The 72,089-nt window shown below is 50.2% G+C and overlaps 1 protein-coding gene across 2 annotated transcripts; it reads left to right on the top strand.

Annotated features, from left to right (window-relative positions):
- Positions 1 to 24,839: 24,839 nt before the first annotated feature.
- TREX2 (three prime repair exonuclease 2) lies at positions 24,840 to 54,801 on the top strand. 2 transcript variants are annotated; one of them, XM_063936310.1, is made up of 2 exons: positions 24,840 to 25,247; positions 53,910 to 54,801. In XM_063936310.1, the coding sequence occupies exons 1-2, from the start codon at positions 24,909 to 24,911 to the stop codon at positions 54,594 to 54,596; spliced, it is 1,026 nt and encodes a 341-aa protein (XP_063792380.1). In that variant the 5' UTR covers positions 24,840 to 24,908; the 3' UTR covers positions 54,597 to 54,801. The 2 variants fall into 2 exon arrangements, with proteins under 2 accessions (XP_063792380.1, XP_063792381.1); XM_063936311.1 differs by lacking the exon at positions 24,840 to 25,247 and adding an exon at positions 50,833 to 50,977.
- Positions 54,802 to 72,089: the final 17,288 nt, after the last annotated feature.

Below are 72,089 nucleotides of genomic sequence, written 5' to 3'. Positions count from 1 at the left end.
AGCTTATGCTGTTATTATACTGGCAATGTCTCCTGATAATGTAGAAACCTCACAGTGTATGTTAGTTTTTACTCTGCTGCCAGTGTACGCAGGGGGGCTATAGCGGGTCCCCCCGGGGAGGGTCCCGTATGCCGCCCCTGCCGTCGCTACGTACAAAGAACCGGGGGACCCCCCTAGCGGGGCCCCCGGTTTGTACTCACCACTCTACTCACCTTCAGGCTGCGTTAGGGGTGTGCGGCGTGCTGCGATTGAGACCGCCAATGCGCAGTGCCCTGCGGAACAACAACCTCTCAGGATGGTGGTTTGGCAGCGGGGACGCGGCTCTGACACCTTACAGAGGCCGGTAACCATCCCTCCCTAACTCCCATGCTGCAGGTATACTGTTGCCCAAACAGCATACCGAAAATAATAAAGTTTAAAATATAAACTGAAGAAAACGCTCTGGAACGGCAGAGATGCGCATCCTCTCCTGAGGGCACTTTTTACTAAACTGCCTGTGGGAGGAGGCATAGAGGGGAGGAGCCAGCACACCCAGTTGAAGAAATTTAAAGTGCACCGGCTTTTTTGGACCCCTTCTATACCCCATCGTACTAAGTGAGCCCCAGTATTCCTTATGGATGCTAGAGAAAATAAGATTTTACTTACCGATAAATCTATTTCTCGTAGTCCGTAGTGGATGCTGGGGACTCCGTCAGGACCATGGGGATTAGCGGGCTCCGCAGGAGACAGGGCACATCTAAAAAGCCTTTTAGGTCACATGGTGTGTACTGGCTCCTCCCCCTATGACCCTCCTCCAAGCTTCAGTTAGGTACTGTGCCCGGACGAGCGTACACAATAAGGAAGGATCTTGAATCCCGGGTAAGACTCATACCAGCCACACCAATCACACCGTACAACTTGTGATCTGAACCCAGTTAACAGTATGATAACAAAACGAAGTAGCCTCTAACAAGATGGCTCACAACAATAGTAATAACCCGATTTTTTGTAACAATAACTATGTACAAACATTGCAGACAATCCGCACTTGGGATGGGCGCCCAGCATCCACTACGGACTACGAGAAATAGATTTATCGGTAAGTAAAATCTTATTTTCTCTAACGTCCTAGTGGATGCTGGGGACTCCGTCAGGACCATGGGGATTATACCAAAGCTCCCAAACGGGCGGGAGAGTGCGGATGACTCTGCAGCACCGAATGAGAGAACTCCAGGTCCTCCTTAGCCAGAGTATCAAATTTGTAAAATTTTACAAACGTGTTCTCCCCTGACCACGTAGCTGCTCGGCAAAGTTGTAATGCCGAGACCCCTCGGGCAGCCGCCCAGGATGAGCCTACTTTCCTTGTGGAGTGGGCCTTTACAGATTTAGGCTGTGGCAGGCCTGCCACAGAATGTGCAAGTTGGATTGTGCTACATATCCAACGTGCAATCGTCTGTTTAGACGCAGGAGCACCCATCTTGTTGGGTGCATACAATATAAACAACGAGTCAGATTTTCTGACTCCAGCTGTCCTTGAAATATATATTTTTAATGCTCTGACAACGTCCAGTAACTTGGAATGCTCCAAGTCGTTAGTCGCCGCAGGCACCACAATAGGCTGGTTCAAGTGAAAAGCTGAAACCACCTTAGGGAGAAATTGAGGACGTGTCCGCAATTCTGCCCTGTCCGAATGGAAAATCAGATATGGGCTTTTGTACGACAAAGCCGCCAATTCTGACACTCTCCTGGCTGAAGCCAGGGCCAATAGCATGGTTACCTTCCATGTAAGGTATTTTAAATCTACTGATTTTAAAGGCTCAAACCAATGAGATTTGAGAAAATTTAGAACCACGTTCAAATCCCACGGTGCCACTGGAGGCACTATTGGGGGTTGTATATGTAGTACACCTTTTACAAAAGTCTGTACTTCAGGCACTGACGCCAGTTCTTTCTGGAAGAAAATTGATAAGGCCGAAATTTGAACTTTAATGGTCCCCAATTTGAGGCCCATAGACAATCCTGCTTGCAGGAAATGTAAGAATCGACCCAATTGAAATTCTTCCGTTGGAGCCTTCTTAGCTTCACACCACGCAACATATTTTCTCCAAATACGGTGATAATGTTGTGCGGTCACATCTTTCCTGGCTTTAATTAAAGTAGGAATAACTTCCTCAGGAATGCCCTTTTCTTTTAGAATCCGGCGTTCAACCGCCATGCCGTCAAACGCAGTCGCGGTAAGTCTTGGAACATACAAGGTCCCTGTTGAAGCAGGTCCCTTCTTAGAGGTAGAGGCCACGGATCCTCCGTGAGCATCTCTTGAAGTTCCGGATACCAAGTTCTTCTTGGCCAGTCCGGAGCTACCAGTATTGTTCTTACTCCTCTTTTCCGTATAATTCTCAGTACCTTTGGTATGAGAGGCAGAGGAGGGAACCCATATACTGACTGGTACACCCATGGTGTTACCAGAGCGTCCACAGCTATTGCCTGTGGGTCTCTTGACCTGGCGCAATACCTGTCCAACTTTTTGTTGAGGCGAGACGCCATCATGTCCACCTTTGGTTTTTCCCAACGGTTCACCATCATGTTGAAGACTTCTGGATGAAGTCCCCACTCTCCCGGGTGAAGGTCGTGTCTGCTGAGGAAGTCTGCTTCCCAGTTGTCCACTCCCGGGATGAACACTGCTGACAGTGCTACGACATGATTCTCCGCCCAGCGCAGAATCCGTGCAGTTTCTGTCATTGCACTTCTGCTTCTCGTGCCGCCTTGTCGGTTGACGTGAGCGACTGCCGTGATGTTGTCGGACTGGATCAGCACCGGCTGATCCTGAAGCAGAGGTCTTGCTTGGCTTAGGGCATTGTATATCGCTCTTAGCTCCAGTATATTTATGTGAAGAGACTTTTCCAGGGTTGACCACACGCCCTGGAAGTTTCTTCCCTTTGTGACTGCTCCCCAACCTCGTAGGCTGGCATCCGTAGTCACCAGGACCCAGTCCTGTATGCCGAATCTGCGGCCCACTAACAGATGGGCCGTCTGCAACCACCACAGGAGAGACAATCTTGTTCTCGGTGACAATGTTATCCTCTGATGCATATGCAGATGCGATCCGGACCATTTGTCCAGTAGATCCCACTGGAATGTCCGAGCATGGAATCTGCCGAAAGGAATCGCTTCGTACGAAGCCACCATCTTTCCCAGGACTCTCGTGCATTGATATACTGACACAGTTCCTGGTTTTAGGAGGTTCCTGACAAGTTCGGATAACTCCCTTGCTTTCTCTTCCGGGAGAAACACCTTTTTCTGAACCGTGTCCAGAATCATGCCCAAAAACAACAGATGTGTTGTCGGAGTCAATTGAGATTTTGGAAGATTTAGAATCCACCCGTGTTGTTGAAGCACTACTTGTGATAGTGCAACACTGGCTTCCAGCTGTTCTCTGGACTTTGCCCTTATCAGGAGATCGTCCAAGTAAGGGATAATTAATACGCCTTTTCTTCGTAGAAGAACCATCATTTCGGTCATTACCTTGGTAAAGACCCGAGGAGCCGTGGACAAACCGAACGGCAGCGTTTGAAACTGATAATGACAGTCTTGTACCACGAACCTGAGATACCCTTGGTGTGAAGGGTAAATTGGGACATGTAGATAAGCATCTTTTATGTCCAAGGAAACCATGAAGTCCCCTTCTTCCAGATTCGCTATCACTGCTCTGAGTGACTCCATCTTGAACTTGAATTTCTGTATGTACAGGTTCAAGGATTTCAGATTTAGAATAGGTCTTACCGAACCGTCCGGTTTCGGTACCACAAATAGTGTGGAATAATACCCCTTTCCCTGTTGTAGGAGGGGTACCTTGACTATCACCTGCTGAGAATACAGCTTGTGAATGGCTTCCAAAACCAACGTCCTTTCTGAGGGAGACGTTGGTAAAGCAGATTTTAGGAACCGGCGAGGAGGAGACCTTTCGAACTCCAGCATGTACCCCTGAGATATTATCTGCAGGACCCACGGGTCTACTTGTGAGTAATCCCATTGATTGCTGAAATTTTTGAGCCGACCCCCCACCGTTCCTAAGTCTACTTGTACAGCCCCAGCGTCATGCTGATGGCTTTGTAGAAGCCTGGGCGGGCTTCTGTTCCTGGGTAGGGGCTGCATGCTGCCCTTTCTTACCCTTTCCTCTGCCTCGCGGCAGATAAGACTGTCCTTTTGGTCGCTTTTTATATGAGCGAAAGGACTGCGGCTGAAAAGACGGTGTCTTTTTCTGTTGGGAAGGAGTCTGAGGTAAAAAGGTGGATTTGCCGGCAGTTGCCGTGGCCACCAAGTCCGAAAGACCGACCCCAAACAATTCCTCTCCCTTGTATGGCAATACTTCCATATGCCTCTTGGAATCCGCATCACCTGACCACTGTCGCGTCCATAAACTTCTTCTGGCAGATATGGACATCGCGCTTACTCTTGATGCTAGAGTACAAACATCCCTCTGAGCATCTCGCATATAAAGAAATGCATCCTTTAATTGCTCTAGAGTCAATAAAATACTGTCCCTATCCAGGGTATCAATATTTTCAGTCAGAGAATCCAACCACACTACCCCAGCGCTGCACATCCAGGCTGAGGCTATTGCCGGTCGCAGTATAACACCAGTATGCGTGTACATACTTTTCAGTGTAGTTTCCAGCCTCCTATCTGCTGGATCCTTGAGGGCGGCCGTATCAGGAGACGGTAACGCCACTTGCTTTGATAAACGTGTGAGCGCCTTATCCACCCTAGGGGGTGTTTCCCAGCGGGCCCTAACCTCTGGTGGGAAAGGGTATAATGCCAATAACTTCTTTGAAATTGGCAATTTTCTATCGGGGGTAACCCACGCTTCCTCACACACATCATTCAATTCCTCTGATTCTGGGAAAAATACAGGCAGTTTTTTAACCCCCCACATAATACCCCTTTTTGAGGTACCAGTAGTATCAGAGAGCTGCAAAGCCTCCTTCATTGCCGTAATCATATAACGTGTGGCCCTATTGGAAAATACGTTTACTTCCTCACCGTCGACACTAGATTCATCTGTGTCGGTACCCGTGTCGACTGACTGAGGTAAGGGACGTTTTACAGCCCCTGACGGTGTCTGAGATGCCTGAACCGGTACTAACTGGTTTGCCGGGCGTCTCATTTCGTCAACTGACTTTTGTAATGTGCTGACATTATCACGTAATTCCATAACCAAAGCCATCCATTCCGGTGTCGACTCCCTAGGGGGTGACATTACCATCATCGGCAATTGCTCTGCCTCCACACCAACATCGTCCTCAAACATGTCGACACACACGTACCGACACACACAGCAGCCACACAGTGAATGCTCTATTGAAGACAGGACCCTCCTAGCCCTTTGGGGAGACAGAGGGAGAGTTTGCCAGCACACACCAAAAGCGCTATTATTTATATAACAACCCTAAAAGGTGTTGTTCTTATATATATGCGCTTTCAATATATAATTATATCGCCAAATTTATGCCCCCCTCTCTCTTTGTTACCCTGTTTCTGTAGTGCAGTGCAGGGGAGAGTCGTGGGAGCCTTCCTCACCAGCGGAGCCGTGCAGGAAAATGGCGCCGAGTGCTGAGGAGAATAAGCTCCGCCCCTTTTCCGGCGGGCTTTTCTCCCGGTTTTTTTAATAAACTGGCCTGGGTAAAATACATACATATAGCCTTAATGGCTATATGTAATGTATTTATTTGCCTCTAAGGTATTTAATATTGCTGCCCAGGGCGCCCCCAGCAGCGCCCTGCACCCTCCGTGACCGAGATCCGTGAGCCGTGTATGCAACAATGGCGCACAGCTGCAGTGCTGTGCGCTACCTCTATGAAGACCCTGAAGTCTTCTGCCGCCTGTTTCCGGACCTCCGTCTCTGCCGTCTTCAGCGTCTGTAAGGGGGAATCAGCGGCGCGGCTCCGGGACGAACCCCAGGCTGACCTGTGTTCCGACTCCCTCTGGAGCTCAGTGTCCAGTAGCCTAAGACTTCAATCCTCCTGCACGCAGGTGAGTTGCCAGTCTCTCCCCTAAATCCCACGTTGCAGTGCTCCTGTCGCCAGCAGGAGACACTGATTAGAAACCTAAAAAAAAACTTTTTCTAACTAGCTCTTTAAGAGAGCCACCTAGATTGCACCCTCTCGGACGGGCACAAAAACCTAACTGAAGCTTGGAGGAGGGTCATAGGGGGAGGAGCCAGTACACACCATGTGACCTAAAAGGCTTTTTAGATGTGCCCTGTCTCCTGCGGAGCCCGCTAATCCCCATGGTCCTGACGGAGTCCCCAGCATCCACTAGGACGTTAGAGAAATATAGATATATAGTACAAAGAATTAGAGACCTCTTTTAGTGAGAAATCTCACAGACTCTTTGTTAATATGTGACATTCCCAGGAACTGACCTGGGGGCACTACACTTGATCTTAGCCAAGAGGTCGAGAAGCAATGTTGAAGGGGGATCAGTAAGTATTACCGAATGACGGGATCCCGGCGGTCTAAATATCGACGCCGGAATCTCAACAGCCGGAAGCCCGACCTCAAGCACAGCATGTTCCCTTCGTGGGCTCGCTATGCTCGCCACAAGGTTCTATGCCCCCTCGGGTGGTGGTGTGGGCCACCACCCAAGTGGGGTTTCTGGCCGACAGGTGGGATTCTGACAGTCGGCATTTCAATGGCTGCAGGTTTTCTGCGTCGGGATTTCGACCACCAGGATCCCGACAGTCGGGAATATAACTGCATATCGTTCAAGGTGATAAAGGTAACCCCAGGACAGGGCACCCCTCGCTGATCCAAGCTCAAGCACACACTCAATCGGTCAGCATCAGGTTCATTCATGGCTGCAGCCAGTTACCAGTTAAATAAAGAAAGTGAAGTAGGAAATAGCAGAAGCAAAAGCAGAAGCAGCCTTTATTTCCTGAAAACAGCATATTATAAAGGAATACATATTTTCATACAGTGTCGTAATTTCCTTACACAAAGCTTAATCCTATTGGTTAATAAAACTCCTATCTTATACGTAATATATTTGCCAACGTCTATATTTTTTTATACTGTATGTGCTTTTAAATGGGTTAGTTAGGGGAATTTTGCTAAAAGTGAGACATGCTACTATGTCTAGTTATGTTTTCACACCTTCCATACCGCAAACTACTGGACACCTGTGAAGCCTATATGTCTAGCTGCTGACATTTATATTTTACTCAGATAAGTAATAAAAATAGATCATAAGAAGGTTTCAATATAGTTCACTCAAAGTGCAACGCCTTGCAGTTCTTTCCAATATCAACTCTGATCTGATAAACAATTATAAACAGCTTAGCAATATGGAGTCTATGAACAAAGATGGTTTCCATCTTTATCAAAGGTATGGTAAGTATTAGGCAATACCGTACCCCAACCACGTTTAATAAAGGATTTGGTTTACAAACTCTGTGACAGAATGACTGTAAATGCATACCTCCCAAATGACCCTCTTCAGGAGGGACACAATGCTCTGCTTCTGAACTTTTCTCTTAATTTAGGATTGACGGCACCCGTTTTGAACAGGTTAATGGATAAGAAAGGTGTTTCAGTACAGGTGCTGGCAATCATACAGTAAGAGGTAAGTCCAGGAACAGAGCATTCTGTCCCTCCTGCAGAGGGTCATGTTGGGAGGTATATAAAGATGTCCAGTGCACAAAATAGAATGCCTTTCAACAGCCATAGATTCCCCCCCCCCCCCCCCCCCCCTCCCCCAACCCCTGCTGAAGGAGGGCAATGCATTTTAAGCTGCAGATACCCACTCTGGGACTAATTCAGACCTGATCCATAGGGCTGTAACACACACTCCGATTTTTCCCGGATGGCAAAAAGCCGGACAAACTTTGTCCGGCTTTTTGCCATCCGGGAGAAACCGGCAGTGTCTGTCACACAGGACGGCTTTGAGCCGTGTGTGATGCTGTGCGCATGCGCAGCATCAGACACGGCTTCAGAAAAAACCGTTGTGTGTGAAAGCTCCCCTTCGCACACATGGTTTACTGGCTCCAAAGACGGCCCGGCGGCCGCCCGGCCGCCGGGCCTTCCAGTGGTGAGACCCGGCTGCAACCCGGCAGCCGGGCCGGGGCCGTGCAGTGTGAAGGGACCCTAGCCCTCACACTGTTAACTACAATGCCGGCACGGGAAAAAGCCGTCCGGCTTTTTCCCGGCCGGCAAAAGCCGGGTAGTGTGTTTCAGCACATAGGGTGCTTTTTTTTGCATCCCTGCGATCAGGTAGTCGCCGCCTACAGCGGGAGGGGGAAATCGCTGTGCAGGTGTGCGATCACATGTGCAGGAGAGCTACACAAACAGCAGTTTGTGCAGTCTCTGCACAGCAAAGGACTTATGGGCCCTACACAATGGCAGATCCGCCGCCGAGCTGCCCGACGGCGGATACAGCCGACGGGCGACCTGGCGGTGGGGAAGCAGTAACGGGGGAGTGAAGTTTCTTCACTCTCCCCATCACCCGGCTCCATAGCAGTGCAGGCAAATATGGACAAGATTGTCCATATTGGCCTGCGTGCACAAGCGACGGGGCCCCAGCGATGAACGAGCGCAGGGCCGCGCATCGTTCATCGCTGGTGCCTCCACACTGAAAGATATGAACGGTATCTTGTTCATTAATGAACGAGATTGTTCATAGCTTTCAGTATTATCGCCCAGTGTGATGGGCCCATTACTCTTCCAGTGCGATGATCAGGGCCGGAGCTGACGTCAGAAACCCTCCCTCCAAACGCCTGGTGCCTCCTGCATTTTTCCAGACACTCCTCTAAAACGGTCAGTTGCCACCCACAAACGGCCTCTTCCTGTCAGTCACAGTGCGATCGCTTTCCTCGCACCCTACCGTCGCCGCCCGGCACCCCCCGTCGCGCCTGCGCATTGCGGTGCATATATATATGCGCAGTTCAGACCTGATCGCAGGCTGTACGAAAACGCAGCCTAGCGATCAGGTTTGAATTAGGCCCACTGTGTATTGAGTGGAGTGCAGCTAATGAGGGTGTTAAACCCACTCTGAGCTGTAGGTAGACTGAGAACTTGGGATGGCCATAAACCATCGATGATAAGGAATCATCGATGGTCGCTGGCCGATGTCAAATAGTTTTACCGCTGTCATGATATCCATAGGCCTGATGTATTCCCCCTCTCCCCCCCTTACAAAGTGCTGCTCTGTGTGTAGGTACTGGAGCCGTGTCAAGTCAGCTATACAGCGAGGCGGTCCATCGGCATCCCGGCATACTGTCTGTGTGTCAGGGATTTGGGATGCCGATGGCCAGCCTCGCTATATAGTTGACAATACGGGCACAAGGCATCCGATCGCCAGGATCCCGAATGAACTTGCGCTGACCACCAGTAGAGGTAATGGCCCGTACACACTGGCAGATATATCACAGGTCTGTCGGCCAGTGTGTACGGGCGATATGTCTGTGAACTCCGTCGTTCGGACAAATCGCGTCGGCCCTACTGCACAGCCGATGGCCAATATATCTAACGATATATTGGCGCATCGCTGCGTGTACGGGGGATCAGCCGACCGCCTGTACACATGCTGCTGCAGCCGGCCGTGTTTGTCAGCTGAACTGGGCGGGTGTCTGTATACGTCCGCCCAGTTCATGACGTCAGTCCCCGACGGACCGGGCAGTGTGTATGCACAGCACACTGCCCGATCCGTCCATAGATATATCTGCAGATCAATTGATCTGCAGATATATCTATCAGTGTGTACCCACCTTTACACACGGAGGGGGGGGGACTAGGTTTAGGCTGCGGAGGAGGGTTAGGCTGCGGCCCGAAGGGATTAGGTTTAGTCGGAGTGGGGGGGGGGGGGGGGTTAGGCACCCCGCCACCCCTACCTAGAGGGTTAGGCTGGGGGGGGGGGCGGGGGTTAGACTGTGGGAAGGGGGGGGGGGGGTTAGCTTCAGCCACCCTAAAGGTGGATACACACTGGCCGATATCTCGGCCGTTCTCTTGAACAGCCGATATGTCGCGGGTCCGTCGGCCAGTGTGTACGGGTGATATGTCTGTGTACTGTCGTTCACAGACATATCGCGTCGGCCCCGCAGCACAGCTGACGGCCAATATAACACCCGATATATTGGTGCATCGCTGTGTGTGTACGGTTGGCCGGCGGTGATTGAGTTTGTATGCACAGCACACTGCCCGATCCGTCCATAGATATATCTGCAGATCAATTGATCTGCAGATATATCTGTCAGTGTGTAGTGGACCCACCTTTAGGTCTGTAACACACAAGTGAGCTGGAGACAGTGGGGGTCACTCTGAACCAATCGCATGCTGCAGTTTATCACAGCGCAGCGATCGGGTCAGAACTGCGCATGCGCCGGTGCATGCCAGACGGCCGAAGGCCGTCGCTGAGCTACGATCGCCTCTGCCTGATTGACAGGCAGAGGCGGTTGCTGGGCAGGGGGGGGGGGGGCGGAACGGCGGCGTTTGTCCGCCGTTTCGTGGACGCGGTTCACCGTGCAGGGGGCGGGCCGCAGCAGCTGTGGGCCGGGGAGCGACGAATAGCTCCCGGCCAGGACAGCCGGGTGTTACTCCTAAAGTGCAAAAGCGGCGATGCTTTTGCACTTCTGCGGTGGGGGGGGGGGGGGGGGGGGGGGCGGCACTGACATGCGGGGCAGGATAGCAAATTTTGCAGCGCTACAATCAACTCGGAATAACCCCGTGAGTCAGTCACATAGCAGCTGTTCTCTATTCTCCTCACAGCACACATTACTCACAGCTGCTCTCCACAGTCACCGTCAGGCCCCGGCCCTCAGCAGGCAGTCAGTGTGCTCTGTACTGCGCACTGGTGACACGGCAGGCAGGCAGCGCCGGCATAGACTATGAGGAACTCCGCGTTCCGTTGTCTTCACTTCGGATCGCGGGTGACGTCAGACGCCAAGTGTGATGCCCCTGTCACAGCCCCGCCCAGCAAGCCCCGTTCTGGTGCCAGCCCCGCCCACTGCAGATTTCACTTATGGATTCCCAAATCTATAAAGCCGTCACGATGACTCCCCGCCCACACACAGGCGCGGGCTCAGGCTACGTCCGAATCCCCGCCCCCTTCTGCTGCTATTGGCCTGGCTGGCAGCGGCTATCTCCCGCCTTCTTAACATAAAAGCTGAAGCGCGCACTGAGAGCGAGGCTGAGCGGAGCGGCGATGCATGCGCGTTACTGACAGCCAACTGCGCGGTAGGGGGTGGTGGAAGTCAGCCAGGGGCGCTGCGGACTACTACTCCCATCATGGCCAGGGAGAGCGGGCCCAGAGAAGGGGCAAGCTGCTGTGGATAGAGGACACATGGAGGAGGATGCAGCAGCCTGGCAGCTCGGGTGTGTGTGCGCACTGGCTGTCTGCAGGCTGAGGTTACACGTCCTCCTCCAGTCACATAGCTGCCAGGGATCTGGGGCAGTCTGCAGCAACTGCCTTTCCCACTTATTTTCCAGGTGCAATAAAGCAGGACTGCAGTAAATACCCCATTTATAATATTTTATGAGGCAAAATGTAAACGCAGCAAATAAAATAATGTAGCTACATGTATCTCACAGCCAGGGCATAAGACGGTGTCTCGCTCGCCACAGGTTACTATTCCAAATAGATTGTTACATGGACCCAGGGGGTTATGGGAAAGGTCCTCTCCACAAAGGGAAACTAGACGCTACCCATAAGACGCTAACATCAGTGTCTCACGCCTGTGCTCCGATGAAAGTGAAAGCAAAAACCACGGTACTATTGTGCGCTTAACTGGGACGAGGCTGAAGTTGGGTGCATTATATTGTTCTATTTCCCTGTGTCTCGGGGCTATAGGACACTACATACGCCTCTCAAAACAGGCTCGGTATGTTATCCCTGTCGTCGGGAAGCCGGCGGTCACATTGCCGGCACCGGTATCATGACATTGAAGATACCGGCAGAGAGGGTAAGTATTTTTACCCACCCACTCCTCTACCCTTTAACTCTACGGGTGGTGGCTAGGGCTAACCCTTGGGGGGTGGCGGCGGCTAGGGCTAACCACCCCCCCCCCCCCCCCCCAAACCCTAAAAATGTCCCCGATAATTACTTTCGGGATGTCGGCAGTCGGTCACAAGACCATCGGCATCCTTTCCATTAGGATGCTGAACACATCCCTTCCATGCACATACTGAATACATAGCTATGTGGGCGGCCTTACCATTTTCTAAGCTTGTTTGTCTTGTATAGTGTATTAATCTCTATGTCAGAAGGGTGGAGCTGGGCCTACTCTGCTTGTGCATACCTCCCAACATTTGCTCCAAGCAGAGCGGGACATCTGCGCTGCGTAGCCGCGCCTGGTTTCGAAAAAGGGACGTGGCCTGTTATAAGGGGGCGTGTGTTCACGTGAGTGTCTCAATCGTGTGCCACGCCCCCCGATTCCGTCACTTAGCTGCTGGCATGCCCCCTCTGTTTCCAGTGAATGGAATTTCTATTCACGAGCCTCCCAACTGCCCCCCCCCCCCCCCACCGCGGGACACTGCGGCCCGCAGGTGGGACAGTCCCCAAAAACGTGACTGTCCCGCGAAAATCGGGACAGTTGGGAGGTATGCTTATGGTCCTGCTGGATCCATTTGGATTAGATTCTAACCGCTTTGGTGGCAGCCGATTTTCAATTTAAAAACACACCCTGGGAGGTGTGTAATAAAAATGGAAGCGGGAGGGAAGGTGCAGGGGGGCGAGCATGGGGCAGGGCAGAGCCGGCCTTAACCAATATGATGCTCTAGGCAAGATTTTGGCTGGTGCCCCCTAGTACCGCCACTAGTTCTGCAGGAGATGCCTGGCATGAGTCAGCTGGCAGCTCTGCTAACGTCGGGCGCCTTTTGTTTATGAAAATGCATCATATTATTTGCATTACTATGTGGCTAGGATGCACAAGCAGCTTCTGCCGATTAAAATGATATGCAGCATGCCTATATTCTGTGTGCGACTGCGGCTGTATCTGCATAAGAAATGCTACATTACAGGGATTTCCAGGAATACACTGCAACGTAGCATTTCATATGCAGATACAGCCGCAGTCACACACAGAATATAGGCATGCTGCATATTTTAATCAGCAGAAGCTGCTGGTGCCCCTAAGCATACCAAATGCCCTAGGCATTTGCCTATGCCTAAGGCCGGCTCTGGGGCAGGGTGAGGTAATAGCCTGGGGATCGCCAGCCCCAGCACTGATCAGCATAAGCCATTTTACAGCTTAGCCTGCCCCCAGCCAATAGGAGACCGGGGGGGGGCGGGCTAAACTCCATAATGGAGAATACTGATTCAAGGGCGCGTGCACGGCTGTCCCAGAGGAATCAGTCAGTAGTATGCCCAGAAATATTTCCGGGCATACCACTGAAGGGGTTAAATGTATTTCTCTAACGTCCTAAGTGGATGCTGGGGACTCCGTCAGGACCATGGGGTTTAGCGGCTCCGCAGGAGACAGGGCACAATAATAAAAGCTTTAGGATCAGGTGGTGTGCACTGGCTCCTCCCCCTATGACCCTCCTCCAAGCCTCAGTTAGATTTTTGTGCCCGGCCGAGAAGGGTGCAATCTAGGTGGCTCTCCTGAGCTGCTTAGAATAAAAGTTTAAGTTAGGTTTTTTATTTTCAGTGAGTCCTGCTGGCAACAGGCTCACTGCTACGAGGGACTTAGGGGAGAGAAGTAAACTCACCTGCGTGCAGGATGGATTTGCTTCTTAGGCTACTGGACACCATTAGCTCCAGAGGGAGTCGGAACACAGGTCTCACCCTGGGGTTCGTCCCGGAGCCGTGCCGCCGACCCCCCTTGCAGATGCCGAAGTTGAAGAGGTCCAGAAACAGGCGGCAGAAGACTTTCAGTCTTCATAAGGTAGCGCACAGCACTGCAGCTGTGCGCCATTGTTGTCAGCACACTTCATACCAGCGGTCACTGAGGGTGCAGGGCGCTGGGGGGGGCGCCCTGGGCAGCAATGTATTATACCTTTTTTATGGCTAAAATACATCACATATAGCCCTTGAGGCTATATGGATGTATTTAACCCCTGCCAGATCTCACAAACTCCGGGAGAAGAGCCCGCCGTTTTAGGGGGCGGGGCCTATTCTCCTCAGCATACGCCGCCATTTTCCTGCTCAGCTCTGCTGTGAGGAAGGCTCCCAGGCTCTCCCCTGCACTGCACTACAGAAACAGGGTTAAAACAGAGAGGGGGGGCACTTATTTGGCGATATGATTACATATGTGAAAATGCTATAAGGGAAAACACTTGTATAAGGGGTTGTCCCTATATAATTATAGCGTTTTTGGTGTGTGCTGGCAAACTCTCCCTCTGTCTCCCCAAAGGGCTAGTGGGGTCCTGTCCTCTATCAGAGCATTCCCTGTGTGTGTGCTGTGTGTCGGTACGTGTGTGTCGACATGTAGGAGGACGATGTTGGTGAGGAGGCGGAGCAAATTGCCTGTATTGGTGATGTCACTCTCTAGGGAGTCGACACCGGAATGGATGGCTTATTTAGGAATTACGTGATAATGTCAACACGATGCAAGGTCGGTTGACGACATGAGACGGCCGGCAAACAAATTAGTACCTGTCCAGGCGTCTCAGACACCGTCAGGGGCTTGTAAAAACGCCCATTTACCTCAGTTGGTCGACACAGACAAAGACACGGACACTGACTTCAGTGTCGACGGTGAAGAAACAAACGTATTTTCCTTTAGGGCCACACGTTACATGTTAAGGGCAATGAAGGAGGTGTTACATATTTCTGATACTACAAGTACCACAAATAAGGGTATTATGTAGGGTGGGAATAATCTACTTGTAGTTTTTCCTGAATCAGATAAATTAAAGTGTGTGATGATACGTGGGTTTCCTCCGATAGAAAATTATTGGAGGTATACCTTTTCCCGCCAGAAGTGAGGGCAAGTTGGGAAACACACCTTAGGGTGGATAAGGCGCTCACACGCTTATAAAAACAAGTGGCGTTACCGTCTCCAGATACGGCCGCCCTCAAAGAGCCAACTGATAGGAAGCTGAAAAATATCCTAAAAAGTATATACACACATACTGGTGTTATACTACGACCAGCAATCGCCTCAGCCTGGATGTGCAGCGCTGGGGGGGCTTGGTCGGATTTCCTGACTGAAAATATTGATACCCTTGACAGGAACAATATTTTATTGACTATAGAGCATTTTAAGGATGCATTTCTATATATGCGAGATGCGCAGAGGGATATTTGCATTCTGGCATCAAGAGTAGATGTGATGTCCATATCTGCCAGACGATGTTTATAGACACGACAGTGGTCAGGTGATGCAGATTCCAGACGGCACATGGAAGTATTGCCGTATAAAGGGGCGGTCCATCGGACCTGGTGGCCATGGCAACAGCTGGAAAATCCACTTTTGTTACCCCAAGTCACATCTCAGCAGAAAAGGACACAGTCTTTTCAGTCTCAGTCCTTTCGTACCCATAAAGGCAGGCGGGCAAAAGGCCAGTCATATCTGCCCAGGATTAGAGGAAAGGGAAGAAGACTGCAGCAGGCAGCCCATTCCCAGGAACAGAAGTCCTCCACAGCTTCTGCCAAGTCCGCAGCATGACGCTGGGGCCATACAAGCGGACTCAGGTGCGGTGGGGGGTCATCTCAAGAGTTTCAGCACGCAGTGGGCTCACTCGCAAGTGGACTCCTGGATCCTACACGTAGTATCCCAGGTGTACATTGGAAATTCGAGACGTCTTCCCCTCACAAGTTCCTGAAGTCTGCTTTACCAACGTCTCCCTCCGACAGGGAGGCAGTATTGGAAAAAAATTCACAGGCTGTATTCCCAGCAGGTGATAATCAAAGTACCCCTCCTACAACAAGGGAAGGGGTATTATTCCACACTATATTGTGGTACTGAAGCCAAACGGCTCGGTGAGATCTAAAAGATTTGAAAATTACATACAAGGGTTCAAATCAAGATGGAGTCACTCAGAGCAGTGATAGCGAACCAGGACGATATGGTGTCACTGGATATCAGGGACGCTTACCTACATGTCCAAATTTTGCCCTTCTCACCAAGGGTATCTCAGGTTCGTGGTACAGAACTGTCACTATCAGTTCAGACGCTGCCGTTTGGATTGTCCACGGCACCCCGGGTCTTTACCATGGTAATGGCCGAAATGATGATTCTTCCTAAAAGAAATATGGACGCTTTCCTGATAAGGGCAAGGTCCAGAGAACAGTTGGCGGTCGGAGTAGCACTATCTCAAGTAGTTCTACGACAGCACGAGTGGATTCTAAATATTCCAAAATCGCAGCTTTTTCCGACGACACGTCTAATGTTCCTAGGAATGATTCTGGACACAGTCCAGAAAAGGATGTTTTCTCCCGGAGAAGAAGACCAGGGAGTTATCCGAGCTAGTCAGGAACCTCCTAAAACCAGGAAAAGTATCAGTGCATCATTGCACAAGGGTCCTGTGAAAAATGGTGGTTTCTTACAAAGCGATCCCATTCGGTAGATTTCACGCAAGAACCTTTCAGTGGAATCTGCTGGGAAAATGGTCCGGATCGCATCTTCAGATGCATCAGCGGATAACCCTGTCTCCAAGGACAAGGGTGTTTTTCTTCTGCGGTGGCTGCAGAGTGCTCATCTATGAAAGGGCCGCAGATTCGACATTCAGGACTGGGTCCTGGTGACCACGGATGCCAGCCTGAGTGGCTGGGGAGCAGTCACACAAGGAAAAAATTTCCAGGGAGTGTGATCAAGTCTGGAGACTTCTCTCCACATAAATATACTGGAGCTAAGGGCAATTTACAAGGCTCTAAGCTTAGCAAGACCTCTGCTTCAAGGTCAGCCGGTATTGATCCAGTGGGACAACATCACGGCAGTCGCCCACGTAAACAGACAGGGCGGCACATGAAGCAGGAGGGAAATGGCAGAAACTGCAAGGATTCTTCGCTGGGCGAAAAATCATGTGATAACACTCTCAGCAGTGTTAATTCCGGGAGTGGAAAACTGGGAAGCAAACTTCCTCAGCAGGCATAACCTCCACCCGGGAGAGTGGGGACTTCAGCGGGAAGTCTTCCACATGATTGTAAACCGTTGGGAAAAACCAAAGGTGGACATGATGGCGTCCCGCCTGAACAAAAAACTAGACAAATATTGCGCCAGGTCAAGGGACCCTCAGGCAATAGCGGTGGACGCTCTGGTAACACTGTGGGTGTACCAGTCAGGGTATGTGTTCCCTCCTATGCATCTCATACCAAAAGTACTGAGAATCATAAGAAGGAGATGAGTAAGAACGATACTCGTGGTTCCGGATGGGTCAAGAAGGACTTGGTACCCGGAACTTCAAGAGATGCTCACGGAAGAACCGTGGCCTCTACCTTTAAGAAAGGACCTGCTCCAGCAGGGGCCTTGTCTGTTCCAAGACTTACCGCGACTGCGTTTGACGGCATGGCAGTTGAACGCCGGATCCTGAAAGGGCATTCCAGATGAAGTCATCCCTACCCTGGTCGAAGCCAGGAAGGATGTAACCGCAAAACATTTTCACCGCATTTGGCGAAAATATGTTGCGTGGTGTGAGGCCAAGAAGGTCCCTACAGAGGAATTCCAACTGGGTCGTTTCCTACATTTCCTGAAAACAGGACTGTCTATGCGCCTAAAATTAGGGTCCATTAAGGTTAAAATTTCGACCCTGTAAAATTTCTTCCAGAAAGAACTGGCTTCAGTGCCTGAAGTTCAGACGTTTGTAAAAGGGGTACTGCATATACAGCCTCCTTTTGTGCCCCCAGTGGCACCTTGGGATCTCAATGTTGTTTTGAGTTTCCTAAAAGTCACATTGGTTTGATCCACTTTCCACTGTGGAATTAAAATATTTCACATGGAAGGTGAAGATTCTATTAGCCCTGGCTTCAGCCAGGCGTGTGTCAGAATGGGCGGCTTTATCATATAAAAGCCCTTACTTAATTTTTCATTCTGACAGGGCAGAATTGAGGACTCGTCCTCAATTTCTCCTTAAGGTGTTTTCTGTTTTTCACATGAACCAACCTATTGTGGTACCTGCGGCTACTAGGGACTTGGAGGACTCCAAGTTACTTGACGTTGTCAGGGCCCTGAAAATATATGTTTCCAGGACGACTGGAGTCAGAAAATCTGACTCGCTGTTTAGCCTGTATGCACCCAACAAGATGGGTGTTCCTGCTTCTAAGCAGACGATTGCTCGCTGGATTTGTAGTACAATTCAGCTTGCACATTCTGTGGCAGGCTTGCCACAGCCAAAATCAGTAAAAGCCCATTCCACAAGGAAGTGGGCTCATCTTGGGCGGCTGCCCGAGGGGTCTCGGCTTTACAACTTTGCCGAGCTGCTACTTGGTCAGGGGCACACCCTGACTGAGGAGGACCTGGAGTTCTCTCATTCGGTGCTGCAGAGTCATCCGCACTCTCCCGCCCGTTTGGGAGCTTTGGTATAATCCCCATGGTCCTGACGGAGTCCCCAGCATCCACTTAGGACGTTAGAGAAAATAAGAATTTACTTACCGAAAATTCTATTTCTCGTAGTCCGTAGTGGATGCTGGGCGCCCATCCCAAGTGCGGATTGTCTGCAATACTTGTACATAGTTATTGTTACAAAAATCGGGTTATTCTTGTTGTGAGCCATCTTTTCAGAGGCTCCTTCGTTGTTATCATACTGTTAACTGGGTTCAGATCACAGGTTGTACGGTGTGATAGGTGTGGCTGGTATGAGTCTTACCCGGGATTCAATATCCTTCCTTATTATGCACGCTCGTCCGGGCACAGTATCCTAACTGAGGCTTGGAGGAGGGTCATAGGGGGAGGAGCCAGTGCACACCACCTGATCCTAAAGCTTTTATTATTGTGCCCTGTCTCCTGCGGAGCCGCTAAACCCCATGGTCCTGACGGAGTCCCCAGCATCCACTACGGACTACGAGAAATAGAATTATCGGTAAGTAAATTCTTATTAATTCATTCATATACACTCTACGTATATTTAGATTGTAAGCTCACACGAGCAGCGCCCTCTTCGTTCTTTTCCATCCCTTATACCAGTGGTTCCCAACCTCGATCCTCAAGTACCCCCAACAGGTCATGTTTTCCAGGTCACCTAGCAGTTGAACAGGTGCATTCATTACTCACTGACACATTTTAAAAGCCCCACAGGTAAACCTAATTATTTCATTTGCAATCCTGTGAGGAGACCTGGAAAACATGAACTGTTGGCGGTACTTGAGGACCGCGGTTGGGAACCACTGGCTTATACCATCATCTCCAACAGTGGCACCATACCAGCTGAACGGGCGTGTGTGTATATAATGACTACTGATGCAGCAATGTTTATAAACCTTGTACTACAATGTTTTGTACTGTAATGCTGGGTACACACTAGACCACAGGTTCTCAAACTCGGTCCTCAGGACCCCACACTGTACATGTTTTGCAGGTCTCCTCACAGAATCACAAGTGAAATAATTTGCTCCACCTGTGGACCTTTTAAAAATGTGTCAGTGAGTAATTAATACACCTGTGCACCTGCTGGGTTACCTGCAAATCATGCACTGTGTGGGGTCCTGAGGACCGAGTTTGAGAACCTATGTACTAGACCACAGGTTCTCAAACTCAGTCCTCAGGACCCCACACAGTGCATGTTTTGCAGGTCTCCTCACAGAATTACAAGTGAAATAATTAGCTCCACCTGTGGACCTTTTAAAATGGGTCAGTGAGTAATTAATACACCTGTGCACCTGCTGGGTTACCTGCAAAACATGCACTGTGTGGGGTCCTGAGGACCGAGTTTGAGAACCCCTGTACTAGACGATATGGCACCCGATCCCGCAGATCAGAGAGACACATCGGGTACATCGTCTAGTGATATGCACGCTCCCACAAGTCGCTAGCGACATTCCCCGACGGCCCTGCAGCAGAGCTGACTGGGGATGTCGCTAGCAAGGGATCCAGTCTTTAGGTCGACAGTAAGTAGGTCGACACTTTCTAGGTTGACCACTATTGTTCGACAGGGACTCTAGGTCGACATGACAAAAAGGTCGACATGAGTTTTTCACATTCTTTTTACTTTTTCATACTTTACGATCCACGTGGACTACAACTGGGAACGATAACCTGTGCCGAGCGCAGCAGTAGTGAGCTAGGCACCTTGCTCGAAGCATGGCGAGCGAATCGAGCCATGCAAGGGGACACGGTGCACTAATTGGGGTTCCAGGTCACTGTACGTAGAAAACGACACCAAAAAAAGTAAAAAAACCTAGTCGACCTAGTACATGTCAACCTAGAGTCCCTGTTGACCTAGAAACAGTGGCGTAACTACTGCCCCCGCAACCCTCGCGGTGGCTTGGGGGCGAGGGGCTGCGGGGGCGCCACTGACAGAACAGATTGACATGCGGACGAGCGTCCGCATGTCAATCTGCAGGTCTCCTTCCCTCCGCTGCTGAACGGAGGGACACGGAGCGCACAGCGCGCGCCCCCCTGTGTCCCTCCCTGGCTCTCCGGCTGTCTAATAAAGGAAGTGCCGGTTCGTGAGCTCTGATTGGCTCACGAACCGGCACTTCCTTTATTAGACAGCCGGAGAGCCAGGAGGGACACTGGAGAGGCGCGCGCTGTGCCCTCTGTGTCCCTCCAACACAAAGGAGGGGGGGGGGGGAGAGCAGGCACTGTGGGGGAATATCTGCCACTGGGGGGGAATATCTGCCACTGGGGGAATATACCTGGCACTGTGGGGGAATATCTGCCACTGGGGGAATATACCTGGCACTGTGGGGGACTATCTGGCACTGGGGGCATATACCTGGCACTGTGGGGGAATATCTGGCACTGGGGGCATATACCTGGCACTGTGGGGGAATATCTGCCACTGGGGGGCATATACCTGGCACTGTGGGGGACTATCTGGCACTGGGGGCATATACCTGGCACTGTGGGGGAATATCTGCCACTGGGGGGCATATACCTGGCACTGTGGGGGACTATCTGGCACTGGGGGCATATGCCTGGCACTGTGGGGGACTATCTGGCACTGGGGGCATATACCTGGCACTGTGGGGGACTATCTGGCACTGGGGGGGCATATAGCTGGCACTGTGGGGGAATATCTGGCACTGGGGGCATATACCTGGCTCTGTGGAGGACTATCTGGCACTGGTGGCATATACCTGGCACTGTGGGGGAATATCTGCCACTGGGGGAATATACCTGGCACTGTGGGGGAATATCTAGCACTGGGGGCATATACCTGGCACTGTGGGGGAATATCTGCCACTGGGGGAATATACCTGGCACTGTGGGGGAATATCTGGCACTGGGGGACATATAGCTGGCACTGTGGGGGACTATCTGGCACTGGGGTCATATACCTGGCACTGTGGGGGACTATCTGGCACTGGGGGCATATACCTGGCACTGGGGGGGAATATCTGGCACTGGGGGCATATACCTGGCACTGGGGGGGAATATCTGCCACTGGGGGCATATACCTGGCACTGTGTTGGAATATCTGGCACTGGGGGCATATACCTGGCACTGTGGGGGAATATCTGCCACTGGGGGAATATACCTGGCACTCTGGGGGAATATCTGGCAGTGGGGGGCATATAGCTGGCACTGTGGGGGACTATCTGGCACTGGGGGCATATACCTGGCACTGTGGGGGACTATCTGGCACTGGGGGCATATACCTGGCACTGTGGGGGAATATCTGGCACTGGGGGCATATACCTGGCACTGTGGGGGAATATCTGGCACTGGGGGGAGCAGGCAGTGAGGGGGCATATGTGGCACTGTGGGGGAATATCTTGCACTGGTGGCATATACCTGGCACTGTGGGGGAATATCTGGCACTGGGGGCATAAACCTGGCACTGTGGGGGAATATCTGGCACTGGGGGCATATACCTGGCACTGTGGGGGACTATCTGGCACTGGGGGCATATACCTGGCACTGTGGGGGACTATCTGGCACTGGGAGCATATGTGGCCCTGGGAGCACGGCCCTAGCAACAAGCACTACCCCCTAGCAACGAGCATGACACCCAGTGCATGAAACCCCTGGCAACGAGCATGACACCCAGTGCATGAAACCCCTGGCAACGAGCATAACACCCAGTGCATGAAACCCCTGGCAACGAGCATGACACCCTGAGCATGAAAACCCCTGGCACCGTGCATGGAACCAAGAGCATGAAACCCCTGGCAACGAGCATGACACCCAGTGCATGAAACCCCTGGCAACGAGCAGGTAATTTAAAAGTAATTAGAAGCCTTACTGTAGAACTTAATGTGTAATGGGCATTACGGTGTGTGGCATAATGTATCACGGACATTGCGGTGTGTGTCATAATGTGTCAGGCATTACGGTGTGTTGTATACTATATCACGGGCATTGTGGTATGTGGTATAATGTCTTGGGGTCATTGCGGTGTGGCATAATGTATAACGGGCATTGCGGTATGTGTCATACTGTGTCACAGATACGGTGTGTAGCATAATGTATAACGGGCATTGCGATTCCTGTCATAATGTGTCACAGGCATTACGGTGTGTGGCATAATGTGTCGGGGGCATTACAGTGTGTGCATATTGTGTCATGTGCATTGTTGTGTGTGGCATAATGGCTAAGGCCATTGCAGTATGTGGCATAATGTATACTGGGCATTACTATAAGGAGGAAAAATGACAAATAATGTAAGGGGCATGAATCAGGATTATTTTTCTTTCCTGTGGTGGCTAACGTCTGGGCGTGCAGGTTGCAAAACTGGGGTATAAGGTAGTCTTTTCCTGCAATGCCACGCCCCTTTACGCGAAGCCACGCCCATTTCAGCGAAGCCACACCCCTACTAGTGCCAGGGGGGGGCGTCGAAGAATTTTTTGGCTTGGGGGAGAAAAATTTTTAGTTACGCCACTGCCTAGAAACCATGTCGACCTACTTACTGTCGACCAATAGTGGTCGACCTACACACTGTCGACCTATGTCTAATCTACCTAACACACCCACTAGCAATTACATAACGTGGCTCCCTCCATCGGACCTGGCACTTGCCACATGCTGGGTCGCAAAACACAGGGCGATCGGGCACAGGTAGCATTAAATGTAATAACAATGTATAGAGAAAATACCACAGTTGGACAGTGAGTAACCCTTTTTAGTGGGAAGGAAAAAGTGTGTATTCCAATTTATTAGTATGCTGTCCTAGTTGGTGGTGCACCCAGAGCCAGAAAGTACACAGACTTACAATGGGAGAAAAAAGAAGGCTCTTGTGTGGGCGCACTCTTAGAAAGAAGTTGATACAGTATGTGAATTGGAAAATGCTTAAAACATAACTTTTATTGATATTATTAAACCAAAATTTCCCATCCCAGGGATCAGTGAGAGAATAAAGATTTTGTAAAAAATGTTAAAATGTTCTGGTCTCTTTATTTCAACGAGTGTTCGGAAAGGTTGTAGACATTGGATTGTCATACCCCCATTCCCCCTGATCAGTACAGGGTTTCTGTATTGATGGGACCGGGGGGTGGTCAAAACAAAATATTTAAAAGAGTCCAAAATAGACTTAACTTAGATTTGGTAGAATGGTAATCAATGGTCATTCAATTGCAATAATATATATTCTTTATTGCAATTGAATGCCTCCAATTCTGTCTATAAAGATTGTATTTGTACATAATTCAGGTATTTAATCCTAAAGCCCAGTACCCACGGGCCGATGCATGAGAGATGTGTGCTGAGCGAACCGCTCAGCACACATCTCTCCCGCCGCTCAGCACAGCGCAATCTGTGCTGAGCGTGCGGGGGGAGACGGGGGGCCGCTCACTTCACCCAGCGGGTGAAACGAGCGACCCGCTAGATTGGCCTGCATGCAGGCCAATCTAGCAGCAGCGATAGCGATGCGCGGGGCTGCGCATCGCTATCGCTGTAAGGGGTACTCACGGAGCGATCAGGCTGATATTCTAAGCAATCTTGTCAGATTGCTTAGAATATCGCTCCGTGAGTACCCCCCTTTTGTGTGGTGACCATTGATTACCATTCTACCAAATCTAAGTTAAATCTATTTTGGACTCTCTTAAATATTCTGTTTTGACCACCCCCCGGTCCCATCAATACAGAAATCCTGTACTGGTCAGGGGAAATGGGGGTATGACAATCCAATGTCTACAACCTTTCCGAACACTCTTTGAAATAAAGAGACCAGAACATTTTAACATTTTTTACAAAATCTTTATTCTCTCACTGATCCCTGGGATGGGAAATTTTGGTTTAATAATATCAATAAAAGTTATGTTTTAAGCATTTTCCAATTCACATACTGTATCAACTTCTTTCTAAGAGTGCGCCCACACAAGAGCCTTCTTTTTTCTCCCATTGTAAGTACATGCCGGGTCGCATCAGCTGTGATGTCGGGCTGGGTGCACATCGCTAAGTGCCCTGGAGTGTCTTCAGGGGGTACGGGGATCCTGTACAGCCGTCTGTTTCTCCATCGGCCTGTAAGTCACCCCGGGTCACATGGCCCCTCCAGAGCCAGTTTCACAGATACCCGGCTCCTGCACACCGCGTTACATTAGTAAAACATGTGCACAGCTGCATGCCGCCTCTTCCACATGCCCGTGTTCCTGCTGGCAGCACTGTGCACCCAGCTCCCTCTCCCCTTCCGCACTGCTGCGGTTGAGGCATGCATACTGAGCGGACTACCTCCTGTCCTTCACTGTGATCACTGCTGGCAGTGTGGTACAAGTGGTTCTCTATCTCCCTGCAGCTGCGGCCTGGGACCAGTGTGCTACTACTGTGCTCTCCTGTGTACTGTCTGTCTCCCCCCCCCCCCCCCCCCCCCATCTGGACGCACAGTGCTATTGTCGTGCTCTGTGATAATTACATTGCCAGCCGTCTCTATCCTTTTTCCCTGGCTCTCTGTGTTACTTCGGATACTATGGTAAAACAGGGGCAAGCTGCTGCTGCTGCAGCTAAGTTGGAAAAGTATGCACGCCCCCCTGCCTCACAGCCGCCTTCTGGAGATGCAGCCCAAGGCCTCCCTTCAGCCCCTGCTTCTACATCCTCGGCCTCTGGCTCGGAGCAGCCTAATACGCCTGAAGAGACCCTGCAGCAGGTCCTGGAGGCTGTCACCTCTAGTGAGAAGCGTTTATCTGATAACATGGAGAAGGTGCAATTACATCTTTCATTATTACACCAAGACCATCAAAGAGCTCGGGAACAAGGGGAGGCTGAGGCACGCTTCTCCACCCTGGAGGACTCTCATTCTCCTTTACAGGTACAGGTCACACCCTATAAATATCTTCTTTGTATTATTCTAATCATTCTTATAGCCAAAGCTGGAGTTTAAAGTCTATGACAGGTCAGGCAGTGCCCCCCCCTCCTACCTTGTCCGCACATCTCTGATCAAAGCTCACTACATTTCCAGCAGTGGAGATGTAGCTACACTCACCGTGGCTACATCCTGCTGAGACGTGCACTCCCAGAGGGGCTAGGCACCAGACGGGCTGCGTCTTTTGGCACCTCATTGTGAATAGGGCGCGTGCGCATCTTAGATGTGCTCGCGGTCGAGGCACGAATACGCCTACATCTGTATATACTGCTGCACCTTTGCATGATGCCCACATATATGCACCTGTGTATAATGCCCACATGTATATACTGCTGCACCTGTGTATAATGCCCACATATATATACTGCTGCACCCGTGTATAATGGCCCTCATTCCGAGTTGTTCGCTCGCTAGCAGTTTTTAGCAGCCGTGCAAACGCTATGCCGCCTCCCACTGGGAGTGCATTTTCTCTGACGTCCTAGTGGATGCTGGGTACTCCGTAAGGACCATGGGGAATAGACGGGCTCCGCAGGAGACTGGGCACTTCTTTAAAGAAAAGATTAGGTACTACATCTGGTGTGCACTGGCTCCTCCCTCTATGCCCCTCCTCCAGACCTCAGTTAGAATCTGTGCCCGGCCTGAGCTGGATGCACTTAGTGGGCTCTCCTGAGTTCACTAAAAAGAAAAGTATTTGTTAGGTTTTTTATTTTCAGTGAGATCTGCTGGCAACAGACTCACTGCTACGTGGGACTTAGGGGAGAGAAGCAAACCTACCTGCTTGCAGCTAGCTTGTGCTTCTAGGCTACTGGACACCATTAGCTCCAGAGGGATCGAACACAGGGCCCGACCTCGATCATCCGTTCCCGGAGCCGCGCCGCCGTCCCCCTTACAGAGCCAGAAGACGGAAGAAACAGGAGGAAATCGGCGGCTGAGACTTCGGTCTTCAATAAGGTAGCGCACAGCACTGCAGCTGAGCGCCATTGCTCCCACAGCACACCACACGCTCCAGTCACTGGTGGGTGCAGGGCGCTGGGGGGGGCGCCCTGGGCTGCAATTAATATACCTTTTGGCAATAAAAAGCACATAATACAGTGTTTAACACTGTATATGTGCAGAAACCCCCGCCATTAACGTTATAAAAAGCGGGAGAAGCCCGCCGTTGAAGGGGCGGGGCTATCTCCCTCAGCACAGCCAGCGCCATTTTCTCTTCACAGCTCCGCTGGAAGGACGCTCCCCAGGCTCTCCCCTGCAGTATACACTACAGAAAGGGTAAAAAAGAGAGGGGGGGCACATAAATTTAGGCGCAAATTGTGATATAAGCAGCTATAGGGGGAAAATTCACTTTGTGTATAGTGTATATCCCTCTGTTACATAGCGCTCTGGTGTGTGCTGGCTTACTCTCTCTCTGTCTCCCCAAAGGACTTTGTGGGGTCCTGTCCTCAGTCAGAGCATTCCCTGTGTGTGTGCGGTGTGTCGGTACGGCTGTGTCGACATGTTTGATGAGGACGCTTACGTGGAGGCGGAGCAGGTGCCGATTAGTGTGATGTCGCCCCCTGCGGGGCCGACACCTGAGTGGATGGATATGTGGAAGGTATTAACCGACAGTGTCAACTCCTTGCATAAAAGGTTCGATGACGCAGCTTTGGGACAGCCGGCATCTCAGCCCGCGCCTGCCCAGGCATCTCAGAGGCCGTAAGGGGCTCAAAAACGCCCGCTACCTCAGATGGCAGACACAGATGTCGACACGGAGTCTGACTCCAGTGTCGACGAGGATGAGACAAATATACAATCCACTAGGGCCATCCGATGCATGATTACGGCAATGAAAAATGTGTTGCACATTTCTGACATTAACCCGGTTACCACAAAAAAGGATATTATGTTTGGGGAGAAAAAGCAGCCAGTGACTTTTCCCCCATCTGATGAGTTAAATGAATTGTGTGAAGAAGCATGGGGTTCCCCAGATAAGAAACTAGTAATTTATAAGCGGTTACTAATGGCGTACCCTTTCCCGCCAACGGATAGGTTACGCTGGGAGACATCCCCTAAGGTGGACAAGGCGCTCACACGCTTATCAAAAAAGGTGGCACTGCCTTCTCAGGATACGGCCGCCTTAAAGGAGCCTGCAGATAGAAAGCAGGAGGCTATCCTGAAGTCTGTGTATACACACTCAGGTACTATACTGAGACCTGCTATTGCTTCAGCATGGATGTGTAGTGCTGCAGCAGCGTGGTCTGATTCCCTGTCTGATAACATTGATTCCCTTGACAGGGACACTATATTGCTAACCATAGAGCATATTAAAGACATAGTCTTATATATGAGAGATGCACAGAGGGACATTTGCCGGCTGGCATCTAGAATTAATGCAATGTCCATTTCTGCCAGGAGAGTATTATGGACTCGGCAGTGGACAGGTGATGCTGATTCTAAAAGGCACATGGAAATTTTGCCTTATAAGGGTGAGGAATTGTTTGGGGACGGTCTTTCGGACCTCGTATCCACAGCAACAGCTGGGAAGTCGACTTTTTTACCTCAGGTTCCCTCACAGCCTAAGAAAGCACCGTATTATCAAGTACAGTCCTTTTGCCTCAGAAAGGCAAGCGGGTTAGAGGCGCGTCCTTTCTGCCCAGAGGCAGGGGTAGAGGGAAAAAGCTGCACCATACAGCCAGTTCCCAAGAACAAAAATCCTCCCCTGCTTCCACTAAGTCCACCGCATGACGCTGGGGCTCCACATGTGGAGCCAGGTGCGGTGGGGGCCCGTCTCTGGAACTTCAGCGACCAGTGGGTTCGCTCACAGGTGGATCTCTGGGTTCTACAAGTGGTATCTCAGGGATACAAGCTGGAGTTCGAGACGTCTCCCCCTCGCCGTTACCTCAAATCAGCCTTGCCAGCTACTCCCCAGGACAGGGAGGTAGTACTGGCGGCAATTCACAAGCTGTACCTCCAGCAGGTGATAATCAAAGTTCCCCTCCTTCAACAGGGACGGGGTTACTATTCCACAATGTTTGTGGTACCGAAACCAGACGGTTCGGTGAGACCCATTCTAAATTTGAAATCCTTGAACACTTATATAAGGAAGTTCAAGTTCAAAATGGAATCGCTCAGGGCGGTTATTGCAAGCCTGGAAGAGGGGGATTACATGGTATCACTGGACATCAAGGATGCTTACCTACTTGTCCCCATTTACCCACCTCACCAGGTGTACCTCCGTTTTGTGGTACAGGACTGCCATTACCAATTCCAGACGTTGCCGTTTGGTCTGTCCACGGCACCGAGGGTATTTACCAAAGTAATGGCCGAAATGATGATACTCCTTCGGAAGAAGGGAGTTATAATCATCCCGTACTTGGACGATCTCCTTATAAAGGCGAGGTCCAGGGAGCAGTTGTTGGTCGGAGTAGCAAGGAAGTGCTACAACAGCACGGCTGGATTCTGAATATCCCAAAGTCGCAGCTGGTTCCTACGACGCGTCTGCTGTTCCTGGGTATGATTCTGGACACAGAACAGAAGAAGGTGTTTCTCCCGGAGGAGAAGGCCAAGGAGTTGTCATCTCTGGTCAGAGACCTCCTAAAACCAAAACAGGTGTCGGTGCATCACTGCACGCGAGTCCTGGGAAAGATGGTAGCTTCTTACGAGGCAATTCCAGACGTTTGGTCTGTCCACGGCACCGAGGGTATTTACCAAGGTAATGGCCGAAATGATGATACTCCTTCGAAAGAAGGGAGTTATAATTATCCCGTACTTGGACGATCTCCTTATAAAGGCGAGGTCCATGGAGCAGTTGTTGGTCGGAGTAGCACTATCTTAGTGTCACAATCCTGACTGTAGGTTTTATATTTGGTGACTTACCCCTGCCATCTGTCCTGGATCCTGTGTCTTTTCACTCACGGAGTTAAACAGCTTGTCAGTTTTCCTGAGTTCTCTGCCTGAGAGGTAATAGTTAATTAGCTCCACCTGTGGTGATCTCCTGTGTGAGGCTGAATTCAGTAATCTAAAAGCAAGCATCCTGTGTTTTGCAGAAGTCCAGGCTTCAGTGTTCTCTTGGCCTGCTAGGCCTCATTCTACATCACAGCCTTGGCTAGAGTAGTCACATGACAGTGACATCACCTAATCCTGCCCACCAATCATCAAGGACCAGGAAGTATAAATCAGGAGGCTGAGTTGGAATCTGGGCCAGTTCCTTGTGTCACATACAGCCTTGTGTGGGTCTTAAGCTGAGCTCCCTAAAGGTAACCTTTGTACCTAAGTTCCTGTGTAAACTCTGTTCCCTTGTTACCGTTTGGTTTATTTGTGTGTTGCCATTTGATTTCACCATTTCCCTGAGTCTCAATGTAAAGGTACAGCTGCAATGTTTCGTCTTAAAGGCACAGTACTGAATTCCGTGTTCTCCACTGAAAACCACAGCTGTCGTGTTTCAGTTTTACTACTGTTGTAGTTGGGATCTCCAGGGCTCAGTACCTCGTGCCTCAGCATCTCCGTGCTTCCAGCATCTCCGTGCCTCAGCATCTCCGTGCCTCAGCACCTCCGTGCTTCCAGCACCTCAGTATCTCCGTGCCTCAGCACCTCAGTGCCTCAGCATCTCCGTGCGTCAGTACCTCCGTGCTTCCAGCACCTCAGTATCTCCGTGCCTCAGCATCTCCGTGCCTCAGCACCTCAGTGCCTCAGCATCTCAGTGCCTCAGTACCTCCGTGCTTCCAGCACCTCCGTGCCACAGCACCTCCGTGCCACAGCACCTCCGTGCCTCAGCACCTCAGTACCTCCGTGCCTCAGTACCTCCGTGCCTCAGTACCTCCGTGCTTCCAGCACCTCAGCACCTCCGTGACTCAGCATCTCCGTGACTCAGCATCTCCGTGCCTCAGCACCTCAGTGCCTCAGCATCTCAGTGCCTCAGTACCTCCGTGCTTCCAGCACCTCCGTGCCACAGCACCTCCGTGCCTCAGTACCTCCGTGCCACAGCATCTCCGTGCTTCCAGCACCTCCGTGCCTCAGCACCCCTACGCACCCCAGTGTCTCTACGCACCCCAGTGTCTCTACGCACCTCAGTGCCTCCACGCACCTCAGTGCCTCCACGCACCTCAGTGCCTCCAAGCACCTCAGTGTCTCCAAGCACCTCAGTGTCTCCAAGCACCTCAGTGTCTCCAAGCACCAAGCACCTCAGTGTCTCCAAGCACCTCAGTGTCCGCAAGCACCTCAGTGTCTCCAAGCACCCCGTGCCCTTTAGCACAATTATACCTGGTATTCTTCACTGATTCATCAGTGCCTTTCCAGTTCTGTCTTTCAGGAGACCTTCAGCATGCCTCCTGTCTGCCGACCTAATCCTGCATGAGGAGAACCTAGATTCGGCCATCTCTGCTGCGGTTCCTCTTCCCAGTCTCCGGAGGAAACCCAGAGTCCACGGCATTTCCAAACCAGGTCAGTGGTAGTATTCACATAATCCTCCAGTCGCCCGCACAGACTTCACTACACCGGGTTCACAAAAACCTCAGTCATGACAGTAGGAACTGGCCACATGGACCCGGCCGAAAGTGTTAGTCTGACGCATGACCTCCTAAGCAATATTGCAGGACGCTTGGAAGGTCTGGAGTCGACTCAGCATCGATTGGCACAGTGTCTGCAGCGGAATTCGTCCTCCAGAGATTCTATGACCTTCTGCTCTAAGACTCCTGACCAACTGCAGATTTTCTACCAGATGTTACTACAGTTACAAGAACTTTTGCCTAGTATTCTCTCTGTGATGCCTGATCTCCTCAGGAATACTACCAACGTTGTTGATCCTGTTTTGTCCCATTCAGTTAATAGAGTCTCTTCCTCTGCGCAAGGGAAAGTTTTTCATCAGAGCTATCCACGGCCCAAGCTCTCTGAAGCTGAACGTCAGCGGCGTAAGGAGCTACATCTCTGTCTTTACTGTGGAAATTCTGGTCATTTTGTTAAAGACTGTATTCTTCGCAAGCCAGGTAATAGTGACAAATCTCAGTATCATAGTGCTCATGTCTACAAGTCATCCACAGTATCCGATTCTTCTGCTGCTGACGGGGGTATCAAGAAGGCTACTCTTCTGAGAGAGACTCAAATTTATGACTGGGGTCCGGTGGTTAAAAGACCTTATCCCAAGTTGGGTGTCCAGAGAAGAATGTTCAAGCCATTTACAGTCACAGAGGAGTCCGTGTCCACAGACCCAGGAGGGGCGTCTTCAGAGCGTCCAGCCCCAGGAGGGGCGTCTTCAGAGCGTCCAGCCCCAGGAGGGGCGTCTTCAGAGCGTCCAGCCCCAGGAGGGGCGTCTTCAGAGCGTCCAGCCCCAGGAGGGGCGTCTTCAGAGCGTCCAGCCCCAGAGAGTCTTCAGAGTGCTGCCCAGCCAGTGAGTCTTCAGAGTGCTGCCCAGCCAGTGAGTCTTCAGAGTGCTGCCCAGCCAGTGAGTCTTCAGAGTGCTGCCCAGCCAGTGAGTCTTCAGAGTGCTGCCCAGCCAGAGAGTCTACAGAGTGCTGCCCAGCCAGAGATTCTACAGAGTGCTGCCCAGCCAGAGATTCTACAGAGTGCTGCCCAGCCAGAGATTCTACAGAGTGCTGCCCAGCCAGAGATTCTACAGAGTGCTGCCCAGCCAGAGATTCTACAGAGTGCTGCCCAGCCAGAGATTCTACAGAGTGCTGCCCAGCCAGAGATTCTACAGAGTGCTGCCCAGCCAGAGATTCTACAGAGTGCTGCCCAGCCCCGTGAAGAGGGGGCTCTTGCCTCAGCCCAGCCCCGTGAAGAGGGGGCTCTTGCCTCAGCCCAGCCCCGTGAAGAGGGGGCTCTTGCCTCAGCCCAGCCCCGTGAAGAGGGGGCTCTTGCCTCAGCCCAGCCCCGTGAAGAGGGGGCTCTTGCCTCAGCCCAGCCCCGTGAAGTGGGGGCTCTTGCCTCAGCCCAGCCCTGTGAAGAAAGGGCTCAGCCCGTCCCGGTTCCAGCCGGTCCAGCAATACTCCAGGCCCTGCCTGGTCAGTCCGTCCCGGTTCCAGCCGGTCCAGCAATACTCCAGGCCCAGCCTGGTCAGTCCGTCCCGGTTCCAGCCGGTCCAGCAATACTCCAGGCCCAGCCTGGTCAGTCCGTCCCGGTTCCAGCCGGTCCAGCAATACTCCAGGCTCCGCCTGGTCAGTCCGTCCCGGTTCCAGCCGGTCCAGCAATACTCCAGGCCCAGCTTGGCCAGTCCGTTCCGGTTCCAGCCGGTCCAGCAATACTCCAGGACCAGCCTGGTCCGTCTCCTTTGGCTCCAGCCAATTCAAGTATCCTTGGATCCAATCCAGTCCTACTCGTCCAGCCAAAGCTTTCTTCAGTTTCATCCTCTAAGCTTTCGTCTGATGGTTTTCCACCTATTTACTTTGATGGAGATTTATTGCAATATGCCGCTCTGGTTGAACAATTTCTCTCTCGGATGGAGTCTGATCCTTCAGGTGCAGTAACTCTTTCCAACGTTACTCGATATCTGTTCCTGGCATTCAGAGGAAGAGCTTTGGAGTGGGCCAACATGCTCTTTGAGAGTAATGATCCTGTGTTCCATGACTTACAGACTTTCAGTAACGCTGTAGTTAAAGAATTTAGTCCTAAACCTTTGGAATCTGCATCAACGAAGGTCCTAAATTCTTCTGTATGAATTTCTCAAGTTCCTCTAAGATTCAAGATGGGTGTCCGGAGTCCACCCTTGAAGAGGGGGATACTGTCACAATCCTGACTGTAGGTTTTATATTTGGTGACTTACCCCTGCCATCTGTCCTGGATCCTGTGTCTTTTCACTCACGGAGTTAAACAGCTTGTCAGTTTTCCTGAGTTCTCTGCCTGAGAGGTAATAGTTAATTAGCTCCACCTGTGGTGATCTCCTGTGTGAGGCTGAATTCAGTAATCTAAAAGCAAGCATCCTGTGTTTTGCAGAAGTCCAGGCTTCAGTGTTCTCTTGGCCTGCTAGGCCTCATTCTACATCACAGCCTTGGCTAGAGTAGTCACATGACAGTGACATCACCTAATCCTGCCCACCAATCATCAAGGACCAGGAAGTATAAATCAGGAGGCTGAGTTGGAATCTGGGCCAGTTCCTTGTGTCACATACAGCCTTGTGTGGGTCTTAAGCTGAGCTCCCTAAAGGTAACCTTTGTACCTAAGTTCCTGTGTAAACTCTGTTCCCTTGTTACCGTTTGGTTTATTTGTGTGTTGCCATTTGATTTCACCATTTCCCTGAGTCTCAATGTAAAGGTACAGCTGCAATGTTTCGTCTTAAAGGCACAGTACTGAATTCCGTGTTCTCCACTGAAAACCACAGCTGTCGTGTTTCAGTTTTACTACTGTTGTAGTTGGGATCTCCAGGGCTCAGTACCTCGTGCCTCAGCATCTCCGTGCTTCCAGCATCTCCGTGCCTCAGCATCTCCGTGCCTCAGCATCTCCGTGCCTCAGCACCTCCGTGCTTCCAGCACCTCAGTATCTCCGTGCCTCAGTACCTCAGTGCCTCAGCATCTCCGTGCGTCAGTACCTCCGTGCTTCCAGCACCTCAGTATCTCCGTGCCTCAGCATCTCCGTGCCTCAGCACCTCAGTGCCTCAGCATCTCAGTGCCTCAGTACCTCCGTGCTTCCAGCACCTCCGTGCCACAGCACCTCCGTGCCACAGCACCTCCGTGCCTCAGCACCTCAGTACCTCCGTGCCTCAGTACCTCCGTGCCTCAGTACCTCCGTGCTTCCAGCACCTCAGCACCTCCGTGACTCAGCATCTCCGTGACTCAGCATCTCCGTGCCTCAGCACCTCAGTGCCTCAGCATCTCAGTGCCTCAGTACCTCCGTGCTTCCAGCACCTCCGTGCTTCCAGCACCTCCGTGCCACAGCACCTCCGTGCCTCAGTACCTCCGTGCCACAGCATCTCCGTGCTTCCAGCACCTCCGTGCCTCAGCACCCCTACGCACCCCAGTGTCTCTACGCACCCCAGTGTCTCTACGCACCTCAGTGCCTCCACGCACCTCAGTGCCTCCACGCACCTCAGTGCCTCCAAGCACCTCAGTGTCTCCAAGCACCTCAGTGTCTCCAAGCACCTCAGTGTCTCCAAGCACCAAGCACCTCAGTGTCTCCAAGCACCTCAGTGTCCGCAAGCACCTCAGTGTCTCCAAGCACCCCGTGCCCTTTAGCACAATTATACCTGGTATTCTTCACTGATTCATCAGTGCCTTTCCAGTTCTGTCTTTCAGGAGACCTTCAGCATGCCTCCTGTCTGCCGACCTAATCCTGCATGAGGAGAACCTAGATTCGGCCATCTCTGCTGCGGTTCCTCTTCCCAGTCTCCGGAGGAAACCCAGAGTCCACGGCATTTCCAAACCAGGTCAGTGGTAGTATTCACATAATCCTCCAGTCGCCCGCACAGACTTCACTACACCGGGTTCACAAAAACCTCAGTCATGACACTTAGACAGAAGAAGGTGTTTCTCCCGGAGGAGAAGGCCAAGGAGTTGTCATCTCTGGTCAGAGACCTCCTAAAACCAAAACAGGTGTCGGTGCATCACTGCATGCGAGTCCTGGGAAAGATGGTAGCTTCTTACGAAGCAATTCCCTTCGGCAGGTTCCATGCAAGGATCTTTCAGTGGGATCTGTTAGACAAGTGGTCCGGATCGCATCTTCAGATGCATCGGCTGATCACCCTGTCCCCGAGGGCCAGGGTGTCTCTGCTGTGGTGGCTGCAGAGTGCTCATCTTCTCGAAGGCCGCAGATTCGGCATACAGGACTGGGTCCTGGTGACCACGGATGCAAGCCTCCGAGGTTGGGGGGCAGTCACTCAGGGAAGAAACTTCCAAGGACAATGGTCGAGTCAGGAGGCTTCCCTACACATAAATATTCTGGAACTAAGGGCCATTTACAATGCCCTAAGTCAGGCAAAACCCCTGCTTCAAAACCAGCTGGTGCTGATTCAGTCAGACAACATCACGGCGGTCGCCCATGTAAACCGACAGGGCGGCACAAGAAGCAGGATGGCGATGGCAGAAGCCACAAGGATTCTCTGATGGGCGGAAAATCACGTGATAGCACTGTCAGCAGTGTTCATTCCGGGAGTGGACAACTGGGAAGCAGACTTCCTCAGCAGGCACGACCTCCACCCGGGAGAGTGGGGACTTCATCCAGAAGTCTTCCAGCTGATTGTAAATCGTTGGGAAAGGCCACAGGTGGACATGATGGCGTCCCGCCTCAACAAAAAGCTAAAAAGATATTGCGCCAGGTCAAGGGACCCTCAGGCGATAGCTGTGGACGCTCTAGTGACACCGTGGGTGTACCAGTCGGTTTATGTGTTCCCTCCTCTTCCTCTCATACCAAAGGTACTGAGGATAATAAGAAAGAGAGGAGTAAGAACTATACTCATCATTCCGGATTGGCCAAGAAGGACTTGGTACCCGGAACTACAAGAAATTATCTCAGAGGACCCTTGGCCTCTGCCTCTCAGACAGGACCTGCTACAGCAGGGGCCCTGTCTGTTCCAAGAGTTACCGCGGCTGCGTTTGACGGCATGGCGGTTGAACGCCGGATCCTGATGGAAAAGGGCATTCCGGTTGAAGTCATTCCTACGCTGATAAAAGCTAGGAAGGATGTGACAGCAAAACATTATCACCGCATATGGCGAAAATATGTTGCTTGGTGTGAGGCTATGAAGGCCCCAACAGAAGAATTTCAGCTGGGTCGATTTCTGCACTTCCTACAGTCAGGTGTGACTATGGGCCTAAACTTGGGATCCATTAAAGTCCAGATTTCGGCCCTGTCTATTTTCTTTCAAAAAGAACTGGCTTCACTGCCTGAAGTTCAGACGTTTGTTAAGGGAGTGCTGCATATTCAGCCTCCTTTTGTGCCTCCAGTGGCACCTTGGGATCTCAACGTTGTGTTGGATTTCCTAAAATCACATTGGTTTGAGCCACTTCAGACCGTGGAGTTGAAATATCTCACGTGGAAAGTGGTCATGCTTTTGGCCTTGGCTTCGGCTAGGCGTGTGTCAGAATTGGCGGCTTTGTCATGTAAAAGCCCCTATCTGATCTTCCATATGGACAGGACAGAATTGAGGACTCGTCCCCAATTTCTCCCTAAGGTGGTATCAGCGTTTCATTTGAACCAACCTATTGTGGTGCCTGCGGCTACTCGGGACTTGGAGACTTCCAAGTTGCTGGATGTAGTCCGGGCCCTGAAAATCTATGTTTCCAGGACGGCTAGAGTCAGAAAAACTGACTCGCTGTTTATCCTGCATGCACCCAACAAGCTGGGTGCTCCTGCTTCTAAGCAGACTATTGCTCGCTGGATCTGTAGCACGATTCAACTTGCACATTCAGCGGCTGGACTGCCGCATCCTAAATCAGTCAAAGCCCATTCCACGAGGAAGGTGGGCTCTTCTTGGGCGGCTGCCCGAGGGGTCTCGGCTTTACAACTTTGCCGAGCTGCTACCTGGTCGGGATCAAACACGTTTGCAAAATTCTACAAGTTTGATACCCTGGCTGAGGAAAACCTTGAGTTTGCTCATTCGGTGCTGCAGAGTCATCCGCACTCTCCCGCCCGTTTGGGAGCTTTGGTATAATCCCCATGGTCCTTACGGAGTACCCAGCATCCACTAGGACGTCAGAGAAAATAAGATTTTACTCACCGGTAAATCTATTTCTCGTAGTCCATAGTGGATGCTGGGAGCCCGTCCCAAGTGCGGAATTCTGCAATACTTGTATATAGTTATTGCTTAACTATAGGTTTTTTTTTGTTCTGAGCCATCAGTTTAATGAGGCTCAGTTGTTGTTCATACTGTTAACTGGGTATGAGTTGTACGGTGTGATTGGTGTGGCTGGTATGAGTCTTACCCTGGATTCCAAATCCTTTCCTTGTAATGTCAGCTCTTCCGGGCACAGTTTCCCTAACTGAGGTCTGGAGGAGGGGCATAGAGGGAGGAGCCAGTGCACACCAGATGTAGTACCTAATCTTTTCTTTAAAGAAGTGCCCAGTCTCCTGCGGAGCCCGTCTATTCCCCATGGTCCTTACGGAGTACCCAGCATCCACTACGGACTACGAGAAATAGATTTACCGGTGAGTAAAATCTTATTTTAGCTTAGCAGAAGTGCAAACGAAAGGATCGCAGAGCGGCTACAAAAAAATTTTGTGCAGTGTCAGAGTAGCTCAAAACCTACTCAGCGCTTGTGATGACTACAGACTGTTCAGTTACTGTTTTGACGTCACGAACACGCCCTGCGTTCGCCCAGCCACGCCTGCGTTTTTCCTGGTACGCCTGCGTTTTTTCGAACACTCCCTGAAAACGGTCAGCTGACACCCAGAAACGCCCTCTTCCTGTCAATCACTCTGCAGCCAGCATTGCGACTGAAATGCTTCGCTAGACCTAGTGTGAAACTACATCATTCGTTGTAACAGTACGACACCCGTGCGCATTGCACCGCATGTGCAGAAGTGCATTTTTTTTGCCTGATCGCAGCGCAGCGAACAACTCTGAATGACCCCCAATTGCCACATCTATATACTGCTGCACCTGTGTATAATGGCCACATGTATATACTGCTGCACCTGTGTATAATGCCAACATATATATACTGCTGCACCTGTGTATAAAGCCCACATGTATATACTGCTGCACCTGTGTATAATGCCCACATGTATATACTGCTGCACCTATGTATAATGCCCACATGTATATACTGCTGCACCTGTGTATAATGCCCACATGTATATACTGCTGCACCTGTGTATAATGCCCACATGTACTATATACTGCTGCACCTGTGTATAATGCCCACATGTATATACTGCTGCACCTGTGTATAATGCCCACATGTATATACTGCTGCACCTGTGTATAATGCCCACATGAACCCTTGGGCCCATAAATTGTGTGTAACTCTGGCTCTGGTACTAGCTAGTGCCTCCCCAGCCATTGACGTCACCGCACGTCCCTGCTCTGCACAGTATATATGATGCGCTCGTTACACAAATCCCATAGAGGCGGAGAGTTGGGAGCCCCTAGTATACATAAATATGTGGCATTTACCCTGCCCCCATCCTCACCCCTCCATAGGATTTGGAGGTGCTTTGAGTCCAAACATTCAATTTCATTTAAGGGGAAGTTTTGTAAAACCTACCTTTTGCTTGGGAGCTTTTTTTACAATGGCTTTAAAACAGGCGGATTTCGGAACGGCAAAACTGCTGTAAATTCCACATTTTCAGAATTGTTGACTTGATTTTTCTGTTAAGAAAACTACAAACATCCAAATTTGTCAGTTGTCGGATTGCAAAACCATCAAAGAACGGAGGTGAAGTAACCGAGTGTTGACTGAGGTATCTGACCAATCACGAGCAGTCACCATAGACATTTCCTTAGGACAATCTCCTATATAATAGCCCAGATCTGTGACTGTGTGGATAATGCTGGGCGTGGCTAGGAGCTCTCACTGGGTCAGCGGCAGGTCTATCACACCCAGCCCACAGCTGCGTAAGGAAATAAGTCACAGATATATGTATGTATACGGCAGGGATAGGACAGGAGCACACACCTGCCAGCACATGCGGTACAAGGGAATCCCCACCATGCCCACTCCGGCAGCAGTCACGTAGGCCAGCACGGTCTTCTTGCGGGTCCTCCAGTCGTACTGTGATCCGCCGCTCCGGAACCCCCGGCCGACCCCCGTGGCCGCACATGCCGTCCAGGGCAGAACGCTGCACCACAGCCCCCGGCTCCGCCGCTGCGCCCTCCACACTGACATCATCCAGCTCACTCTGTCACTTGCCGACGGAAGCGCCACCAGATCTCCGCTCTCGCTCGGTACTGGAGCCGGAGGACACCAGGGCTCATTTCTCCATGCGGCTTGCTGTACCGGTACTGTATGCCGGATGTGGGGGCTGCGGTACTTGGGCACTAGGGACCTAACCATAGATAGCTCATATCTAAATAGTGCCTGCTTCAGGTGTCTAGGCAGCAGTTCATCATTATACAGCACCCCCTCCCTCATCCGCCCATTCCCTAATACCCTAACCCAAACCTTTTACCTAACCCCTAACCCAAGACGCTACACCAACCCTAATACCCTATCGGTAATACCCTAACCCAAACCTCTAAACTAACCCTAACCGCTACACCAACCTTAATACCTTATCCGTAATTCCCAAACCCCTAAACTAACCCTAGCCCCTAACCCAAACTGCTATACCTACCCTAATACCCTATCCGTAATACCCTAACCCAAACCTCTAAACTAACCCATAACCCAAATCGCTACACCAACCCTAATATCCTAACCCAAATCCCTAAACTAATCCCAATATCCTAACCCAAACCACTACACCAACCCTAATACCCTATCCCTAATACCCTAACCCAAACCCCTAAACTAACCCTAACCCAAACCCCTATACCTACTCTAATACCCTATCTGTAATACCCTAACCCAAACCTCTAACCTAACCCATAACCCAAATTGCTACACCAACCCTAATACCATATCCCTAATACCCTAACCCCTAAACTAACCCTAACCCACATCGCTGCACCAAGTGTAATACCCTATCCCTAATACCCTATCCCAAACCCCTAAACTAACACTAATATCCTAACCCAAACCGCGACACCAAGCCTAATACCCTATCCCTAATACCCGAACCCCTAAACTAACACTAATATCCTAACCCAAACCGCTACACCAACCCTAATAGCCTATCTCTAATACCCTAAGCCAAACCCCTAAACTAACACTAATATCCTAACTTAAACCGCTACACCAAGCCTAATACTCTAACCCCACGTAGGCAGCAGTGATGCAAGATCTGTCCCCACCTGAATTATGCCCAGTCTGCGCCGAAGAACCGAACCAGGAAGCAATGTGACAGCATTACGCTATCCCACTACTTCCAGCTCTCCGCCAGGACAGGATCTTATTGGAGCCCATCTCCTGGCAAGATGATTATAGTAAATTTGCGTGAAAATATTAATATTCACATTGTGAATTTGGGTGAAAAATATTTATCAATGCCGCATTAAAAATGCGGATTGTGATAAATACGCCCCTTAGTAGCAGAACATTGTGCTCACCTGCCATGCTTAGGTACAGTTTTGTTGTGAATGGAACTGGTCCTCCGTCCACCCACACCAATTCTGATCGCAGCTACTGTACCAGCCATGCGGTAAAGGGGCAGAGGTGCACCTGCAGGGAGGGGTCATAGGCACACATGGGTAAATGGGGCAGGTGTACAGATGGGAAGGGGGTAGAGGTACAGATGGGAAGGCGGCAGGGGCACCGATGGGTGGTGGGGCCAGAGGTATAGATAGGAAAGGGGCAGAAGCAAAGCTTGGGAGGGGGCAGAGGTACAGATGGGAAGAGGGCAGAGGCACCAATGGGGGGGGCACAGGTACAGGTGGGAAGGGGAAGTGGTTCACCTTGTGAGTGGTGGGCCCAGGTGCACAAATATGCCTTGGGCCCCCCTCCTCTGTCCAACTCTATGTTCATAATATGCCGTATGGCAGAGGGTGAGAGAGAAAGGGAGACAGGGATAGACAGTGGGTGACAGGGAGAGGGTGATGGGGAGGGGAATAGGATGACAGGGAGAGGCAGTGATGACAGGGGGAGGGTGACAGCAGTGGGTGACAGGGAGAAGGTGACAGCCATGGGTGACAGGGAAAGGGTAACTCCAGGGAGAGGGTGATGGGGAGAGGAATAGGGTGACAGGGAGAGGCAGTGATGACTGGGGGAGGGTGATAGCAGTGGGTGACAGGGAAAGGGTGATGACAGGGATAGCATGACAGCCATGGGTGACAGGGAAAGGGTTACGCCAGGGAGAGGGTGATAATTTTCTTACCTGGGCCCAGAACTACAGCGCGGGGAATGGTGGCTCCTTCTTGGGTTTAACACTGGGGATGGTCATGAGATCGTGATGTCAGATCCCCGGAGCAGGCGGCAAGGACAGTCTCAGAAAGGAAGCCAGGGTGGAAGCAATTGATAGAGGAGAGGGGATCGCGCTTTCCTCCCTTCCTCCCTTCCCCGCACTCAGGGTGGGATATACTTAGCCTAGATAATTTCACTGTGATAACGCACCAGCTAATCAGCTCCTAACTGCCATGTCACAGGCTGGGTTCGAAAAATGACAGTTACAAGCTGACTGTACTTTATCACAGTGAAATTATCACTTTTCAAGGCTTAGTACATCCCACCCTCAGACAGAGAGTAGTTGCCAGCTTAGTCTCAGACAACTGCTGTACATTACTGGGGGACTGGTGGCCCGCGGCATGGAACGGGGGGGATAGGAAATGATATGAGTCAGTGTGACTCACTGTAATGCTGTGGACCCCGCTGCACTGCTGCTGATTCCCCCTCTGTGAAGGAGGCAGCCATACTGATGGGAGGAGGGCAGAGGTACAGATGGGAAGGAGGAAGCCATACTGATGGAGGAGGGAAGAGGTACAGGTGGGGGAGGAGGCAGCGGTACTGATGGGGGAGGAGGGCAGAGGTACAGATGCGGGAGGAGGCAGCGGTACTGATGGGGGAGGAGGGTAGAGGAACCAATACGGGAGGAGGGCAGAGTTACAGATGGGAGAGGAGGGCAGAGGTACCGATGGGGGAGGAGGGCAGAGGTACAGATGGTGGAGGAGGTAGCGGTACTGATGGGGGAGGAGGCAGCGGTACTGATGGGGGAGGAAGTAGCGGTACTGATGGGGGAGGAGGCAGCGGTACTGATGGGGGAGGAAGTAGCGGTACTGATGGGGGAGGAGGGCAGAGGTACTGATGGTGGAGGAGGTAGCGGTACTGATGGGGGAGGATGGCAGAGGTACTGATGGTGGAGGAAGCAACGGTACTGATGGGGGAGGAGGCAGCGGTACTGATGGGGGAGGAGGGCAGAGGTACAGATGGGAAGGAGGCAGCCATACTGATGGTGGAGGAGGGCAGCGTTACAGATGGGGGAGGAGGGCAGAGGTACCAATGCGGGAGGAGGCAGCGGTACTGATGGGGGAGGAGGGCAGAGGTACTGATGGGGGAGGGGGCAGCGGTACTGATGGGGGAGGAGGGCAGAGTTACAGATGGGGGAGGAGGGCAGAGGTACCGATGCGGGAGGAGGCAGCGGTACTGATGGGGGAGGAGGGCAGAGGTACAGATGGTGGAAGAGGTAGCGGTACTGATGGGGGAGGAGGCAGCGGTACTGATGGGGGAGGAAGTAGCGGTACTGATGGGGGAGGAAGTAGCGGTACTGATGGGGGAGGAGGGCAGAGGTACTGATGGGGGAGGAGGGCAGAGGTACTGATGGTGGAGGAAGCAACGGTACTGATGGTGGAGGAAGCAACGGTACTGATGGGGGAGGAGGCAGCGGTACTGATGGGGGAGGAGGGCAGAGGTACTGATGGGGGAGGAGGCAGCCATACTGATGGGGGAGGAGGGCAGCGTTACAGATGGGGGAGGAGGGCAGAGGTACCAATGCGGGAGGAGGCAGCAGTACTGATGGGGGAGGAGGGCAGAGGTACTGATGGGGAGGAGGGCAGCGGTACTGATGGGGGAGGAGGGCAGAGGTACTGATGGGGGAGGGGGCAGCGGTACTGATGGGGGAGGAAGCAACGGTACTGATGGGGGAGGAGGTAGCTGTACTGATGGGGGAGGAGGTAGCGGTACTGATGGGGGAGGAGGGCAGAGGTACAGATGGGAAGGAGGCAGCCATACTGATGGGGGAGGAGGGCAGCGTTACAGATGGGGGAGGAGGGCAGAGGTACTAATGCGGGAGGAGGCAGCGGTACTGATGGGGGAGGGGGCAGCGGTACTGATGGGGGAGGAGGGCAGAGTTACAGATGGGGGAGGAGGGCAGAGGTACCGATGCCAGAGGAGGCAGCGGTACTGATGGGGGAGGAAGTAGCGGTACTGATGGGGGAGGAAGTAGCGGTACTGATGGGGGAGGAGGCAGCGGTACTGATAGGGGAGGAGGCAGCGGTACTGATGGGGGAGGAAGTAGCAGTACTGATGGGGGAGGAGGGCAGAGGTACTGATGGTGGAGGAAGCAACGGTACTGATGGGGGAGGAGGTAGCGGTACTGATGGGGGAGGAGGCAGCGGTACTGATGGGGGAGGAGGCAGCGGTACTGATGGGGGAGGAGGGCAGAGGTACCGATGGGAAGGAGGCAGACATACTGATGGGGGAGGAGGGCAGCGTTACAGATGGGGGAGGAGGGCAGAAGTACCGATGCGGGAGGAGGCAGCGGTACTGATGGGGGAGGAGGGCAGAGTTACAGATGAGGGAGGAGGGCAGAGGTACCGATGCAGGAGGAGGCAGCGGTACTGATGGGGGAGGAGGGCAGAGGTACAGATGGTGGAGGAGGTAGCGGTACTGATGGGGGAGGAGGCAGCGGTACTGATGGGGGAGGAAGTAGCGCTACTGATGGGGGAGGAGGGCAGAGGTACTGATGGGGGAGGAGGGCAGAGGTACTGATGGGGGAGGAGGCAGCGGTACTGATGGGGGAGGAAGTAGCGGTACTGATGGGGGAGGAGGCAGCGGTACTGATGGGGGAGGAGGCAGCGGTACGGATTTGGGAGGAGGGCAGAGGTACTGATGGTGGAGGAGGGCAGAGGTACTGATGGTGGAGGAGGTAGCGGTACTGATGGCGGAGGAGGGCAGAGGTACTGATGGTGGAGGAAGCAACGGTACTGATGGGGGAGGAGGCAGCGGTACTGATGGGGGAGGAGGGCAGAGGTACTGATGGGGGAGGAGGGCAGAGGTACTGATGGGGGAGGAGGGCAGAGGTACTGATGGGGAGGAGGGCAGAGGTACTGATGGGGGAGGAGGCAGCGGTACTGATGGGGAGGAGGGCAGAGGTACTGATGGGGGAGGAGGCAGCGGTACTGATGGGGGAGGAGGCAGCGGTACTGATGGGGGAGGAGGCAGAGGTACTGATGGGAAGGGGCAGAGACATATGGGGAGGAGACAGTGGGGAGACTGGTTAGAGACAGAGCAGGGATAAGGAGACAGTAAGAGACTGCAGATGTAAGGAAGTACAGTTCCTCTGTGGTGTGTGTGCTGCAGCTACAGATCCAGCCTTCCTCTGCGCATGTGATTCCATAGGCAGCAGGAAGGAGAAGAGAAGAGTTGGGGGAGGGATAACTGCAGAGCAAAGAAAGGAGGCTGATCTGGTGGGGGGGGGGGGGGGGCTGAGGGGGGAACCTGTATGTGAGAGGGGTTTCCCAGGGAAGGTTCCTTCACATAATCTAGCCCTGCGGCATGCACTAATTATTTCGGCCATTGCTTCACAGAAGCAGTTTGTAGTTCGGATTATTGGAGCCACCGGACCCCCTCCATCTGCCCTGGCAGCATACAGATGTTCCACCTGAACCCTCCTGATAGTGGCCCTTTCTGCAGCTGCCGGGCCAGCCCCTTCTCATGCTGCTAGATGCCGACACAGCGCAATGTAGCAGTGCAGCCTGACACTGTCACTGACAGCCGGGAGGCAGCCTAACCTCCCGGCTGTCAGGTACAACTTACATAGCGCTCTAGTGGTCCTAGCGCACCCTGCCTCCCGGGGCAGCCCACCAATTGCCGGTCACAAGCCCCTTGCGACCCACTGGGCCCTAGCAGTGGCGTGCGGTGAGGTCAGTGGCTGGTGAGGCACTGTAGCCGTAATGTCCACCGTGTCCCACCGATGCCCGCTACCGCCCCCGAGTCGATGACTGCGCCGAAGTTACACGCGCTCCCAGAAAAGTAAGTGTGGTCTCGCAATGAGGGTGAGGACTCACAACAAGGTGTGTGGTGGCATGACGAGGAGAGGGTGACAGGAGAGAGATGGTGATGGGGAGACAGTGATGCAGGTGAGATGCAGTGGGTGACAGGGAGAGGGTGACAGGTAAAGGGTGATGGAGAAAGGCAGTGGGTGAGGGTGACACCAGGGAGTGGATGACAGCAGTGGGTGACATCAGGGAGACGGTGACTGAGAAATGCCAGGGAGAGTCAGTGGGTGATGCCATGGAGAGGGTGATAGCAGAGGGTGACAACAGGGTGATGCCAAGGAGCTGGTGACAGGAAGAGGGTGACAAGGAGAAGGTGACAGCAAAGGGTGACGCTAGGGTGGGGGTGATGCCAGGGAGCTGGTGACAGCAGTGTGTGACGCCAGGGTGAGGGTGATGCCAGGGAGCTGGTGACAGCAGTGTGTGACGCCAGAGTGAGGGTGATGCCAGGGAGCTGGTGACAGCAGTGTGTGACGCCAGGGTGAGGGTGATGCCAGGGAGCTGGTGACAGCAGTGTGTGACGCCAGGGTGAGGGTGATGCCAGGGAGCTGGTGACAGCAGTGTGTGACGCCAGGGTGAGGGTGATGCCAGGGAGCTGGTGACAGGGAGAAAGTGACGCCAGGGGGCTGGTGACAGGGAAGGTGACAGATGTGGGTGGGTGACAGAGAGAGGGTGACAGCAGTAGGTGACAGTAGAGGGAGATGCCAGGGAGTGAATGACAGCAGTGGGTGACAGTAGAGGGTGATGCCAGGGAGCGAGTGACAGCAGTAGGTGACAGGGAGAGAGTGACAGCAGTAGGTGACAGTAGACGGTGACAGGGAGAGAGTGACAGCAGTGGGTGACAGGGAGAGGGTGATGCCAGGGAGAGAGTGAAAGCAGTGGGTGACAGTAGAGGGTGACAGGGAGAGAGTGACAGCAGTAGGTGACAGTAGACGGTGACAGGGAGAGAGTGACAGCAGTGGGTGACAGGGAGAGGGTGATGCCAGGGAGAGAGTGAAAGCAGTGGGTGACAGTAGAGGGTGACAGGGAGAGGGTGATACTAGGGAGAGCCCATTCTGCCGACAGTACAGAATACTACATATGCAGTACAGCCCTGTCCCCTGGGTCCCTTGAATACAGCATGGGTGAGCTCAGTCTATTACAAAGTACCCCTCCCAAATCCCGGCCAGCAGCAACCCAAGCCAACCCATCCACCCCCCCCCCCCCCCCCGCCCAGCAGGCCAGGCAGCATTTGCACCCTGGTAGCCATCAGGAGGTGTTGCTATTAGCCCCTCTCATAAATGATGCACCAAGTCCTCACCAGTAAAGCATTGCCCTTGCCTGGTTGCAAACTGTAAAGCTGCAGAACTTAATCAGGATTTATTTATTACTCCAGCGAGATTAATCGGGTATTCTTCCAAATCTAGTTATTGTAAGCAGCGTCATTATTCTGCTGTTTTGAAGACTGATGTGCGGACCACACAGGGAACCGCCAATTCCCGGCTGCCTTGCTGGACATTTAGGCAGATGGCAGCCATTCATTTTCAAATATTGTCATTGTCACAGGTAACATGAGCCGGAAGGTATCATGACAGGGATGCCTCCCGCAGCCCAATAGCCCCCCCCCCCCCCCCGTGTAAATCCCGGCCAGCAGCCGCCGCAAACACACACACACACCCTCCCCCGCAGCCAGTGACTGGGGATTTAGCACACCTGGTGGTTTTTAGCTCAGCCTCCCGTGTACAGGGCTCCACCGCAGTGTGTCGGAAAGTCAGTGCACCGCAGCGTGTCTGGAAGCCAGTCCCGACAGAGGTGAGTGGATTGCGGCCCCTCCTGCCCCGCTAGCTGGAGTGCGTTGCTGAGGGACAGGTGGGGCAGGGGGTAGTGGGCGGAGGCATATGTAAATAAAAATGAAAAAAAAAAAAATCCTACACGTTGGAGGGTGTTACATGCTTTGGTGCCCCCCCCCCCCCCCACCCCCACCCCTTCTGAATCTGCCCATTCACATCAGTGTTAGTGACAGGGCTGAAAGCACGCCCCCGTCAAAGAGGCACTTCTAGTAGGTGTCGCTTTTGCTGGTTTTTTAACGGGCTTTCACTGCCCAATTCTTGGCTCCGCCCCCCGCTTCCGGCTCTTTAATATAGACTGCGGGAGGCACCGAGAGCCTCCGACACACATTTAAAACCGTTTTTATAAAGTAAAAATGATTAAAACAATATAAAGGCTAATGCAGATACTTATGATACAGAATAAGTATCTTAGTATTATTGTAATCATTAATGACAGGGGAGGCACTGCCTCCCCTGACTGCACGTCCCTGGGCCCTAGGCGCACGCTTGGTGCCATGTGGTAAATCCGGCCCTGTCCCCCGCGCACTCTCCACCCCATCTTAGCAGTCAGCACAGTGTCACTATCTCCCCAGCATATGCAGCTGTGTGCTGAGCTGCGGTGGGTCCAGGAAGGCTACTGCCACTGAGCAGCAGGGACTATAATGACATTGTATTCTCATATACTTTAATATGGAGTTGGATCCCCCTTTTGCAGCTATAACAGCTCCCACTCTTATTGGAAGGCTTCCCTCAAGATTTTGGAGTGTTTCCGTGGGAATTTGTGCCCATTCACTCCGTAGAGCATTTATGAGGTCAGCCACTGATGTTGGACGAGAAGGACTGGCTCGCAATCTCCGTTCCAGTTAATCCCAAAGGTGCTCGATGGGGTTGAGGTCATGTCCTTCCACATCGAACTCATCAAACCATGGGGGTAATTCTGAGTTGATCGCAGCAGGATTTTTTTTAGCAGTTGGGCAAAACCATGTGCACTGCAGGGGAGGCAGATATAACATGTGCAGAGAGAGTTAGATTTGGGTGTGGTGTGTTCAATCTGCAATCTAAATTGCAGTGTAAAAATAAAGCAGCCAGTATTTACCCTGCACAGAAACAATATAACCCACCCAAATCTAACTCTCTCTGCACATGTTATATCTGCCTCCCCTGCAGTGCACATGGTTTTGCCCAACTGCTAACAAAGTTCCTGCTGCAATCAACTCAGAATTACCCCCATGGTTTGATGAGTTCGATGTGGAAGGACATGACCTCAACCCCATCGGGCACCTTTGGGATGAACTGGAACGGAGATTGCGAGCCAGTCCTTCTCGTCCAACATCAGTGGCTGACCTCATAAATGCTCTACGGAGTGAATGGGCACAAATTCCCACGGAAACACTCCAAAATCTTGAGGGAAGCCTTCCAATAAGAGTGGGAGCTGTTATAGCTGCAAAAGGGGGATCCAACTCCATATTAAAGTATATGAGAATACAATGTCACTGGGGCACAGTCATGTTGGAAAAGAAGAGGGCCTTCCCCAAACTGTTGCCACAAGGTTGGAAGCATAACATTTTCCAAATTGTCTTGGAATGCTGAAGAATTAAGATTGCCCTTCACTGGAGATAAGGGGCCTGGCCCAAACCATGAAAAACAGCCCGATACCATTATTCCTCCTCCACCAAACTTCTCCTCTGGCATAATGCAGTTAGGCCGGTAACGTTCTTCCGGCATCCACCAAAGCCAGACTCGCCCACCTGACTGCCAAACAGAGAAGCGTGATTCGTCACTGCACAGAACACGTTTCCACTGCTCCACAGTCCAGTGTCCGTGTGCTTATCACCACTCATCTGACGCTTGGCATTGGACTTGGTATTGTGAGGCCTGCATGCAGCTGCTCGGCCATGGAAACCCATTCCATTAAGCTCCCACCGCACGGTCCTTGTGCTTACATTAAAGCCAGTGGAAGATCAGAACTCTTCAGCTATGGAATCAGCAGAGCGTTGGCGACTGTAACGCACCATGCGCCTTAGAGTCGCTGACCCCGCTCTGTGATGTTACGTGGTCTTCCGCTTCGTGGCTGAGTTGCTGCTGTTCCTAAACGCTTCCACTTTCTAATAATATCACTTCCAGTGACCGGGGAAATATCCAGCAGGGATTACATTTCACAGACCTTCTTACTGACCCATTGTGTATCACAAGTGTCTGCATGGCTAGGGGCTTAATTTTATACACCTGTGGCAACGAGTCTGATTGAAACCCCTGAATTCAATCAATTCAATCATTAACAGCTGTGGCCAAATACTTTGACCATATAGTGTAAATGAAACTGATCAGCTGCACCAAATCTACCTGACGGTGTCCTGAGCCATCACCTGGTCATGTCAGTGGTTTTACAGATCTATTAAAATATTCTATAACCACATTATTGGTTGTGAAATTACAAATCCCATAGCTCTATACAAGGTTTATATACCCCATGTTTTGCTATTCAGTACATTGGTGGTCATTCCGAGTTGTTCGCTCGCTAGCTGTTTTTAGCAGCCGTGCAAACGCTATGCCACTGGGAGTGTATTCTAGCTTAGCAGAAGTGCAAACGAAAGGATCGCAGAGCGGCTACAAAGTTTTTTTGTGCAGTTTTAGAGTAGCTCAAAACCTACTCAGCGCTTGCGATCACTTCAGACTGTTCAGTTCCTGTTTTGACGTCACAAACACGCCCTGCGTTCACCCAGCCACGTCTGCGTTTTTCCTGGCACGCCTGCGTTTTTTCGAACACTCCCTGAAAACGGTCAGTTGACATCCAGAAACGCCCTCTTCCTGTCAATCACTCTGCGGCCAGCAGTGCGACAGAAAAGCTTCGCTAGACCCTGTGTGAAACTACATCATGCTTGCCTACCTGACCCTCTCCATGAGGGAGAAAATGCTCTGTTCCTGGACTTTCCTGGTAATGTATGATTGCCATCACCTGTGGTGAAACACCTTTCTTATCAATTAACTAGCTCACCACAGGTGATGGCAATCATACATTACCAGGAAAGTCCAGGAACAGAGCATTTTCTCCCTCATGGAGAGGGTCAAGTAGGCAAGTATGAAGTACATCGTTCTTTGTAATACTATGTCGCGTGTGTACATGCACAATAGTGCCTTTTTTTGCCTCATCGCTGCACAGCAAACTAATGCATCTAGCGATCAACTCGGAATGACCACCATTGCCCCTTGGGATTTAAGACACCTTTCCCCTGGGTTTAGCGTTTCCTAGATGAAATATACATTGTAAGCTTTAGGCGTTACCCTCTCAGTTGTGAGTAGGGTGCGTTCATTTCTATATACATTATAAACCTTTACAAGGTGACGGATAAACTTTTACATCTATACATTCTGCTGCGGAAAAATACCTGTCACCTACATTTAGCTGTATTACTTGCAGAATAATAAAACTGTCACATTGCATAGACATCACAAGACCTGTAATAGTCTATGGGGAGCATTCACTTAGTGTTGGGTCCTCTCCGACAGTGAGTGACACTTCAGTATTCATTGCAGGCCGTTTCCGCCCATTTCGCCTCTCATTCCGACCATTCATTTTCGCTCTTTCTTATGAATGGACGAAAATAGACTCGTTTTGGACCGTAGAGGGGTCGAAAACACATGGATGAGCAAGAGATTCCGCTCATCCATGTGTTTTTTATAACATGAAGGAATTATCAATAGGGCGAAAAAACGGCACTTCAATTGAATATTGAAGTGTTGAAAAGTGCCGATTGTCGTCGGAAAGTGCCGTCTTTCCGCCCTGTCGGAAATTCTGACACTAATTGAATACTCCCCTATGTATATAACTGACCTGCAGTCTGACATATTTATTTACTTGCAGTTTTGTTTTTAATAATATTCATTTTTGGTTCTGCTTCTTTCTCTGAACTGAAATGAAACTGTAACACAAACCAGGAAGACGTATACAATTAATGCTGAGTGATTCACTTCCAGTACACGCAGATGGGTGTATACAGTGCTGTGCAGCCGCTCCTATAGGCTGAGCCTGCATGCTGTGTAGGGGAGTGGAGAAGTGTCTGACGTCTGACACTTCCTACACCAGCACTTTATAAGCTGCCACAACATGACCAGAGAAGGACACCGCTTATACCAGCTGAGCTGACAGTGGCACCGAGATCTAGCAGGTACTATTACATTTACATCATACATCCTGAATAGGTATAATATTGGCATCATGGGGTCTATGTATCAAGAGGTTTTTCCATAAAATTATGTGGAAATTGAAGTTTCTGCATAATGTTATGGTTTGTGGCTATGTACTAATAACACAATGCAGGAGATGTGACAGAAATCTGCAGAACGCCAGTTAGCGCTACAGATTGTAGTCCCCATTATTACCAATGGGGACCACGATCTGACCCCTATGTACTAAACTCTGAAAAGTGAAGCTTGGTCACACTGAAGATGGTGTAAACCCCTTTTAGCCGATGGAGGAATGGTAGACGGAGAGAGAACTATATATCCTCCGTCCGGCAACGACCGCGATCCCGGAACCTGACACAGAATATGCGCAGCGTCAGATTCCCCCCGGGAGATTTTCACAAACGTGAAAACTCCTCCAAAATGCCGGGGAAGTAACCTGCGGGTTTCTCTACGTACATAGCGGGAATATTTTCACTAAAAATGACAATATCCACCGCGTTATAATCATGGCAGTTCTGTGACTATTAATACAAATGCCCTTATATGTATTTTCAAGGAGGGTATTTATCAAAGCATGGAGAGAGATAGAGTGGAGATAAATAAATCACTAACCAATCAGCTCCTAACTGTCATTTTTTCAAACACAGCCTGTAACATGGTAGTTAGAAGCTGTTTGGTACTTTTTATCTCTCTACATGCTGTGATAAATACCCCACTGACATCACTGTTCTGTATATGGAAGTATAATTACAGATGGTAGTGCACATATTTGACTCTATAATTTTCCAAGTGATAAAACAATAACCTGTGAGTTGAGCGTTTCTCCCCCAGATCCCACCAGTTGTAGTAATCCTCAACCTGTTAAATGATCACTCGCACCCTGGCTAGGTGATGGCTCTGTTGATTTTCTAACTTAATGAAGAATATTGTGTAAATTGTACCATACTTGCCTACCCTGCCGCATTCTGCAGGAGACTCCCTGAAATAGCAGCAATCTCCCTGACTCCCTGAATAGTCCAGCAATCTCCCTGATTGCACCTTACCCCCATCATGCAGCTGTTACAGTCTTGGGGAAAAAGATAAATCAGAGATACATGCATTCAATTGGGCTCATCAGTGCCATATCCCTGCATTGGTTATAAGGCAAAACGATCCTTATGGCTACATGCATTTTTAATAAGGTTTCTCGTGGCCGCTTAAAGTATATGGAGCAAATAGATCTTACTAACGTTGGGGCTCATTTACATTTGGATGTAAGTCATGTTTATGATATGCCTCTCAGATGTAGCAGTACACATCCACACTGATAGGTGTTACTTTCACTATCTGCCTGAAATGCTTTTTCAAAAGTAGGCAAGTATGAGTTGTACACAGTTGTGTGCTGACAGCAGTGTTCTGCATAGTGGTAGATTCTTATTACACGGGAGTAGATTTCCAGTAATATACTTACTTCCTTGTTAGACACAAAGGATATAACAAACATGTTTACTTGTGTGTTTCTTTCTCCATTCTGGCCTCACAGTGTAATTATGTAGCTATATAATTATATGTATGTAGAACAGAAATACAATAGATTCTGTTATCGTAGCCTATTAATTCCCAATGACAACTATCAAGTGTTCCCGACAGGTCATATTACGACCATGTCTGTCTGTGGAGGGGGATAATTACTGATACAGCAACATGTAATAGCTCACCGTAGACACTGAACGATATCGTTTGCTATACTGGATGGCGTCACCCGGCCATATCCAGTCTTGTACAATAAACATAAATATATTGTATATAGTTAATGACCTGTAGGAGCACCCAACGTTAATGATATAGGGGGTCATTCCGAGTTGATCGCTGGCTGAAAATGTTCGCTGCGCCGCGATTAAGTAAAAAAACGGCACTTCTGCGCATGCGTATACGGCGCAATGCGCACGCGCGACGTACTTTCACAATGGGCGATGTATTTTTACACAAGCTCTAGCGAAGCTTTTTAGTCGCAATGGCCGCCGCAGAGTGATTGACATGAAGTGGGCGTTTCTGGGTGTCAACTGACCGTTTTCAGGGAGTGTTCGAAAAAATGCAGGCGTGGCTGGGCGAACGCAGGGCGTGTTTGTGACGTCAAATCCGGAACTAAATGGTATGAAGTGATCGCAAGCGCTGAGTAGGTCTGGAGCTACTCAGAAACTGCACAATATTTTTTTGTAGCCGTTCTGCGATCCTTTCGTTCGCACTTCTGCTAAGCTAAAATACACTCCCAGTGGGAGGCGGCATAGCGTTTGCACGGCTGCTAAAAACTGATAGCGAGCGATCAACTCGGAATGACCCCCATAGTGAATACACATTGGACGATGTGAACGCTATATTTTCCGATCCGCCGGTTCGGACGATACAGTATATCAGGTGCACATAGCCAAGTGTGTACCCAGCCTAAGAGGGCAACTAACCTTGCAACATTCTTAGTGGTAAATTTACTAATTCTTCTCAACTCATTTAAGCAGGAAATTAATCAGTATCCAGTATGTTGGCAAAAGATGATAATGGTCTTGAAGGATCATATTCAGACCACAGTAATAGGCTAAAGTAATCTGTATGTGGCTAAATCAGACATTAATAGGGGTATTTATCAAAGATTGGAGAGAGATAAAGCACTAACCCATCAGCTCCTAACTGTCATTGTATAGGCTGAAATGTTAATAGCTGATTGGTTTGTGCTACACTTTAGCACACTCCGTACTTTAATAAATGCCCCCTAAATCCAATTGTATGGTAGGATCTGCCGGTGTGTCGCCAGTTTAAGAGATCAGTATTGTCACTTTATTCAGCATTAGATTGGTCACCGAGAGCAGCTTCTAGTGATGAGTAGAAATTGGATATATTCTGCAAACATCTGATAGTTATTTTCTAAAATATTTTTTACAGGCCACAGTTATGGGCAGTTTGGTGAGAACCTTTATTTTCTTGGACCTGGAAGCCACAGGCCTAAACCAAGATGATCCTAAGATTACAGAGGTGTCTCTGGTGGCTGTCCATGTGTCCTCTTTGAGGAACCCAGTCCATGATGATTCGGGAAAACTGCAGTTACCCCGAGTGCTAGACAAGCTTTCTCTGTGTGTAGATCCAGGGAAGCCCCTCACTCAGAAGGCTGCAGAGATCACCGGTCTTAGCAATGAACAACTGACCACTTGTGAGAAGCAGTTGTTCGAGGAGACTCTCATTAACACCGTCAATGAGTTTGTGAATCGTCAGGCCCAGCCTGTCTGCCTGGTTGCCCATAATGGATTTTCATATGACTTTCCCCTACTGAAGGCTGAACTGCTGCAACACCAGCGCGATTTCCCTAGCTCCATGCTGTGCCTGGATTCCTTACCAGCTTTAAGATACCTGGATAATCAGAACCGTCCAAACACAGTCAAAGGGCGGTACTCCCTTCCAGAACTGTACCGACGTTACTTCGGCACGGAGCCAGATTTGTCTCATTACGCAGAGGGCGATGTGATAACTCTCATCCTGGTCTTCATGTCCAGAGCAGAGCAACTGCTGGAAGCAGCCAGTTACAAGAGGTGGGGAGAGATCGCCCCTATGTACGGATTACCCACAGTGCAATAATCACCCGATGCTTCGTGCTCAGCCGTGTGATGGGACTGTATATATAATGATATACTATATGAAATATTAACTAACACGTCCATTCCCAACTCTTTTTTTATTTTTTCTCTGATTTAGTATCTTACCTCTGCAGTTTATGGTAAATGTGTATTATTGTTCTTTTTGTATTGTGAATTAAACTGAACTTTGTTTACATACTTTCAAAGTTTTCCTCTGGTTTTCTTTTCAGTATACTGTATATTCCCCTTCCCTTGTTATTTCATCCCCTATCTTCCGGATTCCTCTGTAGGGAATTTGGAGCTGTGTAGCGAATGACGCGGGTGCTGCTAAATTGGAAGGGAGAAATGTACGAGAAGGTAAAAGGTTTGTAAAGCGCTATAGATGAGGACACGTTTTACTAGTAGTAACTTCTGTATGTCACACAGAGGCAGTGGCGGAACTTGTGAGTGGTGAGCCTAGGTGCAAAAATATAATTTGGGCCCCCTTCCTCCACCCCTACCTAAGTTCACAGTATGCCACACGGCAATGGGTGACAGGGAGAGGCAGAGGATGACAGTGTAAGGCAGGGGAGGCAGAGGTTAACATAGAGAGGCAGAGGGTGAGAATGGAAGCCAAGGGAAAGAAGAGGGTGACAGGTAAACAAACACAATGTTCTATGTGGTGTGGAGACCAGTGGACATGTACCTTGGTGAGGGCAGGAACACCGCGGGCACTGCGCTGTCTGTGACAGGGACCCCCACCCTTTGTGCTTTCCTCAGCATGGCACTCGGTCAGGCAGACTCTGATAGTGCCAGTTACACTGGGTGTGAGCTGCCTGTACTGTAAGTCACAGATAGCAGTGAATCAGAAATAATGTACAGTAAGCGGCTGTGATTATCAGTGCTGATAGGTGGCCGGCTCCCTCTATCAGTTCGGCACACATAAGGTCAGCCCTGCCTCCTTAACATAAAAGGCAGGTGGGGCCACCCTGCTTTCTATACTGGGCCATTCATCTGACATTGCTCTCAATGGTCTGCAGTTGGGGGTAGCTGCAGTGGGCCTCTTAGTCCTTAGATGCCCTGGTGCAATGCACCTGCTGCACCAATGGTAGTTCCGCCTCTGCATAGAGGTAGAACATAGGCGCCGAGAGGTGTATGTGTAATACCCTGGAACTGCAAGCACAAAGTTTCTGTGGCACTACAGGTGCCAGCATGACTGTAATAAAAGTAAAAGGGTTGTTGGAGCTGTATAGAACTGCTTCCTGCACAGAAGGGGTTAACAGCCCAGCTCACAGCACAACAGATCAGCTGCAAAAAGCAAATGCAAGACTCACCAAGTTGCAGCTCAGGGCGGGAAATCCCAGATAGAATGTCTCCCTGGGAATAAAAGGTTATAAAAGGCTGTCAGCAGCAGCCTGGTGTCTTTTGCAGCCAGAAGCCTGGAGTGTTAGCTAGGAGAGAAGCGTGGTATGTGAGCTGGAAAGATGTAGTCTTTGTGAGGGCTCCTCACATGTTTATGTGGGGAGAGATGCCAGCCACAGCAAGGCACCTGACAGAGGGAGATACCGCAGTGTGAGAGCAGCAGTACTCAGAATCCAGTGAGAGGGTGATGCCAGGAGAAGTGTGTGCTACAGGTGTGAGTCTCGAGAGAGGAGGTATCTGGGGAGTGGTCGGAAGCCACGCAGCAGGATTAGAAGCCCCCCATGGACAAGAGTCCTCGCTATGACAGAGAGAGAGAGATGGTAACCTGGTATGTGTAGCACTACTGGTCACAGAATGCCCTGGTACGTAATGCTGTTTGCCATATTCATGCTGCTGCAATTAAGTCATGCGCTGGAGGAGGTGCCCTAATGTATGATCTAATGTAACCGTTATGCTTTGTGCTGGAGGAGTGTTAAGAAGATATCCCTGCTTTATGTTAAATAAACTTTATGCTGTTTTATGAGATGGCCTGGCGCTCAATTCTTTATGCGCTGCACCGACACCTGTAGTCCACTCCCACAATGCAACAGTAATTAAACACCTGATTATTCAGGGGACCCTCTGGTATCTGTGCCTGAACCCATGACCAGCCGGGGCAGAGTAAGTGTGATGCACTATACACAGTGACTGCAGTTTTTGCATACCTAGTACCAGTTGGGTTTTACATATGTGTTTGGGTGGGGGTACAAATTACCTGGTCTTAAGCCACACCCCTCGAGTATACTTACCTGGATCCGGGAAACAGGAACCTCCTTCTTTGTGGCGCCATCTTCCCTTTGACATCTTCAGGACATGAAAGCAAAGTCTCGTCTATCTCTAGTGCACTAGCGAGATTTTCCTGAATATCACTGGGAAGATGGCGTTGGCTGAGGATCTGAACGACGCCCCCTTGTGGACTGCGCAGGTAGTCCACAATGAGTTTTGTGGTAATATGTATTATTTGTAGGGAACATGGACATGCCCCCTGTTTAGGCTCCACCCCCACCACCAATTAAGTACCCGGGTTCGGCGTTGCTCTCTACGGCCCTAATCATAACCTGCCTTTTTTGTAATAATTTAATCTGGCTACTTGTGCTACAGGTACAGAATCCTGACGGTGAAATAAAGTGGATATTATGTTTAGGACCCAGAAACCCCCCCGTAAGGCTGGGTACACACTTGTACAATCATACTTCCAATCAGATTTTACTTTGGATATTACTTATGATCAGATGTCCCGATCAAAGTGCTGATTGGTGCGTAGTGCGTACACACCTTTACAATCTATCTCGCCACCTGATGAGTATTAGGATGCCCATATAACCTGACCTACAGATGTGACCCGTTCTCTTCCAATAAAACATGATGGAAGACGTGTACACTCTCTTATGTCTCATGAGCGGGAGGGGAATTGGAAGTAGTGGTGACAATTGTATAGGTGTGTGCCCAGCTTTACACCATTGATTGGGGGTGGGAGTAGAAAGAGGTCAGTGCGGATTAAGCCATAAACACATACATTACTATAAGGAATAATTTCACTGTAATGATAGTCGTTTAACCCGTATACAGGAATTTGTTTTGTCAAATTACTGGTTTTATCAGAAGAACTTGTTATGCAAATACTTGTGAGTACATAATGACTCAGAATATATACAAGATGATGATCTATCAGGCAGTATATAGGACAGTAGGTGTGTTACTGTAACACTTGATACAATTATATGAACAAGGAGTATAATCCTATTCTCTGTTCATGCACAGTATAGTAAAAAATGCTGAACTATATGTCAGGATATAGTTTAAATATTTTTTATAGTTTGTAACATAATGTAGCTGATATATTATTTTAATGCTTCTAACATCACATCTGAAAATCCCGATGATGGGCTGTAATCACATTTATTACCTCCGTATCCAGGCAGAATGTTGAAATGTGCTGAATGTCGACATCTAAGTCAAATTGTCAACACATCATTTCAGTGCTCAATTTAGGGTTAGCCATTCGGACTGTCACAAGTGCACAATCTAAAAACTAAGAAACCTGGCCATTAGAACAATTATAATACTCAATTCAACGTGGAATAAAATTGAGGTTCTTAGCATAATTTTCGGCCAAAAATTATGGGCCCACCTACCACGGTCATGTGATCTGATCAGGTGGGTTCTTAACATTCCTAAGATTCAAGATCACAGCACAAGACCCCCCATGCCAGCACAACCCAACCACCCCAAGGCATCACACTACTGAGAAGTAGCAGTTTAAATGTTAAGAGATGTTACACTAATAAGTAGCTGCTCCAGCTCATTGCTAATGCCCTTGGACATTCTCAAAGTTGACATATCATATGATCACCTACCCCTTGTGCCGCAATACTACCTGCGACGCAACCAGAGTATGTGACTTATTTGGGATGTTATTTTGAATTATGTCTGTCTATGATTCTAAAGATTCACTGTGACCAGTAGCGGATCTTGCTACGGGCAAGCAGGAGTTTTGCCCTGGACGCCGCTGCCATTGCAAGATCTGCTACTGGTGCCGCCCATTGCTGTGTAGATGCAGTGCTGTGCGGTGCACGATGAAGTCATCGCGCACTGCAAGGCATTATGGGAGCGGCACATAGACGCTAGAGGTCATAATTGACCTCTAGTGTCTATGCGGTGATATGGGAGAGACGTCATGATGTCTCTCCCATAGTTCCGAGGAGCAGCGCCGGCGGCCGGAGACGGAGGGCAGCAGCGGTCGGGAAGCAGGAGCGGGGATAGTGAGTATTAAATTTTTTTTTTTTGTAAGCGGCGCAACTAGGGGGCACAACTCTACGGGGGCACAGTACTGGGGGCAAGACTACTGGGGGCACAACGCTACAGGGGGCACAACTCTACAGGGGGCACAGTACTGGGGGCAATACTACTGTGGGCACAGTTACAGGGGGCACAGTACTGAGGGCACAACTACTGAGGGCACAGCTACAGGGGGCATAACTGACCACGCCCCTTCTCCATGAAGCCACGCCCCTATTTTTTTGCCCTGTACACCACAAGGTCTAGATCCGGCCCTGCCTGTGACATATAAAGAGATGATTGTTGGACTGCTGTGTGCAGGGAATACAGTTGTGTGGCTGCACATAGGGAGTCTCTGCAAATTATAATTGGGACCAATCACTTTATAATTCGCTCCTTGCCTCTAGCACTATAAGAACATAATATGTGGCTGCACACAGGGGTCTCTGTGATTGAGGAAACAATGACTGGCTTACCTTGTGGAATAATTTATGACATATGCTTTTGTGAATAGATTACATCATAAAGGAGTTTACTATTTGTCCCTGCTGGGTGTGGAAGAAAAACACCTGAATGAAATCTTCTATATGATTCATAGTAATACACATAAGTGGTATTTGCGATCTTTGATACTCGTTTGAGAAGCTGGCACTTCAGTGTTATTACTAGTGATGTGCACCGGACATTTTTCGGGTTTTGGTTTTGGATTCGGTTCCGCGGCCGTGTTTTGGATTGGGACGCGTTTTGGCAAAACCTCCCTGAAAATATTTTGTCGGATTCGGGTGTTTTTTTTACAAAAACCCCTCAAAAACAGCTTAAATCATAGAATTTGGGGGTCATTTTGATCCCATAGTATTATTAACCTCAATAACCATAATTTCCACTCATTTCCAGTCTATTCTGAACACCTCACAATATTATTTTTAGTCCTAAAATTTGCACCGAGGTCGCTGGGTGACTAAGCTAAGCGACCCAAGTGGCCGACACAAACACCTGGCCCATCTAGGAGTGGCACTGCAGTGTCAGACAGGATGGCAGATTTAAAAAATAGTCCCCAAACAGCACATGATGCAAAGAAAAAAAGAGGTGCACCGAGGTCGCTGGATGGCTAAGCTAAGCGACCCAAGTGGCCGACACAAACACCTAGACCATCTAGGAGTGGCACTGCAGTGTCAGACACGATGGCAGATTTAAAAAATAGCCCCCAAACAGCACATGATGCAAAGATAAAAAAGAGGTGCACCGAGGTCGCTGGATGGCTAAGCTAAGCGACCCAAGCGGCCGACACAAACACCTGGCCCATCTAGGAGTGGCACTGCAGTGTCAGATAGGATGGCAGATTTAAAAAATAGTCCCCAAACAGCACATGATGCAAAGAAAAAAGAGGTGCACCAAGGTCGCTGGATGGCTAAGCTAAGCGACCCAAGTGGCCGACACAAACACCTGGCTCATCTAGAAGTGGCACTGCAGTGTCAGACAGGATGGCAGATTTAAAAAATAGTCCCCAAACAGCACATGATGCAAAGAAAAAAAGAGGTGCACCGAGGTCGCTGGATGGCTAAGCTAAGCGACCCAAGTGGCCGACACAAACACCTGGCCCATCTAGGAGTGGCACTGCAGTGTCAGACAGGATGGCAGATTTAAAAAATAGTCCCCAAACGGCACATGATGCAAAGAAAAAAAGAGGTGCACCGAGGTCGCTGGATGACTAAGCTAAGCGACCCAAGTGGCTGACACAAACACCTGGCCCATCTAGGAGTGGCACTGCAGTGTCAGACAGGATGGCAGATTTAAAAATAGTCCCCAAACGGCACATGATGCAAAGAAAAAAAGAGGTGCACCGAGGTCGCTGGATGACTAAGCTAAGCGACCCAAGTGGCTGACACAAACACCTGGCCCATTTAGGAGTGGCACTGCAGTTTTCTAGCGAGAGGATGAGTGCTTCATGTGAATCTGAACCACTAGCCATGAACATAGGCCAGGGCCTCAGCCTTTCCTTGCCACTCCGTGTCGTAAATGGCATATTGGCAAGTTTACGCTTCTCATCAGACGCTTTTAATTTTAATTTTTGGGTCAGTTTACTGAACTTTTGTTTTTTGGATTTTACATGCTCTCTACTATGACATTGGGCATTGGCCTTGGCAGACGACGTTGATGGAATTTCATCGTTTCGGCCATGACTAGTGGCAGCAGCTTCAGCACGAGGTGGAAGTGGATCTTGATCTTTCCCTATTTTACCCTCCACATTTTTGTTCTCCATTTTTTAATGTGTGGAATTATATGCCAGTAATATATCAATAGCAATGGCCTACTGTACCGTACTGCTATATATATATACTGGTGGTCAGCAAAATTCTGCACTGTCCTCCTACTATATACTGCGCACAACGAAAATGCAGCACAGGTGTGGATGGATAGTATACTTGACGACACAGAGGTAGAGCAATGGACTACTGTACCGTACTGCTATATATATATATATATATATATATATATACTGGTGGTCAGCAAAATTCTGCACTGTCCTCCTACTATATACTACAATGCAGCACAGATATGGATAGCATACTTGACGACACAGAGGTAGAGCAATGGACTACTGTACCGTACTGCTATATATATACTGGTGGTCAGCAAAATTCTGCACTGTCCTCCTACTATATACTACAATGCAGCACAGATATGGATAGTATACTTGACGACACAGAGGTAGAGCAATGGACTACTGTACCGTACTGCTATATATATACTGGTGGTCAGCAAAATTCTGCACTGTCCTCCTACTATATACTACAATGCAGCACAGATATGGATAGTATACTTGACGACACAGAGGTAGAGCAATGGACTACTGTACCGTACTGCTATATATATACTGGTGGTCAGCAAAATTCTGCACTGTCCTCCTACTATATACTACAATGCAGCACAGATATGGAGCGTTTTTCAGGCAGAGAACGACAGATATTTGCAGCACACTGAGCACAGATATTTGCAGCACACTGAGCACAGATATTTGCAGCACATTGAGCACAGATATTTGCAGCACACTGAACACAGAAACTAAAGAACGCAGCCACGTCCTCTCGCTATCATCTCCAAAGCACGAGTGAAAATGGCGGCGACGCGCGGCTCCTTATATAGAATACGAATCTCGTGAGAATCCGACAGCGGGATGATGACGTTCGGGCGTGCTCGGGTTAACCGAGCAAGGCGGGAAGATCCTAGGCTGCCTCGGAACCGTGTAAAATGGGTGAAGTTCGGGGGGGGTTCGGATCCCGAGGAACCGAACCCGCACATCTCTAGTTATTACTGAATACGTATTTGCTGCAAAGGCTGGAAATATTGGAGCAGTATTACTCCTGTCACGAATAATTTATGGTTCTATGGAAATCCTTTATATAATTAGTGTCAGCAAAATGGTACCTATTTACCCCTTTCCAGTACCGCATTGTCCAACTAAAGAAATTGTGCAGGACATGATAGTGTCCAAATAGAAGAACTTAAGACGAGTTGGAGAGAGTAGCAACCTAAAAGGAACTGATCCCCCTTACCCTGAGCAATATAGACAGGGGTGCTGCTCATACATATTGGGGGTAATTCTTGGGTGTGCAGCAATTTTAAAATGAAAGTGTCTCCACAATTTGGATCCTATAATAGAGAAATCGCTGGAACCCTGTGTAACGGAGGATATTTTTATCCATAATGAATTATAATGTTACACCTAGTCCTGAACATTTGGCTTTGATACTGTACCTTGATATAAAAGAAAATTCCCCACAACCAATGTGTACCAAGAGAAGGGTGCTTTACTGAAAGTAAATGTAAAAGGCTGGGTGCGTGGCTTGGCTCAGCATGGAGTAGCTGCTGGAAGCTTTAGCTCTCCACACCAATCCTGTTAAAAATATCCTGTTCCCTGGCACTTTTTTTTTACAGAAATTGCCCTACAGCTGTGTGACAAATGACAATGCGCTGTGCCCTCCGATGTGAGTGCTGCAGCCTCTACTTATAGATTACCTCCCTTCTGGTAGTGTACATGCAGCGACCTGGGTACTGACTGCCGCGGCCGGCCCTCGTTGGAGGTCCCTGCTCCATATGCTGCGGCACTTCCGGTCGCGGCTCTCCTCTCCTCGGACCGCTCCTCCGGCTGGCGGGGCTCAGTGTTGGAGACTACAGACCCTGAGTGGGTGAATCAGAGTGTCTGTGCGCTGCTGGCGATCAGGGCCCGAGCAGCTGGGCAACATACCTCCTACCCGCGCGCCCGCCATTTTCCCCGCCTCCCTGGGACTCTGTTTAGAGCACCGCTCAGCTGTGCTGGATATAATCTGGCCCTTGCACTATGCCTGGGTCTGTGTAGTGACTACTATGCTGTACGGAACACTGGACCACCACTGCTGTTGCTGGGTCTGGAGTGCTGCTGTGGGCCGACACGGTTTCTAGTCCCTAGGCCGCCATTTTGTGCTCCTGAGATCCTATAATCCTGCTTATGAAGCGGTGTCTCTCCAGCAACTCACACTTTCTTTCTTTTTTATGCTGGCTGTATTCCGGGGGCTGGTCACATCAGTGAATCAGAACAGCTGCTCTATATCCTATACCTAATTTGATAGTGAGCCTGAATTATTGCATCATTATTCTTCACTGACTCCTGTCCTGGGCTGACTCAGCAATACAGCTCCTCTCATTAATAACTTGGCTATCCAACTCTGTACCATACCACCCTTTTGAGGATAATACTAGAATTGGGTGGCTGCTGTCCCACTACTCTGCCTGGACTCGGATCCTGTTTTTTTGTATTTTGCCTCATCATATACCTACTGGTGCTCTCCAAGTGATTTTATTATACGTGCATCTGAGTACTTGTTCCCTGTCTGCGGTTAGGCGTTCTCTGTGTTGTGCATCTCCCCCCTCCTTTGGAGCGATTCCCGTTATAACACCTCCGTGGCTTGAGTTCCATACCCGGCGTTACCATGGTGAAGGGTGGTCAATCGGCGGGGGCTGCTGCGAAATTGGAAAAGTACGCCAGATCCTCCCAAATGTCACAATCGGCAAGACAGGAAGACACCAATTCCTCCTCTTCTGCAGTGGAGGGCCACGCCTCTGAGCTGGCTGAGCCTGTGCATTCTACTCAGCAAATATTACGGGCAACTCAGCGTCTGAACAGAGGGTTACTGATAAAATTGGACAAGTACAGGTGGACGTCTCTCTGCTTCGGCAAGATTTACCGAAAATACGTGAGAGAGTGGGTGAGACTGAACATCGGATTTCAGCTCTTGAGGATACCACGTCTCCCCTACAAACCAAAGTGGATGAAATAGAAGGCAGACTGAGGCGCAACAATGTCAGGTTCGTTAGGCTCCCTGAAAGGGCGGAAGGTACTTCCCCAGAGACTTTCCTTGAAACTTGGCTCATTAAATTGTTCAATAAGGAGGTGTTTACTCCTCAATTTGCTGTGGAACGAGCGCACAGACTCCCGCCTCGTCCACCACCATGGGAGCCCCTGCTAGGACCTTTATTGCACGTTTCCAGCATTTCAAGGACCGTGATGCTATACTTCGACTGGCTCGGACGAAGGGCCCTATTCAATTTGATGGACATAATATTTCCGTCTTTACCCTTATTTTGCTTTGGAGGTGCAGAAAAGTCGCTCACAATACCTTCATGTTAAAGGGAAGCTACGAGATCAGAACATACAGTATTCCATCCTCTTCCCGGCCAGGCTACGTGTGGTATTTAATAATACCACTCATTTCTTCTCTTCTCCAAAAGATGCCGATGACTGGCTGGAGCGGAAACCACGTACTCCTCATTGATGCACTTCTCTGCTGATCTTGGTTTTATTTTCAAAATGCTTGTTCATATTTGTTGGGAATATGTATTTCTGTGGCGCACTCTGTATTTCAATATTTTAAGGAATATTGGGGGTCATTCCGAGTTGATCGCACGTAGCAACTTTTTGCTGCTCGTGCGATCAACCTGGCGCCGCCTATTGGGGACTGTATTTTAGCATAGCAGGGCTGCGATCGCTTGTGCAGCCCTGCTATGCTAAAAAAGTTTCAAGTAAAACAAGACCAGGGCTGCAGTTACTCACCCAGTGCGACGGATCCAGCGATGAATGTCCCGGTCCTGATGTCAGACAGCCGCCCTCCAAACGCCTCAGCACGCCTGCGTTAGATTCACCACGCCTGGAAAATGGTGAGTATCTGCCACGGAACGCGTCCCGCCTGTCTGTCATCTTGCGATTGCCGCTGCTATCACATTTCTCGCTGGCAGCATCGTTGCCTGGCGACGATCATCGCCAGGCAACGACGCACGTGCGCAATGCGTCCGTCATGCATGCGCATTTCTGACCCGTTCGGACAGCAGCGAAGAACCGCTGCGAGCGAATGGGTCGGAATGACCCCCATTGTTGCAATTTCTACTTTCTATAGCTGGTTGATATTTGTAACGTAGTGTCAGGGTATTATACTCTATTGTTATCAGTGGGGAGTCCCTGCTGAATATAGGGGGGTCATTCCGAGTTGATCGCTCGCTAGCTGTTTTTAGCAGCCGTGCAAACGCTAAGCCGCCGCCCTCTGGGAGTGTATTTTAGCTTAGCAGAAGTGCGAACGAAAGGATTGCAGAGCGGCTACAAATTAATTTTGTGCAGTTTCAGAGTAGCTCCAGACCTACTCAGCGCTTGCGATCACTTCAGACCATTCAGTTCCGGATTTGACGTCGCACACCCGCCCAGCGTTCGCTCAGCCACGCCTGCGTTTTTCAGAACACTCCGTGAAAACGGTCAGTTGACACCCAGAAACGCCCACTTCCTGTCAATCACTCTGCGGCCAACAGTGCGACTGAAAAGCTTCGCTAGGCCTTGTGTGTGAAACTACATCGGGCGTTGTGAAAGTACGTCACGCGTGCGCATTGCGCTGCATACGCATGCGCAGAAGTGTCTTTTTTTGCATCATCGCTGCGTAGTGAACATTTTCAGCTAGCGATCAACTCGGAATAACCCCCATAGTGTAGGGGGCTTTTTTCTCTCCCCTATCCCTTAGCTTTGTTTCTTTGGGTATGGTTTGGTAATGGGCTCTAGGTATACCTTAGGTTCACAAGGTTATACAGGGTGGGTGTGGGTGGGGTCAGTTTTTTTTTCTTGCCATCAATACTTGCTTCTGTGTGTGTTTTGTAATATTATGCTGTGTGTGCTGGAAACTGCTCGGCGGTTTGATGCTCCAAAAGTCCGATTGCAACTCTCTATTAGCGATGTGCTTGGTTTTATTATGGAATGTTACCTCACTTCTCTATATTTCTCCGTGCTCCTTCCTGTTACTCTCTTCCTCTTTTACTTCTATGGCTTCTACCTCTGAGGGGCTCCATCTGCTCGGCTGGAATGTTAGGGGTTTGAATTACAAGATTAAGAGGTCCATGGTCCCAGTGCCGTAACTACCTGTGTGCCAGGTGTGCCTGGCACACAGCGCAGTTGCATTGAGGGCGCACGGCCAGCGGCTTGTAATGAGCCAAATTGACTCATTACAAGCCGCCTGTTCTGTGCCATGCGCCGCGCTGGAAAAGAGCAGCAGTGCTGGAGGCAGGGAAGGAGGAGGAGGGAGGGGAACTGTAGCCGCAGCAGCGCTATGTTATTGGTAGTAGCGCCGCTGCAGCAGTCCCCTCTCCTTCCGTATTGGCTGCCCGGCGCTGCTGTGAATGCTGGGATGCGGTTCCCTCATCACAGCATTCACAGCGGCGGGCAGCCAATGCGGAAGGAGAGGGGGCTGCTGCAGCGGCGCCTCCACCATTCACATAGTGCTGCTGCGGCTCCAGTCCCCCTCCCTCCTTCTCCGCTGCCCGGGAATGGATCCGCCTGCACGAGGAGCCTGACTGCCAGCGGGGAGAGATGGTAAGTATCTCTATCTCTTTCTCTCTTCTGTCTGCCGTAATGTGTAAAAAGGGGGACGTTGTCTGCCGTAATGTGTAATAAGGGGGACGCTGTCTGCCGTAATGTGTAATAAGGGGACGCTGTCTGCCGGAATGTGTAAAAAGGGGGACGCTGTCTGCCGTAATGTGTAAAAAGGGGGACGCTGTCTACCGTAATGTGTAAAAAGGGGGATGCTGCCTGCTGTAATGTGTAAAAAGGGGGACGCTGTCCGCCTTAATGTGTAAAAAGGGGGACTGTCTGCCATAATGTGTAAAAAGGGGGACGCTGTCTGCCGTAATATGTAAAAAGGCTCTCTACCTGGTGTAGTGGCGCTACTGTGCAGCGTAATTTGAATAATGGAGACTACTGTGCACCGTAGTATGAATTGGCACAGGCCCCCAGGGTCCAGGGGGAACCCACCCTGCACCCATTTGTTTAACACTTACCTCTCTGGAGTCCCCCGTCGGAGCCATCCCTTCTCAGCAGCGTAATAGAGTTTGAACACTAGGGGGAACAAACTCTATTGCACCTGCTGAAAACTCCGGAAAGATGGCACGGCGGCCATTTTTCCGAAGCTTTGTGCATTAGCATAATCTTCTGAAAACTGGGCGCCGCGCCGTGTTCCCAGAGGTTTGCGCATGCGCAATAGAGTCTGTTCTCAGACTCTATTGCCGCTGCGGAGAAGGATGGCACCGCCTGGGGACCCAGGAGAGGTAAGTATTAAAAGACCTGTGCATCAGTCAGAGAGGAGGGGGCCTCTGAAGCAGAAGGCTTCACACGGGCCTCCTCTTCTCTTAAAACGCCCCTGGCTAGATGTGTCTCTGTGCTTATTAGAAAATCGTTACAGTTTCAATTATATATCTGTGAGGTTGATACATATGGCAGGTATGTTTTTCTGCGTGCTCATGTCAATTGCAAATTACTACATGTGCTGGATGTGTATGTCCCCCCTCCTTATAATAATGAGGTTCTCCGTCATGCTGCCAGGTTTATTGCCCAGTCCCCTGCAACCCCTGTAGTGTGTTTGGGAGACTTCAATAACGTATTGGATCAAAACCTAGATAGATGGAGAGAAGCAGTCGTACCTGCCTCTACTCCATCCACTCACCTTCCTCTACTCCTTTTGCGCGTTTAGTGGCAGAGCTGGGGTTGGTAGACATATGGAGAAACCGAAATGTTGCTGTTAGCCAATTCTCATGTCATTCTGCTACTTCCACACTCTCTCCCGTATAGACTTAATATTAATTTCCCCTGGTTTGTCACCGGATGTGGTGGGGATGGACTATCCTCGTCGGGGTATATCGGATCATTCCCGTCTCCCTCACTTTAAAAGTTGAGTTGGATCGAGGCACGAGAATGTGGAAACTTAGGCCCTCATTCCGAGTCATTCGCTCTGTATTTTTCATCGCATCGCAATGAAAATCCGCTTAGTACGCATGCGCAATATTCGCACTGCGACTGCGCCAAGTAATTTAACAATGAAGATAGTATTTTTACTCACGGCTTTTTCATCGCTCCGGCGATCGTAATGTGATTGACAGGAAATGGGTGTTACTGGGCGGAAACACGGCGTTTTATGGGCGTGTGGTTGAAAACGCTACCGTTTCCGGAAAAAACGCAGGAGTGGCTGGAGAAACGGGGGAGTGTCTGGGCGAACGCTGGGTGTGTTTGTGACGTCAAACCAGGAACGACAAGCACTGAACTGATCGCACAGGCAGAGTAAGGTTGAAGTTACTCAGAAACTGCTCAGTAGTTTGTAATCGCAATATTGCGATTACATCGGTCGCAATTTTAAGAAGCTAAGATACACTCCCAGTAGGCGTAGGCTTAGCGTGTGTAACTCTGCTAAATTCGCCTTGCGACCGATCAACTCGGAATGAGGGCCTTAATTCCTTCTAGTTAACTTTATTAGGGGCAGGCACGGAACTGGTTACTTCCTGGGAAGGGTTTCAGGTTGATAATGTAACGTATGCAGATCCAGCAATCAAACATGATGCCTTTAAGGCGTTCATGCGTGGTTCCTTTATTAAACGGATTTCTGAACTTAAACTATTTAGTAGACGTGAGGAACTGCGCTTAGACACAGTGTCAGCGATTAGAAGCGCAGTATATTCTTACACACCTGCAATCTGATGGGATAATATGGCGGGATGCGCAACGGGAATGGTCAGATTATCTATTTGAGAAGTCCAGACATAGGTTCCTTTTCTCTGGGCACGAGCGATATTATCAGGCTGAAATGGGTGGCAGTTACTTAGCTTATTTGGCTCGATCTGAGTCTAACAATAATATTGTTCAGTGTGTGAGGAACTCTAGTGATCGGCTGTGCTACTCTGAAACGGAGGTGGTGGAAACGTTCCGTGATTATTACTCCTCGTTATATGCTTCTCGAGTCTCTTACTCCACTGAACAACTACAGGAATATTTGTCTCAAATTGAGCTGCCCTGCTTGTCTCAGGCAGATGTTGAGGCTTTGGATGCAATGTTCACGCTGGAGGAGATAGAGGCTGCGGTTTCATCTCTACCTCCATCGAAAGCCCCTGGATGTGATGGACTTCCAGTTGAGGTGTATAAAAAAATTTAAGGAGTTCTTCATTCCCTACCTATTGGAATTGTTCAACTCACTTATTGAGTGGGGAGCTCTTTCTCATTCTATCTCTGAGGCTAATATTATTGTTTTGGCAAAGCCAGGAAAGGGACCCCCTATTACCGGAATCTTACAGACCCATTTCCCTTTTAACTACTGATGTCAAAATCTTGGCAAAGGTTTTGGCAACTCGTTTAAATTTAGTTATAGCATCCATTAATCATCCTGATCAGATGGGGTTTACGCCGGGTAAATCCACCGCCCAAAATTTGCGCAGGCTGTTCTGCCACCTTCAGAGACATGATGTAATAGAGTCGGAGGCAGTGGTGGTATCTCTCGATGCGGCCAAGGCCTTCGACTCGGTGGAATGGGTGTACTTGTGGGGGGGTACTCCAAAAAATTGCTTTCGGACCGCGATTTATTAGTTTTCTCCAAATATTATATTCCTCCCCTATGGCTCACGTGACGGTGTACGGATTTACTTCAGATACCTTCACACTCGAGAGGAGCACCCGACAGGGTTGCCCTCTGTCCCCTGCGCTATTTGCACTTGCTATAGAAACATTGGCTGGCCGTTCCGCACTGATGAGAGAATTACGGGGCTCAAAATTGGGGACAGTGTGGATGTAGTAGCTCTTTATGCGGACAATATGCTCCTCTTCCTACGAGATTCTAAGGACTCATTGCAGACTATGTTTCGAATAGTTGACCAGTTTGGTACCTTTTCGGAGAATTAATTAATTGGGACAAGTCGCATATTCTCCCCATCTCCGGTCTCTTTCCTGAAGATATGCATGAGGCTCACCCCTTGCAATGGACATTACGGTTCAAATACCTTGGTATCTGGATCACACCCAAAGCCACCGATTATGTGACCCAAAATATTGACCCCATTATGCTGACCTTTAAGGAGAGAGCTCATACCTGGAGAAAATTGCCTTTATCTGTACTGAGCCGCATCAATCTATTTAAAATGGTGATACAACCTACATTTTTATGTTTTGTACCAATCCCCAATTTCTCTGACGTCCTAGTGGATGCTGGGGACTCCGTAAGGACCATGGGGAATAGACGGCTCCGCAGGAGACTGGGCACATCTAAAGAAAGATTTAGGACTATCTGGTGTGCACTGGCTCCTCCCCCTATGACCCTCCTCCAAGCCTCAGTTAGATTTCTGTGCCCGGCTGAGCTGGATGCACACTAGGGGCTCTCCTGAGCTCCTAGGAAGAAAGTGTTTGTTAGGTTTTTTATTTTCAGTGAGACCTGCTGGCAACAGGCTCACTGCATCGAGGGACTAAGGGGAGAAGAAGCGAACCTACCTAAGTGGTGGTAGCTTGGGCTTCTTAGGCTACTGGACACCATTAGCTCCAGAGGGATCAAACACAGGACCCGACCTCGTCGTCTGTTCCCGGAGCCGCGCCGCCGTCCCACTTACAGAGCCAGAAGCAAGAAGGTGGTCCGGAAAATCGGCGGCTGAAGACTTCTGTCTTCTCCAAGGTAGCGCACAGCACTGCAGCTGTGCGCCATTGCTCCTCATGCACACCACACACTTCGGTCACTGATGGGTGCAGGGCGCTGGGGGGGGGGGGCGCGCCCTGAGCAGCAATACTGACACCTTGGCTGGCAAACTGGCACCATATATAGCCCCAGAGGCTATATAGGTGCTTTTTAACCCCTGCCAGAATCCATAAAAATGCGGGAGAAAGTCCGTGAAAAAGGGGCGGAGCTATCTCCTTCAGCACACTGGCGCCATTTTTCCCTCACAGCTCCGTTGGAGGGAAGCTCCCTGGCTCTCCCCTGCAGTCAATACTACAGAAAGGGTTAAAAAGAGAGGGGGGGCACAATTTAGGCGCAGTATACAATATATATATGCAGCTATAAGGGAAAACACTCTTATATGTGATATCCCTGTGATATATAGCGCCCTGGTGTGTGCTGGCATACTCTCCCTCTGTCTCCCCAAAGGGCTTTGTGGGGTCCTGTCCTCTGTCAGAGCATTCCCTGTGTGTGTGCTGTGTGTCGGTACGGCTGTGTCGACATGTATGAGGAGGATAATGATGTGGAGGCGGAGCGAATGCCTGTAAATGTGATGTCACCCCCTGCGGGATCGACACCGGTGTGGTTGGACTTATGGAAGGATTACGTGAAAGTGTCAACTCCTTACACAAAAGGTCGACGACACAGAACAGCCGGCTACTCAGCTTGTGCCTGTTCCAGCGTCTCAAATGTCATGGGGGGCTCTAAAAACGCCCGCTACCTCAGATGGCAGAAACAGATGTCGACACGGATACCGACTCCAGTGTCGACGACGATGAGACTAGTGTACCCTCCAAATAGGTCCACCTGTTACATGATTGAGGCAATGAAAAATGTATTACACATTTATGATAATACCCCAGGTACCACATAAAAGGGTATTATGTTTGGTGAGAGAAAACTACCAGTAGTTTTTCCTGCATCTGAGAAATTAAATGAGGTGTGTGAGGAAGCGTGGTCTTCCCCCGGTAAGAAATTGATAATTTCTAAATGGTAATTGGCAGCGTACCCTTTCCCGCCAGAGGATAGGTCACGTTGGGAAACACCCCATAGGGTAGATACAGCGCTTACACGCTTATCAGAAAAGGTGGCACTACCGTCTCCGGATACGGCCGCCCTGAAGGAACCTGCTGATAAAAAGCAGGGGGTTACCCTGAAAGATATAGTCACACACTCGGGCATTATATTGCGACCAGCCATTGCTTCGGCATGGATGTGCAGTGCTCCCGCTGCGTGGTCAGATTCCCTGTCGGAAA

This window comes from Pseudophryne corroboree, chromosome 8 (assembly GCF_028390025.1).
Source record: "Pseudophryne corroboree isolate aPseCor3 chromosome 8, aPseCor3.hap2, whole genome shotgun sequence".
Taxonomy (NCBI): Eukaryota; Metazoa; Chordata; class Amphibia; order Anura; family Myobatrachidae; genus Pseudophryne; species Pseudophryne corroboree.
Note: the sequence above shows the minus strand (reverse complement) of the source record. Positions and strands in the feature narration are given on the sequence as shown.

What these genes read in the sequence shown, in the direction of transcription:
- TREX2 (XM_063936310.1), top strand. Translation starts at nt 24,909, where the DNA reads ATGGTAAAACAGGGGCAAGCTGCTGCTGCTGCAGCTAAGTTGGAAAAG. An exon ending in ACTCTCATTCTCCTTTACAG is followed by an intron (nt 25,248 to 53,909) that starts GTACAGGTCACA and finishes TATTTTTTACAG; the next exon opens with GCCACAGTTATGGGCAGTTT.